The following is a 68,819-nucleotide window of genomic DNA, read 5'->3' on the forward strand; positions in this document are numbered from 1 at the left end:
CTTCTCATCCTAAGCCAAAACACAGCATTCCACCAGCTACTAGGAAGAAAATTAATTCTGTGCTAACTGAAACCAGGACACCCACATATTGGTTTGAGGATCGATTTTGCTTAGGATGGCACTATTACGTCCAACCGTCATTGTCAAAGATAATGCAACCAAAATCCCTTGTGCCGTTAGATCAGCCATGGTTGCTGTTATTCGTACTTGATGACTTTTTTTCAATGGCTGGTTTAACACATCGACTAGGAACCCAGGTTGGCCCTGTAGGGGAAGAGATACACACATAACCTCGCCCCATATAAATCACATCAGCAGGCCCCAGCCATTGTCCCGTTTTCATATCTCGGTACAGTACTCTCATAATACATTTATTATCGTTTTCAGACTTAATGACGTGTCGCGGGTGGTTCCTCATCATCTCCAAATACACACAAATGATTGAGAACAAATAAGGTTTTATCCACCCTCTCTCTAATATCTGTAATGTCTTTAAACTTTTCCAAATACTGCTTAACTGTTCCATTAGCTCTTTCTACTATAGCTTGACCAGTTGGTGAATGTGGAATACCAGTTATATGCTTAATGTCCCACAGTTCCATAAATCGCTTAAGTGGCCCACTAACATAGGCTGGACCATTATCTGTCTTTATGGTTTGTGGTACTCCCATTACTGCAAAACAACTGGCAAGATGACGTCGTACATCCCGAACTTTTTCCCCAAGCTGCGGTGTAGCCCAAATCATGTGACTGTAAGTGTCTATCGTTACATGCAGATATCTCAATCTGCCAAATGCTGGGCCATGAGTGACGTCCATTTGCCATACTTCGTTGGTTTTAATCCCTCTCGGGTTTGTTCCGATTCCGATTCCCACACCCAAATTGTAATGACTACACGTTGGGCAAGCTTTTACTATCGCCTGCGCATCAGCTCTAGACAGTTTGTAAGCCCGCGCAAGTCCTTTAGCGTTCTGGTGAAAAATAGCATGAGCCTCCCGAGCTCTGCAAAAGGGTGACAGTGGTGCTTCAGTAGCTGTTGCGGCGACTAGTCGGTCCGCTCGAGCGTTGCCTTCTCCCAGGCCTTCTTCCCACTGATGACTCCTTATGTGTATTACTGCGTGCGGTTCACTTCTTTGAGCTATGGCGATCTGTAGACTGATTATTAATTCTGACAGCCGTTCATTTTTTAAGTCTCTTAAGGCTGAGTCTTCTATACGATTTGCTATGCCTACTACATATAAGGAATCGGATACCACATTTAACGGAACATCTCTCCATTTTATAAATGCCCATACTACTGCAAGAAGTTCTAGTGTCTGTAATGAGTCTTTATCTTGGGCTTGTAAAATTTGATGTTTCCAACCATGCTCATCCTTCCAAGTCACTGCAGCAGTTCCAGAACGTTTTCCTGCGTCAGTGAAAACTGTCACTGCATTCTTAAGTGGGATAGACGATCATTTTGGCTTAGTTATCCATCTCTGGTTTTCCATCCATGTCAGAGCAGTTGATTGTAACGTTTTTGCTACTATAGTAGCGCCATCCTGTAGTAGTGCAGCTTGTAACTCTTCAGAGTTTTGTATATACCATTCCAAATCGCCTGGCTTCATGGGTAACCAGATAATATTTGGAGGAACCCCATCCACTTGCAATATTCGATTCCTCCCCTTCTTTACTAATTCTGCTAATGTTGCAATTTTTTCTTGAATTGTTCGTCGAGGTTGTAACGGAGGAGCTATCCATTCTAATACCACAGTTTCTCCTCCCTTCTCCCCCGTTTTTATTTTTTGCTGTGTTATGGCACCCATCAGGCATTTTGAGCCACATAGAACGGTAAGATCGAGTGGCTTGTCAGATATACGTCGATGCGTGACACTCGTTGTGATCAAAGACGCGATTTGTTGTAGTATTTCTTGTTGTTTTTCTGATAGTGTCACTTTTGAAGCAGGATCAGTTCCTTTTAATAACGGCCGAAGGGGATTTAACAGTTCATTCGGAATCCCGACTACTGGCCTGATCCATTGTAAATCTCCCAGCAGTTTTTGAGCATCATTAAGAGTTTTGATATCCGATTGGATTGTAAGTTTTTGAGGCTGAATGGTGGAATCTGTAATTTTCCAACCCAAAAACTTCCAGGGACTTGTCTCCTGAACCTTTTCCGGTGCAAGTACGAGTCCCATTTGTTTTAAGGTCAGTGTTAAGTCATTTTTCTGTTGTAGAGAAAACGGTTCCTTCTGGGCTAACAAAATATCATCCATGTAATGATAGATTATTGTCTCTGGCCATTTTCGTCGAATCGGTTGCAGAGCTGCGTCAACATAAAGCTGACATAACATAGGTGAATTACGCATTCCCTGGGGTAATACAGTCCATTCAAATCTTTGATCTGGACCTTCACGATTTATTGCCTTTAAACATACTGTGATTTTTTGTCGTGGTCTCTGCTGCATGCCAAGCGTTAATAACGCTATTTTTCCTGTGGAGCCAAATGCTCCGAGTCCTCGGTCCTTATTGACCATTGGTGGTAGAGATGCCGCAAGGTGTGGCAACGGAATTAATTGATCTATCTTTGTATTCCGCGGCACATGCATTGGAGGAAACATTGCAGAAACCATAATCTGTATTTCCCCACAATAGTCTCCATCTACAAGTCCAACCAATACCTGCAATCCATTCAAGGCAGCAGACGATCTTCCGATCAATAAAGCTCCCACAGGATCACCATTGACAACAACTGGTCCCATAACTCCTGTTCCTACCCTGGTGGGTTTAGAGTCCAATAGCGTTACATCTACTGCTGTTGCCAAATCCAAGCCGAGACTCCCTCTGGTGGCTGGTCGGAGGTAAACGGTGTCGTTCCGGCCGCTGTGGTAAATGCTGCTTTTTGTGTCGTCGCGGGGCGGTCCTTCCCGCTGCTCTGGCCGTTTCCCGACGCACCATACCGACAGATGACACCACACTGATCTCGTTTCCTATGTCCGGTGATCCCACAGCGAAAACAACGCGGTTGCAGTGAAGACCCTCGGCCAGTAGGACGGCCTCCGGGCATTTGCAAAGGAGCAAGGGCAGCGAGTACTTGATTCTGCGATTGCTGTGCAGTCTCTCTGAATACCTGTGCCTGTTCTTTCATGCTATTCCCTAGTTGTTTTATTACATCTACCAGCATAGCCTGCGGACCCACGGGTACCTGAGCCATCCTTTCTAAACCCTCCTCAATTGTCCAAGTTCCCGGTAACGTAGCTAATATACTACGAGTTGAAGGGTTGCAGTTTTGAATTGCACACTGCTTTAGAATAGTGCCCTTTAGATAATCAGGTACCCCAGCCGCTTGTATTGCGTTTGCTACTCGATCAATAAACAACCCAAATGGTTCCTCCCTTCCTTGCTTGATGCCCATATAGGATGGTATCCCCCCTGGCTCTCTAATTTGGTCCAAGGCTCTTCGAGCCAATCTCATTGATTCTTTAGCTTTGTCTGGACCCAGCAACGCTTGTGTCTCTAATCTATAATATGGTCCGAGTCCCATCAATTCCTCCAACGTGACACCATACAACGGATCTCCAGGTGCCCTTATCACAGCTACTGCCTCTTGACAAACACTTTGCCAATGCGCATTAAAAAGAAGCTGTTGGTGTTGTGTTAGGATCAGCTTCATTATACCACGTATGTCCCCGGGGAGCAATATATTAGTTCCCCAAATATAATCTAACATTTGCCGAGTAGGTTCCCCCTTTAAACCAGAATCATTTACTGTAGATCGTAATTGAGTTAGTAGTTTCCAGTATAAATTTGTCATATTAATGGTCACATTCCCCTGTGCATCTGGTGGCGAGTATACTACCGGAAAAGCTTGTGTTAACTGTGCTGCCGTTTCATAATTCCCTTCACGCAGTGCCTCATTTGCTATTTGCCTTCATCGCTCCTTTCCAAGGCCAATAGGGCCTGGGTCAAAAGGCACGTTCAGGTCAACAGGGGGCGTAACAGCAAAGGCCTTCGATGGCTGCAGACCTTCTCTTCCCTGCGCCCCCGTTGTGAAGGGATTTATATTTGATAGAAATGAGTTAGCACTGGTCCTTTCACTTGCTCCTTTCTCACTTTCTATTGGAGCAGTTGGAGCTGTTGGTAGTGAGAGCTCCTCCTCTGCTACAGAGGACATTGTCACAGGCACCCCCGAAATTCCCGAGGCCCCCTGTGTAATAGTAAAAGTTCTAACGGAAGGTGGCAACGGGCAATCTATTCCTTCCATATTTATTTGCTGTGGATTAACATTATTAACCCTTCTTGGTGGTCCTAACCACTCTGTTGCAGCAGCGGCAACTCTTTGCTCATCTTTATGTGTGGCTAATGCATTAGCCACTGCTCTCCATGGCCTCATCAAATCTCCCAGTAAACTTAACATCGTTCCTAACATCATCAAACAATTTATTTCCAAATTTACGCCACTCTGTTTGTTCAAAAAACTGTATCAGGATTTGTAAAACAACCCTTAGCTAGCCCATATACTAATAACCCTGGCAAATCTTTTTCTACAATCTATATCTAAAATGCTCCGCTTTTCTAAAAAGCATTTGAGCAAATAATACGCCGCTTATCTTTTCATACCTTTATATACGTCGATTGCAGCCTTTGCAAAGACCTCGGCGGCGCTTTTCCGGCGGGACCCTAAATAGGCTCATCCCGGGTGCGGGGACTCCCTTCCACCTTCCGAGCTGCAGATCTCGGCGACGCGCGACCGGCGGGATCCACTCCCGGGTGCGGGGGACTCCACGTCCTTTTCACCTTCCCGGCGCGGGTGCAGGGATTCTTGTCCTTTTCACCTCCTGGGCTGCGTTGCAGGACCGGCTTCTCCTTTATTCCGTCCAACCGTGGCCCTGGATCGCTGCCAGCAGTGTCCAAATCCCGTTCAGACCGGTCCCTGTTCGGGCGCCAATTTGTTGCCGACGGAAGGAAGACCCAGACGCTCAATATGAGTGAACAGTGAACTTCAATTTTAATGGATAGCTCAGTCGTCTTTTATCTAGTTTGAACATAATCAACTCATACATATTGCAGAAACTAAGCTCAGGATTGGTTAACACTTCCCGGGCTTTTCAGTCTGGTCCTCCTTCTTTTGGCTACCTGTCCCGCCTTAGGGACTTTCCCGATGGCCCAAGGGCATCGTGTCCTTGAGCCTGATTGGCTCTCAGCCAGCTGCATACGTGCCAAGGCTCATGTGAGTTGAGTACGGTGCTTCACCAGCCCATTGTCTCCCAACTGCTCAACATTCACATGTCCTGCCTCACTTAACGATTCCTCCACAAGTGCCTACCAACAGTTCTTCCTGAAGAATGATAAGAAATTGGAAACATAATCCCAAAATTAGAGGAGATTGTAAAAGAAAAAAAAATAAAATTAAATATTGTGTATCAGTCTGGACAAAAGAACCAATTAAGGAAACAGCAGTGTTTTGGCCAAAATAGGGGTCTGATGAAAATTCAGGCTTTACATTTATGTGTAAACAATAAGCTTCCTTTTTCGGAGAAGGAGCCAAGTTATGCTCCCTATAATCCTAATACTGTACCCGTGGCAGCAGCAGTCACTCCAGGAAGGGAGACAGGGACTGTAGTTAACACTGTCCCTAAAGAAGGATCGTGCTCTAGGCTCTGTCAAGAATTAGAACAAGGTAGAAGATATGTTGAGAATTTTGCCTTCCCTGGTACTAACAGTACTAACACTAACCGTGTATCCTCTTAGGTGAACTACCCCCCGTCCTTAGCAGCAGAGAGGTTAGGACTTTTAAGAAGGAGAGGAAGTGTTTATTCGAGGACCCCAACAGCCTAGCTGAACAATTAGACCAGTTCCTACGACCTGACTTATACTCTTGGGGAAGGGAATTATGCCTGTAAGTATGTTGTTTACAGGGAAAGAAATGGGAATGATCAGGTGGAGAGCTGCTATACAAGAATGGGAAAGAGCTCATCCTCCAGGACCAGGGGTAATACCGGCAGAGCAGAAATACCCACTTGCCAATCCTGGCTGGAGTAACAATAGTGTGCAACACAGAAATCATATGAGAGGCTTGGGGTCAGAATGAGAAAGTACTCGGGGATGAGTCCCAAGGACCCGGTATCCCAAGGGCTCTTGAAAGTTCATTGTGTGATTAAAGCCTGGCGAGATACGCAGAAAATGCTCCAGAAGGTGGGGGGGCTGTAGTGAACAGTCACTGGGGGACCCTCCTGCGGGAGGCCCTGGAGGTGTGTGTCCGGAGGGGAGATGAGAAGGAAAAGCAGAGAGCGAAACTAATGGTATTGACAGTGCAGCGGGTAGTGAGGCAGAGGGTTGGAGAAAGAGGAAGAAAATCTTCAGGGGGAGTCAGGGCCAGGATGGAAAGGAGAGGAAGAGAGATGAAGGAATGGCAGGCAAAGAAGGCTGCCTGTGTTGTGGCCTGAATCCTAGCAGGGACAGGCTTTGATAAGATGTTTTAAGTGTGACCAAGGATTCCCAGGGGATGCGATGTATGATTACATTGTACCAAGAAAAGACTGCCTGGGGAAATGAGGCCCGTAAGTCTCTCTTTGCTGTTCCTTGCGCGATAGCAACATCGCGGTTCCCCCTGCATTCTCTACAGCTATAGGTAACCATACAGCTTGCCTCTCACGGCAGGGTGTGAGTGCTGCCCAGCATCTGGGAGAATTTGCCTTGTGCTACCAAGGACTTGATGGGAAACTGCTCAAGACTTGAGATCCCCACCCAGGGCAGATCTCTGGTGGTACGGTGGTACGGTGGAGGGAAGATCTTACGGTCCACCCTACCATATAACTGGGGAGGCACTTGTGCGCTTGTTCGATTAGCTATACCCTTCACCCTGGCATTTGAAAGAGAAACATCACAAATACCCAGAAGAAGTTAAAGAGGCTTAGGAGTATCATTCGATGACAGAGTATACATAGATTCTTTTGGGGTGCCTAGAGGAGTTTCCGATGAACAGAAAGCCAGGAATCAAATTGCTGCAGGGTTTGAGTCACTGTTCTGGTGGGTAACGATCAATAAGAATGTGGATTGGATTAATTATATTTATTCTAATCAGCAGAGAGTCATAAATTATACAAGGGATGCGATGAGAGGAATCGCTGAACAACTAGATGCCACCAGCAAAATGGCTTGGGAAAACAGAACATCATTAGATATGATGCTCGCGGAGGAAGGAGGTGGGGTGTGTGTGTGAGATACTGAGCAACCATGGTTGCACTCTTATACCCAGCAATACTGCCCCAGATGGCTCAGTAACTAGAGCATTGCAAGGGCTTACCACCCTTGCCAGTGAATTGGCAGAAAAAGTAGGCATATTTACATCCTTGATCGTAGTTGTAGGAGTTTTGACAGCCATTGGTTGCTGCGTTATCCCCCGTGTAAGAGGACTAGTACAGTGGTTAACTGAAACCGCACTATTGAAACGAATGACCATGGAGCCACCACCTTACTCAGATAAGGTGACAATGAGGAGATGGAAAGCGAAGGAGAAGAAGAAATCTACCAAATTACACCTTAGAGAAAGGTTTTTCAAAAATCAACGGTTTATAAAGAAGAAAAGGGGGGAATTGTCATTTATAACGGTTGGGGGCTCGTCCGGGATGGCTTTGGTTCCTGAATTCTGATTTGATCTAGGAGAGGCGCCCCACCATTTGGTGGCTCCTGTTCGAGTCAGGTCGGGACTAATGCCATCTTGAACCTGAATAAAGGTAAGCAAAGAATTTGATTTTGTTATGAGCTCCCTTGCCGGCTGCAGCACTGTATTTTGCCCGTAATTCTGCGCGCGGAGATCCGAACGAAGACGACGGAGTCGTAAGCATTTAAGGCGTGTACCATTCGGTTGCCTGTGTGTGTGAGAGTGTGACTGAGACGGAACTTAGTTCCGAAGCGAGTGCGGAGGTCTTCTAACCGCGGCTCCAGTCTCCCGCGAGGGACTTGGCCGGTGAAGGACCGAAGCGATTCCTATAGCATTCGTGGGTGGGTGATAGGTCCTAAACCCCCTGCAAGACACTCTTACTAAGGTAACCAAGGGCTGTGGGAATTGCCATAGTAAAATTCCTAGATGGTTCAGACAGAATTGAAGACCAAGGACCAGAAGAAAGGGAGCAAATTACCAGACATACCACCAGAAAGTCCATTAAGGAATAATGATTAGCGGACGCCCCTAGGTGCACCCTGAGTGTTTTGCTCGGAGGGGACTCCACTCTCGGCCGCTCACCGCAGGAGCAGACAAAGGCCTCCTGAAGCTGCGGACAAGCGGTATGTTTTCAGCTGCTGGAGGGATACTAACTGGAGTGTTAATAATTGTATGTCTTATTCTTAAACGTCCAGGTATTTTGTGTTGAAAGCATTTGTGTAAGTGTAAGGGTTTGAAACCAAGTGGAATGAGTCACTCCACGAAGAACACGGTCAGAGACAATACTCGTTTGGTTGGTTATCATTCTAAATTATATTCTTGTGGTATGAATGAGATGTGCTAGAGGCCTCTCTGTGTGATTGCATGATTGTGCTGTGGGAGTGAGACGCAGCGTCGCTGCGAAGCGAGTGCGGAGTTCCGATCCGCGGTTCCGTGTTCTCCGTGAGGGGAGCGGCCGGAGACGAGCGAAGTGCGTGACAGACCGAAAAGAAGTGCTGTTTTATCCAAGTGTTGATTGGTGGTGCCCAATATATGGGCCTGGCAGTGTATCTTGTGATCCTATTTTTGCTCTTAAATGCTTTGAGTGTGACAAGAAAAAAGGCGGGAGCATTATCTAAGTAACTAACAGTTTAGAAGCCCTGGCGTATTTGCTGTGGTGTTTGGTCAGTTTCCCAAGTACTGGAGAGGGGGAGGGGGCTGACTGATTATCGAAGCGGTAGAACGGAGAGAGTCATTTCTTTGGTGGTTCGGGTTTGAGCCCTGGGAATTCGGTAAGAAGGGGGAGAGCGAATTTATTTAGGCCTCAATACCTTTTTAAACCCCCCATATTGACGGATACACAGGAGTGATTCCTTGTTTTGTATGGGCTCACTAAGAAAGCGCATGAGAAAAATCGGCTTGAAATTCGGTCCTGTTGAAATGTCAATTTTGTGGAAACGGTGGTCATGTTCGTCTAGAAGACGGAAGGCTGAGTGCTTCAGCTGTTTTCCTGAAGTTCCGTGGCTTTATGATTGGAACGGGGCTCATTAATAATCTGAAATAGTAAAGTTTGTACGTGGGAAGAAGCGTTCAATCCCAGAGAATTGGGGCATTAGGGAAGAAGATTAGGAAAAGATGGTAAAAAACCCGCAGTAAAAAGGTTTGCGTGGAAATTGAAGCAAAGGACGGTAACTAGTAAGGAATAGTAATAAACAAATAAATAAAAGGGAATGGGAAATCAAGGAAACGGGTAACATCCAAAACAAAGACGTTTTAAAGAAAGCCTCCTTGGGTGCATATTGGCACATTCGAAGGATATTGTTAGAACTGGGGGCAGGGAAAGGAAGAGGACTTTCACTAAGTATTGCAATCAATGGTGGCCACTACATAAGCTAAATGGCCACTTTATGGATCAATCGACTATAAGGCTATCTTGCAACTAATGTTTTTGAGGAGAGAAGGAAAATAGGATGAAATGTAGTATACTGATAGGTTGTTTCAGCATCTTAGAGAGAAAAGGAGTGGAATTAATTGGCCCTTGACTGAGCCTTTGGTGTTGGCATGAGAAAAGTACAGGCTGGAGAAAGATAAAAGGAAGTGTTAAAAGAGTTGTCGACGGTGTTAAAGGTGCGGCATGTAGTATTTAACAGAGCTGTTTGAAGGTGAATGAGCAGGGAAAGAGGATGTAGGAATGTTAATAGTTCTGCCTCAACAGGAGGCTGTGATCTCAAAATCACCGGTGTGAGCCCTTTGGGGCAGAGGGACCATGATGGGTCCGAGAGAGTTGTCATGGAAACAGAAGAGCAGCTAACTCTTAAAACAACCTGAGTTTATGAGTGAGCTCAGATTGCCGATGGGACCGCTCAGGGAACTGCTGACAATTGCATTCCCCTGACCGACCCCCCACTGAGACTATAGTCACCCCGGAAATAATGAACGGTAAATACCAAAATCTGGTTAAATTGGGAATGGAGAATCAGTTCCAACAAGGTCCAAAAGAAACCCCTATGGAATTTTTGGACCAACTTTGAAATGCAATGGAAAACAAAACAAAACAAAACAAACAAACGAAACAGGAGAAAATGGGGGCTAAGTTAGAACAAGGAAAATGGACGCTGCCAGACAGGCGACGGCCAAAAGCTTATGCGAAGCAAATACTGGGACGTTTGCATGCACAAACACATTGGGGTACAAAGGTGTTAAGTGATCATTTACTAAAACAATTTGGTTGCATTGTTTGTTTTTGAAATAGCAAAGCAAATTACACGATGTTGCTTAACTTGTCAGAAGATAAATAAGAAAGTGTTTTGACAAGCAGCCGCGGGAGGGAGAAAAACAGCTTATAGGCCTTTCGAGAGGGTACAAGTTGGTTTCACTGAATTGCCCCAGGTAGGGAGGATAAGATATCTATTGGTAATAGTAGATCACTTAACGCAATGGGTAGAAGCTTATCCCGTAGCAGGAGCTACGGCACAAATGGTGGCAAAAATTCTATTAGAACACCTGATACCTAAATACGGGATAATCCAGTACATTGATTCTGTTCAGGGCACACACTTTACTTCTAAAATAATAAAAGTATTCTGTCAATCATTGGGTATTCAGTGGGAATACCATACTCTGTGGCACCCACAAAGCTCAGGGAAAGTAGAAAGATTGAATCAAACAATAAAACAACAATTGGCTAAATCAATGATCGAGACACAAATGCCCTGGATGAAATGCTTACCATTGGCACTTCTAAACATAAGAACTAAACCACACAGTGAGACTGGATTATCGCCATATGAAATGTTATATGGTATGCCTTATTCTCAAGGGATGCCTCTAGGGAACAATGTAGTTGAGGGTCGTAGCATGCAGAAATATATAATTACTCTTGGAAGGAGATTGCAAGAGCTAAGAGAAATTGGAGTGATGGCTCAAACGCCACCTTTAGGATTTGCTATTCATAAGATACAACCTGGAGACAAGGTCTTAATAAAAACCTGGAGGGAAGAATCATTGAACCCCCGGTGGGAGGGACCGTACCTTGTTTTACCTGCACATCCAGAATAAAAGGACCAGTAAGTACCGAAACTTGGAGGGTTGAGTCCGCTCCTGGGGAACTGAAACTAAAGCTAGAGAAGAACTAATGTTCTGGCAGTGACGCTCTGCATGAATTAAGGACGCCAAATAAAGGGGACAAGCCTAAAGGGAGGAAAGGGAGAAGGCAAGACCGGGGCAGGACTCTCCACTGCGGTGTGTATGGTCTACCGAGGGAGGCAACCCCTATGGGTACTGACCGCCGAGTGAGAGGGCCTCGACCCGACTTCTCCCGCGCTAAGGTCAGGTTGTCCCGAGAAAATAACATAAGAACCTTTTTTATAAACCCATATAAAATTGTGATTTGTTTTCCAGGAGCTGGATCACCCCGACAGGCTGAACTGAATGGTAACACAAGCCCCAATCGACCCTGAAAGCGGGCCCAACCCCTTGATTGAAGGCGTCTTGCCTATTATGATCTGTGAGGAATGTTTTAACAATTCGTGTCAATGGAGAGCTTGAAGGAAAATGTATTCGTATGTTCTTTCCTTGAAGTCTCTGATATCTGGGGGTTTCAGAACAACTGCTAACTGTTATGACTTCTGAATGGGACACTATGCAAGCCCCTGATATCTGGCCAGGAGATTAGGGAGAAGGGAAAAGCTGAAGGACGGCTAAAAGACAAAGCTTGCAGGGAACGCTGTGCAAGCTTTTGACATACAGCCAAGGAGTACAAAGAAGAAGGACAAGAAAAAAAAAAAGCCTGAGAGGAAGACTATGAGCCTTCATCATGAAAGACCCCCAGAGGGAGCACCAGAGACTGATACGCATGCTCCAGTAGGAGGGTTCAAATTCCGGAACTAATTATAATAACTCCGTTGTTTGTTTTTTTTTAGAAATAGTAATGAATATGTATTAGTCTAGGAGCATAAAAAATCAGCATCTTGATGTAACGGGTGTGCGACCAGGTGGAGCGGAGACTCCCGGCGCACCCAGCGCTGTTTGCCAGCGCTGTTTGCTTACCTCTATTCTTTTAATAAATTGTAAACTTTGATCATAATCCTATTTTGGGACTGAGCTATTTATAACAACTTAGGGGCTCGTCCGGGATGGTTTTGGTTCCTGGATTTTAATCTAGGAGAGGCGCCCCCACCATTTGGTGGCTCCTGTCCGGAACCAATGCCATCTTGAACCTGAATAAAGGTAAGCAAAGATTTTGATTTTGTTATGAGCTCCCTTGCCGGCTGCAGCATTGTTTTTGCCCGTAATTCTGCGCGCGAAGATCCGAACGAAGACGACGGAGTCGTAAGCATTTAAGGCGTGTACCGTTCGGTTGGGTGGGATTCGGTTGCCTGTGTGTGTGTAAGAGTGTGACTGAGACGGAACGTAGTTCCGAAGCGAGTGCGGAGGTCTTCTAACCGATAAGCAAATACTGGGACGTTTGCATGCACAAACACATTGGGGTACAAAGGTGTTAAGTGATCATTTACTAAAACAATTTGGTTGCATTGTTTGTTTTTGAAATAGCAAAGCAAATTACACGATGTTGCTTAACTTGTCAGAAGATAAATAAGAAAGTGTTTTGACAAGCAGCCGCGGGAGGGAGAAAAACAGCTTATAGGCCTTTCGAGAGGGTACAAGTTGGTTTCACTGAATTGCCCCAGGTAGGGAGGATAAGATATCTATTGGTAATAGTAGATCACTTAACGCAATGGGTAGAAGCTTATCCCGTAGCAGGAGCTACGGCACAAATGGTGGCAAAAATTCTATTAGAACACCTGATACCTAAATACGGGATAATCCAGTACATTGATTCTGTTCAGGGCACACACTTTACTTCTAAAATAATAAAAGTATTCTGTCAATCATTGGGTATTCAGTGGGAATACCATACTCTGTGGCACCCACAAAGCTCAGGGAAAGTAGAAAGATTGAATCAAACAATAAAACAACAATTGGCTAAATCAATGATCGAGACACAAATGCCCTGGATGAAATGCTTACCATTGGCACTTCTAAACATAAGAACTAAACCACACAGTGAGACTGGATTATCGCCATATGAAATGTTATATGGTATGCCTTATTCTCAAGGGATGCCTCTAGGGAACAATGTAGTTGAGGGTCGTAGCATGCAGAAATATATAATTACTCTTGGAAGGAGATTGCAAGAGCTAAGAGAAATTGGAGTGATGGCTCAAACGCCACCTTTAGGATTTGCTATTCATAAGATACAACCAGGGGACAAGGTCTTAATAAAAACCTGGAGGGAAGAATCATTGAACCCCCGGTGGGAGGGACCGTACCTTGTTTTACCTGCACATCCAGAATAAAAGGACCAGTAAGTACCGAAACTTGGAGGGTTGAGTCCGCTCCTGGGGAACTGAAACTAAAGCTAGAGAAGAACTAATGTTCTGGCAGTGACGCTCTGCATGAATTAAGGACGCCAAATAAAGGGGACAAGCCTAAAGGGAGGAAAGGGAGAAGGCAAGACCGGGGCAGGACTCTCCACTGCGGTGTGTATGGTCTACCGAGGGAGGCAACCCCTATGGGTACTGACCGCCGAGTGAGAGGGCCTCGACCCGACTTCTCCCGCGCTAAGGTCAGGTTGTCCCGAGAAAATAACATAAGAACCTTTTTTATAAACCCATATAAAATTGTGATTTGTTTTCCAGGAGCTGGATCACCCCGACAGGCTGAACTGAATGGTAACACAAGCCCCAATCGACCCTGAAAGCGGGCCCAACCCCTTGATTGAAGGCGTCTTGCCTATTATGATCTGTGAGGAATGTTTTAACAATTCGTGTCAATGGAGAGCTTGAAGGAAAATGTATTCGTATGTTCTTTCCTTGAAGTCTCTGATATCTGGGGGTTTCAGAACAACTGCTAACTGTTATGACTTCTGAATGGGACACTATGCAAGCCCCTGATATCTGGCCAGGAGATTAGGGAGAAGGGAAAAGCTGAAGGACGGCTAAAAGACAAAGCTTGCAGGGAACGCTGTGCAAGCTTTTGACATACAGCCAAGGAGTACAAAGAAGAAGGACAAGAAAAAAAAAAAAGCCTGAGAGGAAGACTATGAGCCTTCATCATGAAAGACCCCCAGAGGGAGCACCAGAGACTGATACGCATGCTCCAGTAGGAGGGTTCAAATTCCGGAACTAATTATAATAACTCCGTTGTTTGTTTTTTTTTAGAAATAGTAATGAATATGTATTAGTCTAGGAGCATAAAAAATCAGCATCTTGATGTAACGGGTGTGCGACCAGGTGGAGCGGAGACTCCCGGCGCACCCAGCGCTGTTTGCCAGCGCTGTTTGCTTACCTCTATTCTTTTAATAAATTGTAAACTTTGATTATAATCCTATTTTGGGACTGAGCTATTTATAACAACTTAGGGGCTCGTCCGGGATGGTTTTGGTTCCTGGATTTTAATCTAGGAGAGGCGCCCCCACCATTTGGTGGCTCCTGTCCGGAACCAATGCCATCTTGAACCTGAATAAAGGTAAGCAAAGATTTTGATTTTGTTATGAGCTCCCTTGCCGGCTGCAGCATTGTTTTTGCCCGTAATTCTGCGCGCGAAGATCCGAACGAAGACGACGGAGTCGTAAGCATTTAAGGCGTGTACCGTTCGGTTGGGTGGGATTCGGTTGCCTGTGTGTGTGTAAGAGTGTGACTGAGACGGAACGTAGTTCCGAAGCGAGTGCGGAGGTCTTCTAACCGATAAGCAAATACTGGGACGTTTGCATGCACAAACACATTGGGGTACAAAGGTGTTAAGTGATCATTTACTAAAACAATTTGGTTGCATTGTTTGTTTTTGAAATAGCAAAGCAAATTACACCACGTTGCTTAACTTGTCAGAAGATAAATAAGAAAGTGTTTTGACAAGCAGCCGCGGGAGGGAGAAAAACAGCTTATAGGCCTTTCGAGAGGGTACAAGTTGGTTTCACTGAATTGCCCCAGGTAGGGAGGATAAGATATCTATTGGTAATAGTAGATCACTTAACGCAATGGGTAGAAGCTTATCCCGTAGCAGGAGCTACGGCACAAATGGTGGCAAAAATTCTATTAGAACACCTGATACCTAAATACGGGATAATCCAGTACATTGATTCTGCTCAGGGCACACACTTTGCTTCTAAACTAATAAGATTATTCTGTCAGTCATTAGGTATTCAGTGGGAATATTCTAAGTGGTATTGGAATATTCTAAGTGGTATTCTTTATCTGCTAGATTATTTCCTCCGGTGTGGTAATCTAATTAGGTATTCAGTGGGAAAATTCTAAGGAGAATCTCCATCCTTTACTGGATGCGGGGGGGGGAAACCTTGTTACAAAAGATGAGGAAAAGGCGGAGGTGCTTATGCCTTCTTTGCCTGTCTTTAGCGGCAATACCGGTTGTTCTCTGGATACCCGGTACCCTGAGCTGGCAGAAGGGGATGGGGAGCTGAATGTGGCCCTCACTATCCACGAAGAAATGGTTGGTGACCTGGTATGGCACTTGGATGTGCGCAAGTCGATGGGGCCGGATGGGATCCACCCGAGGGTACTGAGAGAACTGGCAGAGGAGCTGGCCAAGCCGCTTACCATCATTTGTCAACAGTCCTGGCTATCGGGGGAGGTCCCAGTTGACTGGCGGCTAGCAAATGTGACGCCCATCTACAAGAAGGGCCGTAGGGCAGACCCGGGGAACTATAGGCCTGTCAGTTTGACCTCAGTGCCAGGGAAGCTCATGGAGCAGATTATCTTGAGAGTCATCACGCGGCACTTGCAGGGCAAGCAGGCGATCAGGCCCAGTCAGCATGGGTTTATGAAAGGCAGGTCCTGCTTGACGAGCCTGATCTCCTTCTATGACAAAGTGACGCGCTTGGTGGATGAGGGAAAGGCTGTGGATGTGGTCTACCTTGACTTCAGCAAGGCTTTTGACACCGTTTCCCACAGCATTCTCCTCAGGAAACTGGCTGCTCTTGGCTTGGACTGGCGCACGCTTCGTTGGGTTAGAAACTGGCTGGATAGCCGGGCCCAAAGAGTCGTGGTAACTGGAGTCAAATCCAGTTGGAGGCCGGTTACTAGTGGCGTTCCCCAGGGCTCGGTGCTGGGGCCGGTCCTCTTTAATATCTTCATCGATGATCTGGATGAGGGCATTGAGGGTACCCTCAGTAAGTTCGCAGATGACACCAAGTTAGGTGCGTGTGTCGATCTGCTCGAGGGTAGGAAGGCTCTGCAGGAGGATCTGGATAGGCTGGACCGATGGGCTGAGGTCAACTGCATGAAGTTCAACAAGGCCAAGTGCCGGGTCCTGCACCTGGGGCGCAATAACCCCAAGCAGAGCTACAGGCTGGGAGAGGAATGGTTGGAAAGCTGCCAGGCGGAGAAGGACCTGGGAGTATTGGTTGATAGTCGGCTGAATATGAGCCAGCAGTGTGCTCAGGTGGCCGAGAAGGCCAACGGCATCCTGGCTTGTATAAGAAGCAGTGTGGCCAGCAGGGCTAGGGAAGTGATCGTCCCCCTGTACTCGGCTCTGGTGAGGCCGCACCTCGAGTACTGTGTTCGGTTTTGGGCCCCTCGCTCCAAGAAGGACATGGAGGTGCTTGAGGGAGTCCACAGAAGGGCGACGAAGCTGGTGAGGGGTCTGGAGAACAAGTCCTACGAGGAGCGGCTGAGGGAGCTGGGCTTGTTCAGCCTGGAGAAGAGGAGGCTCAGGGGCGACCTTATCACTCTCTACAGGTACCTTAAAGGAGGCTGTAGCGAGGTGGGGGTTGGTCTGTTCTCCCACGTGCCTGGTGACAGGACGAGGAGGGGGAATGGGCTAAAGTTGCGCCAGGGGAGTTTTAGGTTGGATGTTAGGAAGAACTTCTTTACCGAAAGGGTTGTTAGACATTGGAACAGGCTGCCCAGGGAAGTGGTGGAGTCACCATCCCTGGAAGTCTTTAAAAGATGTTTAGATGTAGAGCTTAGGCATATGGTTTAGAGGGGACTGTTAGCGTTAGGTCAGAGGTTGGACTCGATGATCTTGAGGTCTCTTCCAACCTAGAAATTCTGTGATTCTGTGAATATCATACTCCATGGCACCCACAAAGCTCAGGGAAAGTAGAAAGATTGAATCAAACAACAAAAAAAAAAACAACAATTGGCTAAATCAATGATCGAGACACAAATGCCCTGGATGAAATGCTTACCATTGGCACTTCTAAACATAAGAACTAAACCACACAGTGAGACTGGATTATCGCCATATGAAATGTTATATGGTATGCCTTATTCTCAAGGGATGCCTCTAGGGAACAATGTAGTTGAGGGTCGTAGCATGCAGAAATATATAATTACTCTTGGAAGGAGATTACAAGAGCTAAGAGAAATTGGAGTGATGGCTCAAACACCACCTTTAGGATTTGCTATTCATAAGATACAACCAGGGGACAAGGTCTTAATAAAAACCTGGAGGGAAGAATCATTGAACCCCCGGTGGGAGGGACCGTACCTTGTTTTACCTGCACATCCAGAATAAAAGGACCAGTAAGTACCGAAACTTGGAGGGTTGAGTCCGCTCCTGGGGAACTGAAACTAAAGCTAGAGAAGAACTAATGTTCTGGCAGTGACGCTCTGCATGAATTAAGGACGCCAAATAAAGGGGACAAGCCTAAAGGGAGGAAAGGGAGAAGGCAAGACCGGGGCAGGACTCTCCACTGCGGTGTGTATGGTCTACCGAGGGAGGCAACCCCTATGGGTACTGACCGCCGAGTGAGAGGGCCTCGACCCGACTTCTCCCGCGCTAAGGTCAGGTTGTCCCGAGAAAATAACATAAGAACCTTTTTTATAAACCCATATAAAATTGTGATTTGTTTTCCAGGAGCTGGATCACCCCGACAGGCTGAACTGAATGGTAACACAAGCCCCAATCGACCCTGAAAGCGGGCCCAACCCCTTGATTGAAGGCGTCTTGCCTATTATGATCTGTGAGGAATGTTTTAACAATTCGTGTCAATGGAGAGCTTGAAGGAAAATGTATTCGTATGTTCTTTCCTTGAAGTCTCTGATATCTGGGGGTTTCAGAACAACTGCTAACTGTTATGACTTCTGAATGGGACACTATGCAAGCCCCTGATATCTGGCCAGGAGATTAGGGAGAAGGGAAAAGCTGAAGGACGGCTAAAAGACAAAGCTTGCAGGGAACGCTGTGCAAGCTTTTGACATACAGCCAAGGAGTACAAAGAAGAAGGACAAGAAAAAAAAAAAAGCCTGAGAGGAAGACTATGAGCCTTCATCATGAAAGACCCCCAGAGGGAGCACCAGAGACTGATACGCATGCTCCAGTAGGAGGGTTCAAATTCCGGAACTAATTATAATAACTCCGTTGTTTGTTTTTTTTTAGAAATAGTAATGAATATGTATTAGTCTAGGAGCATAAAAAATCAGCATCTTGATGTAACGGGTGTGCGACCAGGTGGAGCGGAGACTCCCGGCGCACCCAGCGCTGTTTGCCAGCGCTGTTTGCTTACCTCTATTCTTTTAATAAATTGTAAACTTTGATTATAATCCTATTTTGGGACTGAGCTATTTATAACAACTTAGGGGCTCGTCCGGGATGGTTTTGGTTCCTGGATTTTAATCTAGGAGAGGCGCCCCCACCATTTGGTGGCTCCTGTCCGGAACCAATGCCATCTTGAACCTGAATAAAGGTAAGCAAAGATTTTGATTTTGTTATGAGCTCCCTTGCCGGCTGCAGCATTGTTTTTGCCCGTAATTCTGCGCGCGAAGATCCGAACGAAGACGACGGAGTCGTAAGCATTTAAGGCGTGTACCGTTCGGTTGGGTGGGATTCGGTTGCCTGTGTGTGTGTAAGAGTGTGACTGAGACGGAACGTAGTTCCGAAGCGAGTGCGGAGGTCTTCTAACCGATAAGCAAATACTGGGACGTTTGCATGCACAAACACATTGGGGTACAAAGGTGTTAAGTGATCATTTACTAAAACAATTTGGTTGCATTGTTTGTTTTTGAAATAGCAAAGCAAATTACACCACGTTGCTTAACTTGTCAGAAGATAAATAAGAAAGTGTTTTGACAAGCAGCCACGGGAGGGAGAAAAACAGCTTATAGGCCTTTCGAGAGGGTACAAGTTGGTTTCACTGAATTGCCCCAGGTAGGGAGGATAAGATATCTATTGGTAATAGTAGATCACTTAACGCAATGGGTAGAAGCTTATCCCGTAGCAGGAGCTACGGCACAAATGGTGGCAAAAATTCTATTAGAACACCTGATACCTAAATACGGGATAATCCAGTACATTGATTCTGCTCAGGGCACACACTTTGCTTCTAAACTAATAAGATTATTCTGTCAGTCATTAGGTATTCAGTGGGAATATTCTAAGTGGTATTGGAATATTCTAAGTGGTATTCTTTATCTGCTAGATTATTTCCTCCGGTGTGGTAATCTAATTAGGTATTCAGTGGGAAAATTCTAAGGAGAATCTCCATCCTTTACTGGATGCGGGGGGGGGAAACCTTGTTACAAAAGATGAGGAAAAGGCGGAGGTGCTTATGCCTTCTTTGCCTGTCTTTAGCGGCAATACCGGTTGTTCTCTGGATACCCGGTACCCTGAGCTGGCAGAAGGGGATGGGGAGCTGAATGTGGCCCTCACTATCCACGAAGAAATGGTTGGTGACCTGGTATGGCACTTGGATGTGCGCAAGTCGATGGGGCCGGATGGGATCCACCCGAGGGTACTGAGAGAACTGGCAGAGGAGCTGGCCAAGCCGCTTACCATCATTTGTCAACAGTCCTGGCTATCGGGGGAGGTCCCAGTTGACTGGCGGCTAGCAAATGTGACGCCCATCTACAAGAAGGGCCGTAGGGCAGACCCGGGGAACTATAGGCCTGTCAGTTTGACCTCAGTGCCAGGGAAGCTCATGGAGCAGATTATCTTGAGAGTCATCACGCGGCACTTGCAGGGCAAGCAGGCGATCAGGCCCAGTCAGCATGGGTTTATGAAAGGCAGGTCCTGCTTGACGAGCCTGATCTCCTTCTATGACAAAGTGACGCGCTTGGTGGATGAGGGAAAGGCTGTGGATGTGGTCTACCTTGACTTCAGCAAGGCTTTTGACACCGTTTCCCACAGCATTCTCCTCAGGAAACTGGCTGCTCTTGGCTTGGACTGGCGCACGCTTCGTTGGGTTAGAAACTGGCTGGATAGCCGGGCCCAAAGAGTCGTGGTAACTGGAGTCAAATCCAGTTGGAGGCCGGTTACTAGTGGCGTTCCCCAGGGCTCGGTGCTGGGGCCGGTCCTCTTTAATATCTTCATCGATGATCTGGATGAGGGCATTGAGGGTACCCTCAGTAAGTTCGCAGATGACACCAAGTTAGGTGCGTGTGTCGATCTGCTCGAGGGTAGGAAGGCTCTGCAGGAGGATCTGGATAGGCTGGACCGATGGGCTGAGGTCAACTGCATGAAGTTCAACAAGGCCAAGTGCCGGGTCCTGCACCTGGGGCGCAATAACCCCAAGCAGAGCTACAGGCTGGGAGAGGAATGGTTGGAAAGCTGCCAGGCGGAGAAGGACCTGGGAGTATTGGTTGATAGTCGGCTGAATATGAGCCAGCAGTGTGCTCAGGTGGCCGAGAAGGCCAACGGCATCCTGGCTTGTATAAGAAGCAGTGTGGCCAGCAGGGCTAGGGAAGTGATCGTCCCCCTGTACTCGGCTCTGGTGAGGCCGCACCTCGAGTACTGTGTTCGGTTTTGGGCCCCTCGCTACAAGAAGGACATGGAGGTGCTTGAGGGAGTCCACAGAAGGGCGACGAAGCTGGTGAGGGGTCTGGAGAACAAGTCCTACGAGGAGCGGCTGAGGGAGCTGGGCTTGTTCAGCCTGGAGAAGAGGAGGCTCAGGGGCGACCTTATCACTCTCTACAGGTACCTTAAAGGAGGCTGTAGCGAGGTGGGGGTTGGTCTGTTCTCCCACGTGCCTGGTGACAGGACGAGGAGGGGGAATGGGCTAAAGTTGCGCCAGGGGAGTTTTAGGTTGGATGTTAGGAAGAACTTCTTTACCGAAAGGGTTGTTAGACATTGGAACAGGCTGCCCAGGGAAGTGGTGGAGTCACCATCCCTGGAAGTCTTTAAAAGATGTTTAGATGTAGAGCTTAGGCATATGGTTTAGAGGGGACTGTTAGCGTTAGGTCAGAGGTTGGACTCGATGATCTTGAGGTCTCTTCCAACCTAGAAATTCTGTGATTCTGTGAATATCATACTCCATGGCACCCACAAAGCTCAGGGAAAGTAGAAAGATTGAATCAAACAACAAAAAAAAAACAACAATTGGCTAAATCAATGATCGAGACACAAATGCCCTGGATGAAATGCTTACCATTGGCACTTCTAAACATAAGAACTAAACCACACAGTGAGACTGGATTATCGCCATATGAAATGTTATATGGTATGCCTTATTCTCAAGGGATGCCTCTAGGGAACAATGTAGTTGAGGGTCGTAGCATGCAGAAATATATAATTACTCTTGGAAGGAGATTACAAGAGCTAAGAGAAATTGGAGTGATGGCTCAAACACCACCTTTAGGATTTGCTATTCATAAGATACAACCAGGGGACAAGGTCTTAATAAAAACCTGGAGGGAAGAATCATTGAACCCCCGGTGGGAGGGACCGTACCTTGTTTTACCTGCACATCCAGAATAAAAGGACCAGTAAGTACCGAAACTTGGAGGGTTGAGTCCGCTCCTGGGGAACTGAAACTAAAGCTAGAGAAGAACTAATGTTCTGGCAGTGACGCTCTGCATGAATTAAGGACGCCAAATAAAGGGGACAAGCCTAAAGGGAGGAAAGGGAGAAGGCAAGACCGGGGCAGGACTCTCCACTGCGGTGTGTATGGTCTACCGAGGGAGGCAACCCCTATGGGTACTGACCGCCGAGTGAGAGGGCCTCGACCCGACTTCTCCCACGCTAAGGTCAGGTTGTCCCGAGAAAATAACATAAGAACCTTTTTTATAAACCCATATAAAATTGTGATTTGTTTTCCAGGAGCTGGATCACCCCGACAGGCTGAACTGAATGGTAACACAAGCCCCAATCGACCCTGAAAGCGGGCCCAACCCCTTGATTGAAGGCGTCTTGCCTATTATGATCTGTGAGGAATGTTTTAACAATTCGTGTCAATGGAGAGCTTGAAGGAAAATGTATTCGTATGTTCTTTCCTTGAAGTCTCTGATATCTGGGGGTTTCAGAACAACTGCTAACTGTTATGACTTCTGAATGGGACACTATGCAAGCCCCTGATATCTGGCCAGGAGATTAGGGAGAAGGGAAAAGCTGAAGGACGGCTAAAAGACAAAGCTTGCAGGGAACGCTGTGCAAGCTTTTGACATACAGCCAAGGAGTACAAAGAAGAAGGACAAGAAAAAAAAAAAAGCCTGAGAGGAAGACTATGAGCCTTCATCATGAAAGACCCCCAGAGGGAGCACCAGAGACTGATACGCATGCTCCAGTAGGAGGGTTCAAATTCCGGAACTAATTATAATAACTCCGTTGTTTGTTTTTTTTTAGAAATAGTAATGAATATGTATTAGTCTAGGAGCATAAAAAATCAGCATCTTGATGTAACGGGTGTGCGACCAGGTGGAGCGGAGACTCCCGGCGCACCCAGCGCTGTTTGCCAGCGCTGTTTGCTTACCTCTATTCTTTTAATAAATTGTAAACTTTGATTATAATCCTATTTTGGGACTGAGCTATTTATAACAACTTAGGGGCTCGTCCGGGATGGTTTTGGTTCCTGGATTTTAATCTAGGAGAGGCGCCCCCACCATTTGGTGGCTCCTGTCCGGAACCAATGCCATCTTGAACCTGAATAAAGGTAAGCAAAGATTTTGATTTTGTTATGAGCTCCCTTGCCGGCTGCAGCATTGTTTTTGCCCGTAATTCTGCGCGCGAAGATCCGAACGAAGACGACGGAGTCGTAAGCATTTAAGGCGTGTACCGTTCGGTTGGGTGGGATTCGGTTGCCTGTGTGTGTGTAAGAGTGTGACTGAGACGGAACGTAGTTCCGAAGCGAGTGCGGAGGTCTTCTAACCGATAAGCAAATACTGGGACGTTTGCATGCACAAACACATTGGGGTACAAAGGTGTTAAGTGATCATTTACTAAAACAATTTGGTTGCATTGTTTGTTTTTGAAATAGCAAAGCAAATTACACCACGTTGCTTAACTTGTCAGAAGATAAATAAGAAAGTGTTTTGACAAGCAGCCGCGGGAGGGAGAAAAACAGCTTATAGGCCTTTCGAGAGGGTACAAGTTGGTTTCACTGAATTGCCCCAGGTAGGGAGGATAAGATATCTATTGGTAATAGTAGATCACTTAACGCAATGGGTAGAAGCTTATCCCGTAGCAGGAGCTACGGCACAAATGGTGGCAAAAATTCTATTAGAACACCTGATACCTAAATACGGGATAATCCAGTACATTGATTCTGCTCAGGGCACACACTTTGCTTCTAAACTAATAAGATTATTCTGTCAGTCATTAGGTATTCAGTGGGAATATTCTAAGTGGTATTGGAATATTCTAAGTGGTATTCTTTATCTGCTAGATTATTTCCTCCGGTGTGGTAATCTAATTAGGTATTCAGTGGGAAAATTCTAAGGAGAATCTCCATCCTTTACTGGATGCGGGGGGGGGAAACCTTGTTACAAAAGATGAGGAAAAGGCGGAGGTGCTTATGCCTTCTTTGCCTGTCTTTAGCGGCAATACCGGTTGTTCTCTGGATACCCGGTACCCTGAGCTGGCAGAAGGGGATGGGGAGCTGAATGTGGCCCTCACTATCCACGAAGAAATGGTTGGTGACCTGGTATGGCACTTGGATGTGCGCAAGTCGATGGGGCCGGATGGGATCCACCCGAGGGTACTGAGAGAACTGGCAGAGGAGCTGGCCAAGCCGCTTACCATCATTTGTCAACAGTCCTGGCTATCGGGGGAGGTCCCAGTTGACTGGCGGCTAGCAAATGTGACGCCCATCTACAAGAAGGGCCGTAGGGCAGACCCGGGGAACTATAGGCCTGTCAGTTTGACCTCAGTGCCAGGGAAGCTCATGGAGCAGATTATCTTGAGAGTCATCACGCGGCACTTGCAGGGCAAGCAGGCGATCAGGCCCAGTCAGCATGGGTTTATGAAAGGCAGGTCCTGCTTGACGAGCCTGATCTCCTTCTATGACAAAGTGACGCGCTTGGTGGATGAGGGAAAGGCTGTGGATGTGGTCTACCTTGACTTCAGCAAGGCTTTTGACACCGTTTCCCACAGCATTCTCCTCAGGAAACTGGCTGCTCTTGGCTTGGACTGGCGCACGCTTCGTTGGGTTAGAAACTGGCTGGATAGCCGGGCCCAAAGAGTCGTGGTAACTGGAGTCAAATCCAGTTGGAGGCCGGTTACTAGTGGCGTTCCCCAGGGCTCGGTGCTGGGGCCGGTCCTCTTTAATATCTTCATCGATGATCTGGATGAGGGCATTGAGGGTACCCTCAGTAAGTTCGCAGATGACACCAAGTTAGGTGCGTGTGTCGATCTGCTCGAGGGTAGGAAGGCTCTGCAGGAGGATCTGGATAGGCTGGACCGATGGGCTGAGGTCAACTGCATGAAGTTCAACAAGGCCAAGTGCCGGGTCCTGCACCTGGGGCGCAATAACCCCAAGCAGAGCTACAGGCTGGGAGAGGAATGGTTGGAAAGCTGCCAGGCGGAGAAGGACCTGGGAGTATTGGTTGATAGTCGGCTGAATATGAGCCAGCAGTGTGCTCAGGTGGCCGAGAAGGCCAACGGCATCCTGGCTTGTATAAGAAGCAGTGTGGCCAGCAGGGCTAGGGAAGTGATCGTCCCCCTGTACTCGGCTCTGGTGAGGCCGCACCTCGAGTACTGTGTTCGGTTTTGGGCCCCTCGCTACAAGAAGGACATGGAGGTGCTTGAGGGAGTCCACAGAAGGGCGACGAAGCTGGTGAGGGGTCTGGAGAACAAGTCCTACGAGGAGCGGCTGAGGGAGCTGGGCTTGTTCAGCCTGGAGAAGAGGAGGCTCAGGGGCGACCTTATCACTCTCTACAGGTACCTTAAAGGAGGCTGTAGCGAGGTGGGGGTTGGTCTGTTCTCCCACGTGCCTGGTGACAGGACGAGGAGGGGGAATGGGCTAAAGTTGCGCCAGGGGAGTTTTAGGTTGGATGTTAGGAAGAACTTCTTTACCGAAAGGGTTGTTAGACATTGGAACAGGCTGCCCAGGGAAGTGGTGGAGTCACCATCCCTGGAAGTCTTTAAAAGATGTTTAGATGTAGAGCTTAGGCATATGGTTTAGAGGGGACTGTTAGCGTTAGGTCAGAGGTTGGACTCGATGATCTTGAGGTCTCTTCCAACCTAGAAATTCTGTGATTCTGTGAATATCATACTCCATGGCACCCACAAAGCTCAGGGAAAGTAGAAAGATTGAATCAAACAACAAAAAAAAAACAACAATTGGCTAAATCAATGATCGAGACACAAATGCCCTGGATGAAATGCTTACCATTGGCACTTCTAAACATAAGAACTAAACCACACAGTGAGACTGGATTATCGCCATATGAAATGTTATATGGTATGCCTTATTCTCAAGGGATGCCTCTAGGGAACAATGTAGTTGAGGGTCGTAGCATGCAGAAATATATAATTACTCTTGGAAGGAGATTACAAGAGCTAAGAGAAATTGGAGTGATGGCTCAAACACCACCTTTAGGATTTGCTATTCATAAGATACAACCAGGGGACAAGGTCTTAATAAAAACCTGGAGGGAAGAATCATTGAACCCCCGGTGGGAGGGACCGTACCTTGTTTTACCTGCACATCCAGAATAAAAGGACCAGTAAGTACCGAAACTTGGAGGGTTGAGTCCGCTCCTGGGGAACTGAAACTAAAGCTAGAGAAGAACTAATGTTCTGGCAGTGACGCTCTGCATGAATTAAGGACGCCAAATAAAGGGGACAAGCCTAAAGGGAGGAAAGGGAGAAGGCAAGACCGGGGCAGGACTCTCCACTGCGGTGTGTATGGTCTACCGAGGGAGGCAACCCCTATGGGTACTGACCGCCGAGTGAGAGGGCCTCGACCCGACTTCTCCCGCGCTAAGGTCAGGTTGTCCCGAGAAAATAACATAAGAACCTTTTTTATAAACCCATATAAAATTGTGATTTGTTTTCCAGGAGCTGGATCACCCCGACAGGCTGAACTGAATGGTAACACAAGCCCCAATCGACCCTGAAAGCGGGCCCAACCCCTTGATTGAAGGCGTCTTGCCTATTATGATCTGTGAGGAATGTTTTAACAATTCGTGTCAATGGAGAGCTTGAAGGAAAATGTATTCGTATGTTCTTTCCTTGAAGTCTCTGATATCTGGGGGTTTCAGAACAACTGCTAACTGTTATGACTTCTGAATGGGACACTATGCAAGCCCCTGATATCTGGCCAGGAGATTAAGGAGAAGGGAAAAGCTGAAGGACGGCTAAAAGACAAAGCTTGCAGGGAACGCTGTGCAAGCTTTTGACATACAGCCAAGGAGTACAAAGAAGAAGGACAAGAAAAAAAAAAAAGCCTGAGAGGAAGACTATGAGCCTTCATCATGAAAGACCCCCAGAGGGAGCACCAGAGACTGATACGCATGCTCCAGTAGGAGGGTTCAAATTCCGGAACTAATTATAATAACTCCGTTGTTTGTTTTTTTTTTAGAAATAGTAATGAATATGTATTAGTCTAGGAGCATAAAAAATCAGCATCTTGATGTAACGGGTGTGCGACCAGGTGGAGCGGAGACTCCCGGCGCACCCAGCGCTGTTTGCCAGCGCTGTTTGCTTACCTCTATTCTTTTAATAAATTGTAAACTTTGATTATAATCCTATTTTGGGACTGAGCTATTTATAACAACTTAGGGGCTCGTCCGGGATGGTTTTGGTTCCTGGATTTTAATCTAGGAGAGGCGCCCCCACCATTTGGTGGCTCCTGTCCGGAACCAATGCCATCTTGAACCTGAATAAAGGTAAGCAAAGATTTTGATTTTGTTATGAGCTCCCTTGCCGGCTGCAGCATTGTTTTTGCCCGTAATTCTGCGCGCGAAGATCCGAACGAAGACGACGGAGTCGTAAGCATTTAAGGCGTGTACCGTTCGGTTGGGTGGGATTCGGTTGCCTGTGTGTGTGTAAGAGTGTGACTGAGACGGAACGTAGTTCCGAAGCGAGTGCGGAGGTCTTCTAACCGATAAGCAAATACTGGGACGTTTGCATGCACAAACACATTGGGGTACAAAGGTGTTAAGTGATCATTTACTAAAACAATTTGGTTGCATTGTTTGTTTTTGAAATAGCAAAGCAAATTACACCACGTTGCTTAACTTGTCAGAAGATAAATAAGAAAGTGTTTTGACAAGCAGCCACGGGAGGGAGAAAAACAGCTTATAGGCCTTTCGAGAGGGTACAAGTTGGTTTCACTGAATTGCCCCAGGTAGGGAGGATAAGATATCTATTGGTAATAGTAGATCACTTAACGCAATGGGTAGAAGCTTATCCCGTAGCAGGAGCTACGGCACAAATGGTGGCAAAAATTCTATTAGAACACCTGATACCTAAATACGGGATAATCCAGTACATTGATTCTGCTCAGGGCACACACTTTGCTTCTAAACTAATAAGATTATTCTGTCAGTCATTAGGTATTCAGTGGGAATATTCTAAGTGGTATTGGAATATTCTAAGTGGTATTCTTTATCTGCTAGATTATTTCCTCCGGTGTGGTAATCTAATTAGGTATTCAGTGGGAAAATTCTAAGGAGAATCTCCATCCTTTACTGGATGCGGGGGGGGAAACCTTGTTACAAAAGATGAGGAAAAGGCGGAGGTGCTTATGCCTTCTTTGCCTGTCTTTAGCGGCAATACCGGTTGTTCTCTGGCTACCCGGTACCCTGAGCTGGCAGAAGGGGATGGGGAGCTGAATGTGGCCCTCACTATCCACGAAGAAATGGTTGGTGACCTGGTATGGCACTTGGATGTGCGCAAGTCGATGGGGCCGGATGGGATCCACCCGAGGGTACTGAGAGAACTGGCAGAGGAGCTGGCCAAGCCGCTTACCATCATTTATCAACAGTCCTGGCTATCGGGGGAGGTCCCAGTTGACTGGCGGCTAGCAAATGTGACGCCCATCTACAAGAAGGGCCGTAGGGCAGACCCGGGGAACTATAGGCCTGTCAGTTTGACCTCAGTGCCAGGGAAGCTCATGGAGCAGATTATCTTGAGAGTCATCACGCGGCACTTGCAGGGCAAGCAGGCGATCAGGCCCAGTCAGCATGGGTTTATGAAAGGCAGGTCCTGCTTGACGAGCCTGATCTCCTTCTATGACAAAGTGACGCGCTTGGTGGATGAGGGAAAGGCTGTGGATGTGGTCTACCTTGACTTCAGCAAGGCTTTTGACACCGTTTCCCACAGCATTCTCCTCAGGAAACTGGCTGCTCTTGGCTTGGACTGGCGCACGCTTCGTTGGGTTAGAAACTGGCTGGATAGCCGGGCCCAAAGAGTCGTGGTAACTGGAGTCAAATCCAGTTGGAGGCCGGTTACTAGTGGCGTTCCCCAGGGCTCGGTGCTGGGGCCGGTCCTCTTTAATATCTTCATCGATGATCTGGATGAGGGCATTGAGGGTACCCTCAGTAAGTTCGCAGATGACACCAAGTTAGGTGCGTGTGTCGATCTGCTCGAGGGTAGGAAGGCTCTGCAGGAGGATCTGGATAGGCTGGACCGATGGGCTGAGGTCAACTGCATGAAGTTCAACAAGGCCAAGTGCCGGGTCCTGCACCTGGGGCGCAATAACCCCAAGCAGAGCTACAGGCTGGGAGAGGAATGGTTGGAAAGCTGCCAGGCGGAGAAGGACCTGGGAGTATTGGTTGATAGTCGGCTGAATATGAGCCAGCAGTGTGCTCAGGTGGCCGAGAAGGCCAACGGCATCCTGGCTTGTATAAGAAGCAGTGTGGCCAGCAGGGCTAGGGAAGTGATCGTCCCCCTGTACTCGGCTCTGGTGAGGCCGCACCTCGAGTACTGTGTTCGGTTTTGGGCCCCTCGCTCCAAGAAGGACATGGAGGTGCTTGAGGGAGTCCACAGAAGGGCGACGAAGCTGGTGAGGGGTCTGGAGAACAAGTCCTACGAGGAGCGGCTGAGGGAGCTGGGCTTGTTCAGCCTGGAGAAGAGGAGGCTCAGGGGCGACCTTATCACTCTCTACAGGTACCTTAAAGGAGGCTGTAGCGAGGTGGGGGTTGGTCTGTTCTCCCACGTGCCTGGTGACAGGACGAGGAGGGGGAATGGGCTAAAGTTGCGCCAGGGGAGTTTTAGGTTGGATGTTAGGAAGAACTTCTTTACCGAAAGGGTTGTTAGACATTGGAACAGGCTGCCCAGGGAAGTGGTGGAGTCACCATCCCTGGAAGTCTTTAAAAGATGTTTAGATGTAGAGCTTAGGCATATGGTTTAGAGGGGACTGTTAGCGTTAGGTCAGAGGTTGGACTCGATGATCTTGAGGTCTCTTCCAACCTAGAAATTCTGTGATTCTGTGAATATCATACTCCATGGCACCCACAAAGCTCAGGGAAAGTAGAAAGATTGAATCAAACAACAAAAAAAAAACAACAATTGGCTAAATCAATGATCGAGACACAAATGCCCTGGATGAAATGCTTACCATTGGCACTTCTAAACATAAGAACTAAACCACACAGTGAGACTGGATTATCGCCATATGAAATGTTATATGGTATGCCTTATTCTCAAGGGATGCCTCTAGGGAACAATGTAGTTGAGGGTCGTAGCATGCAGAAATATATAATTACTCTTGGAAGGAGATTACAAGAGCTAAGAGAAATTGGAGTGATGGCTCAAACACCACCTTTAGGATTTGCTATTCATAAGATACAACCAGGGGACAAGGTCTTAATAAAAACCTGGAGGGAAGAATCATTGAACCCCCGGTGGGAGGGACCGTACCTTGTTTTACCTGCACATCCAGAATAAAAGGACCAGTAAGTACCGAAACTTGGAGGGTTGAGTCCGCTCCTGGGGAACTGAAACTAAAGCTAGAGAAGAACTAATGTTCTGGCAGTGACGCTCTGCATGAATTAAGGACGCCAAATAAAGGGGACAAGCCTAAAGGGAGGAAAGGGAGAAGGCAAGACCGGGGCAGGACTCTCCACTGCGGTGTGTATGGTCTACCGAGGGAGGCAACCCCTATGGGTACTGACCGCCGAGTGAGAGGGCCTCGACCCGACTTCTCCCACGCTAAGGTCAGGTTGTCCCGAGAAAATAACATAAGAACCTTTTTTATAAACCCATATAAAATTGTGATTTGTTTTCCAGGAGCTGGATCACCCCGACAGGCTGAACTGAATGGTAACACAAGCCCCAATCGACCCTGAAAGCGGGCCCAACCCCTTGATTGAAGGCGTCTTGCCTATTATGATCTGTGAGGAATGTTTTAACAATTCGTGTCAATGGAGAGCTTGAAGGAAAATGTATTCGTATGTTCTTTCCTTGAAGTCTCTGATATCTGGGGGTTTCAGAACAACTGCTAACTGTTATGACTTCTGAATGGGACACTATGCAAGCCCCTGATATCTGGCCAGGAGATTAGGGAGAAGGGAAAAGCTGAAGGACGGCTAAAAGACAAAGCTTGCAGGGAACGCTGTGCAAGCTTTTGACATACAGCCAAGGAGTACAAAGAAGAAGGACAAGAAAAAAAAAAAAGCCTGAGAGGAAGACTATGAGCCTTCATCATGAAAGACCCCCAGAGGGAGCACCAGAGACTGATAGGCATGCTCCAGTAGGAGGGTTCAGATTCCGGAACTAATCATAATAACTCCGTTGTTTTTTTTAGAAATAGTAATGAATACGTATTAGTCTAGGAGCATAAAAAAATCAGCATCTTGATGTAACGGGTGTGCGACTTGGTGGAGCGGAGACTCCCGGCGCACCCAGCGCTGTTTGCTTACCTCTATTCTTTTAATAAATTGTAAACTTTGATTATAATCCTATTTTGGGACTGAGCTACTTATAACATGATCCAGCTACGTGGGCAGAAGACGGATCCTGGGGCTATAGGACCCCAATATATATGCTTAGTAGAATAATTAGGTTAGAAGCTGTAATAGAAATAGTTGTAAATAAAACCGGAGATGCACTTGGATTAATTGCAAGGCAAAATACTAAGATGAGGACTGCTTTGTATCAAAATCGCTTAGCTTTGGATTATTTGCGCAAGAAGGAGAAGTCTGTGGAAAATTTAACCTTAGTAATTGCTGTTTTATAGATTGGTGATGAAGGTGTTTCTTCCTAGTAGCTGGTAGAATGCTATGTTTTGGCTTAGGATGAGAAGAGTGCTGATAACATGCTGATGTTTTAATTGTTGCAGAGCAGTGCTTAGGCCAAGCCAAGGGCGTTTCAGCTTCTCACTCTGTCCTGCCAGCGAGCAGGCTGGGGGTGCAGCAAGAGCTGGGAGGAGGGCCGGACTGCTCGGGGTTAGGCTGGGCATCGGACAGCGGGTGGTGAGCAATTGCATTGTGCATCACTTGTTTCATACACGTTATTATTAGTAATACTATTATCATAACGATTGTCTTTATTGTTATTGTTATTATTTATCTGTCTTTATCTCAACTCACGGGCTTCGCTTTCCCGTTTCTCTCCCCATCCCAGAGAGGGAGGGGAGAGGGTGAGCGAACGGCTGTGTGGTGTTTAGCTGCCGGCCGGGTTAAACCACAACAGAAGGAAAAGCTGTAAATGAACTTGTAAAAGAAACGAAGAAAATTGCACATGCCCCAGTTCAAACTCGCAATGGAATCGAGCTAGGAGGATTATCGGGGGGGGGGGGGGGGGCTTTATGGGTGTTGATTGGCTTACTAAAAGTGGGATGGTTGTACTGGGGGGATATGTGGAGGATTTTAATAATTCCATGTTTTACCAGACCAATACACTCGGTTATACAAGGAATGCAAATACCTGCGGTACCTGTTGTGGGAATAGAAATGTTGTTTTTGCAGAGTTCCGTTGTTTAGAGGGAAGGAACGTGGTACTGAGATATGCTTGCAGTGATAAGAAAGCTTAGCAGGCGACCTCGTAAAATGCAGACAACCGGACTCCTTAGGACAATTAGGTGAAAATGGCGGTGTCAAGTCAGATAAGTGAAGAAACATTACCACATCAGATAGGTTGTGAACCTGGATTACCCCCTCAGTGGGGAAACAGGGGAGGGTCCTGTCATCAAAAAGCGTATAAACTGTGTTTTGGAACTAGTAGGCGCGCTCTCCTGCTTGTGGGGCGCCCGCCATTGCAATCAATCGCGAGTAAATTACTACTTCGCTGAGATCCTCGCCTGAGCCTAAGCTATCGGCTACGGAGCGTTTCTCACCCTCCCTTCCAACCCAAGCCACGCTCTGATTCTATGAGCGGAGCGCCTGTTCTGTGGAGCTCGTTTCCCAGCCGTGCAGGGCCCAGATTCCCTCCGCGGAGCCGCCCAGCCCGTTTTCGGGCGCCCACTTCCTCCCTCCCGGTCGGCTCCCTCCGCGCCCCGAGGGCACGCGACCTCCCTGAGCGCCGATAAGCACCGGGTCGACGGGAGCGGAGCCGCCGAGAGGGCGGGGACAAGGGAAGAGGGCAGGCGAGGCAGCCAATCGAGGCGCGGGGGCGGTCGGCGGCGATCTGTCGGCCCAATGAGCGCCGCGGAGGGCCGGGCCGAGTGCGGGAAGTGAGGGGGCGTTGTACCGAGCGGGCGCCGTCATGGCCGACGGGATTGTTAGGGCGCAGGCCGCCTGGCCCGGTGGCGGCGCTGCCGCTGCTTTCGGAGAGGTCGCCTGCAAGGGCAAGGAGGTCCCCGCCAACGTTCTCCGTGAGGATGAGCGGTCGTGGACGAGGAGGTAGCCGCGGCGTTGTTGTGCGAGTCTTTCCTTCCTTTCCCTCGGCCGCTCGCAGGCCCTCTGAAACGAGGGCCCGTCGCGGGTCCCGGGAGTGCGGCAGGGCGGGTGGTGGCCTTGCTGCGGGAGGGAGGGAGGGAGGGACGGTCGGTCGGTCGGTCGGTCGGTCGGGGTCTCTCCGGCTCGTGGCGCTCTCTACTGCAGCGCCTCTAAAACGCCGCGCTTCTTCGGTGCCTGCCCCCGGGGTGCCACGGCGCGTACTGGGTCGCCGGCGCAGTCGGTCTCCTTGGGGGTTCGGACTGTATGCATATAGGCAGTGAGCATCGCAGTAGTGACCGTAATCAGTCGTTTCTGCGCTGGTGATAGCGTTGCAGAGACGCCCCGGCTCGGCTGTGCTAGGCTTTGGTTATGGCACCACCCCCACCGCGCACACGAGCGCACGCTCTCTCCAAAGTGGCTTGTGAAAGGGAAGAATTGCAGCTTTTCCTAGCTTTCTTAAACGCCTAGAAACCAGTCAATCCCGCAGGCTGCGAGAGCTTCCCAGCTCTCATTTCCGTGCTGGAGGTGGGCCGTGATAAGAGCATGCTGGCAAGGTTCACTGATGCTGGTGCGCCGCAACGTGCTAGGAGCTAAGTGAGCAGCTGCGGAGAGTTATGAAAAAGTTGCAGATGTTATCTGCAAGGTGCTAACTTTAAGTTAGTGTCCAGCCTAACCGTTGTTGCTGTTCTTAAATTTGAAATGCTAAAGATAGGACAGTTAGGGATTTCCTCTGCTTCTGACGGCAGGGTTTATCTGCAGCGTGGAAAACAGGCCCTTAGTGAAAGGGGCTGCGTTGCCCGCTCTGCGTGCTGACTCGTAGAATGGTTAGGCTTGGAAGGCACCCTTAAAGATCATCTAGCCCAACCCGCCTGCCGCGGTCAGGGACGTGTTTCACTAGATCGGGTTGCTCAAAGCGTTGACGCGTTGCTTGGAACAGCGCTTTCTTAATAGGTCTCGGTAATGTTGCAGCTGCCGCCCGTTTGGAGTACTGGAAGCGTTCAACTGCTCTCCGGAAACCGTGCTTGCGGTAGCGCCCTGCCTTTACCAAAGGGCGCGTTTCCTGTCTCCTTCGTGTTGAAGGCTGCGCGAGAAGTCTGTGTGTGTGTGTGTGTGTGTGTGTGTGTGTGTGCGCGTGCGCGCATCTGTTTTGACTCGGCTGTACTGGCTGCAGCAACGTATGTAACCTGAACGCTGTGCTTGATTGCAGAACCAGGCCGTTAACTTGAGTCTGATGAGTGACTTGAGAGCAGACAACCTACTCTGACCGCTCTTAGTGCGACACGTTTCCTGGAGGACGAATTAGTTGCAGTTTCTCGCTTGGTCTTAACTTGAGGCGGGGGGAGGGGGCGGGGGGCTTAGAACCACTTCTGGAGCGTAGTTGGCTAGCAGTTTCTGTCTGCTGGTGATTTGGGGAGTTCCCTCGCAATTAGTTGCGAGTTGATGGTTTCCCACAGGTCGGTGGTATTCGTGTTTCGAAGGTGATGCCTTGGCCTCGGTCTGGAGGTGTCTGACGTCGGGCCGGCCGTAACGGGCTAATTTGGAACGTTCCTTCCCCTGAGTAGGTGGCGTTCTCGAGGACGGAGAGTTAATACGGCCTCAGCCGGATTACTCCAGGTTCTTTGAAGATGCCTTCCTGCCTCTGGCCGAGGCAATATTTGGACGTAACCGAAGGACGGTTAGCCATTGTTTGCCGCTTGTGTGTCTTGTGCGTAGAAGGTAGAGAACTTTGCCTATTCAAAGCTCGCTTAAGAAGAATGGCTGTTTTGTCGTGCGCGTTTGGGGCGCCTGATAATCTGCTTCGGTAGGGCGAGTTCAGTGGGGCATAGTGATTTGCTTAAGCTGTTGCCTTTCTCTGAAGCCGACTACGTTTTAACTGTTTACTCTTCCTCCAGTGCCTTGCGTTCCGTGATAGTTCGCCTCAGGCTCCAGTGTTTTTTCCTAGTCCTTCCTGAGAAGGTAGTTGTCCGGTTATGTGAAGCAGAAGATTCTGGCGGACCCGTGAGTACTGTGGGAGCTTTCTGTTCGCTAGGCTGGCTGTACCTGTAACTGGTTTGTAACTTCCTAGACTCTTTCCCGTCCCCTCTTTTCCTCTGGATGTTGCAGAGGGGCGCACAGTAGGCTATTTGGGGTTGTCTGATGCTGTAGTCTTTCGCCTCTAGCTTGTAATGGAGCTGAGCTTTTTGACTGAGAGCAGTGATATAAAGCGATGCTCGTCTCCAGCTACGCGCTTGCAGTGCAAAAAGCAGCGTTGTTCCGACGTGCGGTCTGATGCCCGTTTTCACGGTTTCCGGACAGCGGGGGTGGTGCCTTGACTATGCAGAAGAGGGCTTGGGGTTTGGTCAGGTCAGAGGCGAGGAAAGGGAAAGCTGGTTGAGCGGCGCTTGGGTGTTTGTTTCGCTGTTAGCTATGCAAGTCAAGTTCCAAGGCTCTGTGAGCTCACGCAAGAGAAAAGGCACCGTGAAGCTTTTATTTTCCGCCAGAGCGGCTTACGTTGCCCGAAGCTATGACGGGGGCTTTAAGCCCCGAGACAAATTCAGCTTCTGTGACTGTTTTGTAGTCTGTTACTGTCTAGAGGGTAATTCAAAGAGCAGTGGTTGAATTGTGAAGGATTAGCTAACCGTGTTCTGTGGGTGGTTCTCCGCTCGCGTTCATTCTGTGCGTCGTGGCGCAGCACGTTAGGTGACGTTATTTCCTTTTTCCAGCTTCTTGGGCGTTTCGTGGTTGTTGGCAAGAAGTGTGCTGCTAACCTGGACCTGACCAATGGATTCCGGATGGCTGTGAATGCCCACCCTCGGGCCCTTCAGACTATCGTGTACATCTACGTATTCTGGGTGGCGGTCAGTTGGGCCGGCCTCCCGGCTAAGGTTTTTGCACCGCAGGCGTCACTGCACGCGTACAGGTCGCCGCCGAATAGGTTTCATATGTTGCCCATCAGTCTAGCCCCTGTTGATGTTTGATTTATTATTTTTTTTGGACGGCTGTCTATGGAGGGTAAGAAAGAGCTTTGAGCAGCGTTTGCACAATAAAGATGGAGCATGGGGATATCACCTCTGTCTTGCGTGTCTTACCGATGGAAATAGTTCCGCAAGTTAAAACGGCGTCTCCCTGGAGCGCACGTGTGTAGAATGTTTTGGTCCGTTGACAGTGTCGTGTAGGTGGTGGTTTGCCCATTCATTTGGAACGCGAAGCTAGAAGCGCTCGGCGGTCCTGTGGGTCTCCGTCTTCCTAAGACGATCTAGGATGTGCTGTGTGTTTGAGGCCTTGCTATCTTCCCCCTGCTCCCAAATAAAAGGGCACGCTTTTATTGCGAAATAGCCGTGTTGAGGACTGGCAGATGTAGAACCAGAGAAGAATAAGGTTGGAAGAAAGCTTCCAGGCATTGTCTGTTGTCTGCCCCTGTCCCGAGGAGGAGGCAGAACAAGCTCTACCGGGTGTGATTTCTGACAGGTGCTTGTCAGCCTGCTCTTGACTACCCTAGGAGTTTTGCTACCGCTTTCTTTTCAGTCCTCGTCGTGGCTTTCGCAACTTTGAGAAGGAATTCCTCCCACAGGATGTAGAAGGCTCTGGGATTCTTGAGTCGGCTTCTGATAAGTTCGAGACTTGGCTGCCGTTCTCTTTATTTTTTTTGTATTTATTTTTAGTGTCTTTTTTTTTTTCCCTAAACGAAGTCCGTTGTTCAGTAACTAGAAGAAGGATTAGGTAAAGGCACCATAAGGCTTTTAAATGCGATCACCTCTCGTGCTTTGTTAGACCTCTGGCTTCGCTCTGCTCCTTGTTTAATCGCGATTACATTCAAGGCTTACTGGAGCGTGGGAACGTTAAAATGCTATTAAATACTCTTAGTGTTTGAAACTTGCTAAATGAGATGATTTTTGTGACTCCGTTCCTCATAAAGAAACTTGATTCGTTAGCAGGAGAAATTATCTTTGTTACTGGATCTGTTTGTGGGGTTAACGATTGCAGCTGTGAATGACTAAAGTCTTTTGAGGAAGCTGAATGATAAAAACCAAACCAAGAAACAGCCCTTGGTCTACTCGAAATAATATAGGATTTGCCGTTTGTGGGGTCACGTGAAAATAGTCGTGCAAGTCAACTAGTTTGGGGGGGGAGGGGGTGGGTGAAGGTGGAGATGCTGTTGCCCTTTCAGAGAAAGCTTCTTAAGTTGGCACTTGACCAACTGTTCTATTTCCGTATTTTCCCTTGGTCTCTTTCATTGATCTGTTTTGTTGACCTAGAAGAGCCGATGGAACTGCTCAAAGAAACGTGCTCAAGTGGACCTTGAGTAAGTATTTACATGTTCAACTGTTCCCCGTTCGGTCTAGCTAATGCTATCAGCGCTTGTATTCTTTTACAAAAGATGTTTAATTCCCGAGACAGGAGAGGAGGAAGACCACTGGTAATCTCTCTGCTTAAGAGGCACTGTTAGGCAACCGCAGAAGGCGAAGAAACTTGCCCCCGAGGCACCAATCTGACCCTTCTTTTAGCCTGTATGCTTTCAAAGAGCATATCATAGAAGCATAGATTGGGCAGGGTTGCCAACCACTAGAACAGGCTGCCCAGAGCTGCATCCAGCCTGGCCTTGAACGCCTCCAGGGATGGGGCATCCACGACCTCCCTGGGCAACCCGTTCCGGTGCCTCACCACTCTCTGAGTGAAAAACTTTCTCCTAATATCTAACCTAAATCTCCCCTGTCTTAGTTTAAAACCACTCCCCCTTGTCCTATCGCTATCAACGCGTGTATTTTTACTCCTGTTTATACAGAATCGTAGGGGTTGGAAGGGACCTCAAGAGATCATCGGGTCCAACCCCCCTGCCAAAGCAGGTTCCCTAGAGCAGGCTGCCCAGGTAGGCATCCAGACGGGCCTTGAACATCTCCAGAGAAGGAGACTCCACAACCTCCCTGGGCAGCCTGTTCCAGTGCTCCGTCACCCGCACCGTGAAGCTGTTCTTTCGCACGTTGGTGCGGAACTTCCTGTGGTGGCTTTACCGTGCTAGGCAGCTAAACACCACAGCCGCTCTCTCGCTCCCCCTCCTTAGATGAGGAGGGGAAGAAGTAAAGGAAAGAACAACTCACGGGTTGAGATGAGGATAATTGAATTAAAGGGAAAAAATAATAATCTTTCCTTGATAATAATAACGATTATTATTATTAACTAAACAATTTAACTAAAGGGGAAAAAAAGGGAAAGGGAAAAAGGGAAAAAAGGAAAAAACCAAAACGAATAAAGGCTACGTGGAAGTGCAGAGGAAAGAAATTACTCTCTACTTCCCACAAATGAGCGATGCTTGACCACGTCCTTGAAGCAGGGCCTCAACGCGCGTAGCCGGTGTTCGGGAGGAAGACCGACGTTTTCACAAGGAGAGCCCAGCCTTCCCCTCTTCTTCCTGTTTCCACCTTTTATTGCTGAGTGTGACATCGTACGGTATGGAATATCCCTTTGTTTGGTTGAAGTCAGCTGCCCTGGTGATGTTTGTCTTCTCGCTTTTTTGCTCACCCCCTAGGAGGGTTAGAGAGAGTCCTGATGCTGTGCCAGTGCTGCTCGGCAGTAGACGCAACACTGGTGTGATACCACTGCTGTTCTAGCTACAAGTGCAGAGCACAGCACTGTATGGGCTGCTGCAGGGAAAGTTAACATCCCAGCCAGACCCAGTACAGGCCGTTGCCCCTTGTCCTATCCCCACTAACCACTGCAAAGAGGGTGGCGAAATCCCACTGTCTCCCACGCTGAAGGTATTTGTAAACATTGATAAGATCCCCTCTCAGTCTTCTCTTCTCCAGGCTGAACAGACCCAGGTCTTGTACCGGGGAGCCCAGAACTGGACACAGTACTCCAGGTGAGGCCTGCCCAGGGCAGAGTAGAGGGGGAGGATCACCTCCCTTGACCTGCTGGCCACGCTCCTTTTAATGCACGCCAGGATCCCATTGGCCTTCTTGGCCACCAGGGCGCACTGCTGGCTCGTGGTCAACCTGTCGTCCACCAGGACCCGCAGGTCCTTCTCTGCAGAGCTCCTCTCCAGCAGGTCATCCCCCAGCCTGTACTGATACATGCAGTTGTTCCTTCCCAGGTGCAGGACTCTACACTTGCTCTTGTTAAACTTCATTTGGTTTCTTCCCGCCCAGCTCTCCAGCCCGCCCAGGTCTCGCTAAATGGCAGCACAGCCTTCTGGCGTGTCGGCCACTCCTCCCAGCTTTGTATCATGGGTGTACTTGCGGAGGGTGGACACTATTCCCTCATCAAGGTCGTCGATGAAGATGTTGAACAAGACCGGACCCGGCACCGACCCCTGGGGAACACCGCTAGTCACAGATCTCCAGCCGGACTCTGCGCCGCCGATCGCCACCCTCTGAGCTCGGCCAGTCAGCCAGTTCTCAACCCACCTTACCGTCCACTTGTCTATCCCACGCCTTCTCAGCTTTGCTAGCAGGGTGTCGTGGGAGACAGTGTCAAAAGCCTTGCTAAAGTCAAGGTAGATGACGTCCACTGCTCTCCCTCCATCAACCCAGCTGGTGATGCCATCATAGAAGGCTACGAGGTTGGTCGAGCACGATTTCCCCTTGGTGAATCCATGCTGACTACTCCTCATAACTTTCTTCTCTTCCAGTGGCTTGGAGATGGCATCCGGAACAAGCTGTTCCAACAGCTTTCCAGGGACAGAGGTGAGACTGACCTTTCCAAGAGCTCCACATCCTTCTTGTGCTGGGGGCCCCAGGCCTGCACGCAGTATTCCGGGTGGGGTCTCCCAAGAGCAGGGTAGAGGGGGAGAATCACCTCCCTCTCCCTGCTGGCCACCCCTTTTTTTAATGCAGCCCAGGACTTAGTTGGCCTTCCGGGCTGCAAGCGTGCGCTGCTGGCTCACGTCCAGCTTCTCGTCCGTCAGGACCCCCAAGTCCTTCTCCGCGGGGCTGCTCTGAAGTTCTTCTTCTCCCAGCCTATAGAGATACCTAGGATTGCCCCAGCCCAAGGTCAACGCCTTGCACTTATGGCATCCCTTCCCTCTATTGTATCGACTGCACCGCTCAGCTTGGTGTCATCCGCAAACTTGCGCGATTCCGTCGTCTGTGCCATTGCTAAGGATGTTGAAGAGCACCGGTCCCGAGCCCGACCCCTGAGGGACGCCACTTGTGACCGGCCTCCGTCCAGACATAGAGCCGTTGGCCACAACCCTTTGGCTGCGACCAGCCAACCAATTCTTTATCCACCCAACAGTCCATCCTTCAAATCCCTACCTCTGCAATTTAGAGAGAAGAATGTGGTGAGGGACCATATCAAAGGCTTTGCTCGGTCCAGGTAGCATATCCTATCCCAGGACTGGTTTCAGCCGTAAACAACAAACAGTTATGAAGAGAGATGTAGCTTTGTAAATGTTTTTGTTGCCTTGGGTGAATTGGTGTCTGGTCACGTTGATTGGCCCACGTGGTAGCTGGGAGATGGCCGACGGGGAGGACTGAGATGTTAAAGCTGCCTGTGGTTGCCTGCCCCCAGCCCCGTCCCCGTGGGCCATCCCGATGGCAGTAGCGCCCGCCTGGAAGCTCAAACTAAAGCGAGCGTATTCTGATGTCGTTACCCTCCAAGCCTGTCAGAGAGGCAGAAGCGCTGTGGCCTCCTCAGGCAGGAACTGCACGTGTGGGGACGGCCGCGTCCCTGCCGCCGTGTCGGGCCAGTTTGAGCTCCGCTCTCCGTGCGGCTGCAGGGCACTGCGGACCACGCTTGGGCAGCCTCGGGGGGCGCTGCCTAGTTTTCCAGAAGCTTCCTCCCCAGCTGAGCAGAAACCCAGTTGTGATGCGTCAGGGCTGAGCACAGGCTTTGTATTCCTTCCCGCCACCCCCTGCATGGGAGGTGCAGCTTTCCCCCTTGGAAACACCAGCGGTTGAAGTGGGGCTCTCAGGGAAGGTTGTAGAGCAAGTTCTGAAAAGGTAAGATTGCCGGGTTTTAAGAATTGATCCGGTAACTCTGTGCACAGACCAAGGTAAGAAATGTTAAGTATTGCCTTGGGGGTCAGGTGAGACTCTGCGTGATGTGTGATTGAGACGTACTTTTGTACGAAGCGAGTGTGGAGTCCTGATCCACGGTTCCGTGGCTCCGCGAGGGGCGCGGCCGGAGATGGACAAAGCGTGAGATAAGGGAGAGAAAGGAAGAGTCTCGGGAAATTTGGTGTACAGTAATCCTTGCACAGGGAAGTGCTTGGAAGTACACCAGGGAATCTGGTAAATTCATAGGTGTGTGGTAGCCCTTGCAGGGGGAAGTGCTTGGCAGTACACCCCGTTTTCCAGAATCGGAACGTTAGTGTGAGGTACCCTGCAGGAGGGAAATTTCTGTAGCAGCACACTGACAAGGGCTAGGAAAAATGGGAAATATGAGTTCCAGGGGACAGGGAGATATCCCTGGGGGAGTGCCTACCAACAGTTCTTCCTGAAGAATGATAAGAAATTGGAAACATAATCCCAAAATTAGAGGAGATTGTAAAAGAAAAAAAAAAAAAATTAAATATTGTGTATCAGTCTGGACAAAAGAACCAATTAAGGAAACAGCAGTGTTTTGGCCAAAATAGGGGTCTGATGAAAATTCAGGCTTTACATTTATGTGTAAACAATAAGCTTCCTTTTTCGGAGAAGGAGCCAAGTTATGCTCCCTATAATCCTAATACTGTACCCGTGGCAGCAGCAGTCACTCCAGGAAGGGAGACAGGGACTGTAGTTAACACTGTCCCTAAAGAAGGATCGTGCTCTAGGCTCTGTCAAGAATTAGAACAAGGTAGAAGATATGTTGAGAATTTTGCCTTCCCTGGTACTAACAGTACTAACACTAACTGTGTATCCTCTTAGGTGAACTACCCCCCGTCCTTAGCAGCAGAGAGGTTAGGACTTTTAAGAAGGAGAGGAAGTGTTTATTCGAGGACCCCAACAGCCTAGCTGAACAATTAGACCAGTTCCTACGACCTGACTTATACTCTTGGGGAAGGGAATTATGCCTGTAAGTATGTTGTTTACAGGGAAAGAAATGGGAATGATCAGGTGGAGAGCTGCTATACAAGAATGGGAAAGAGCTCATCCTCCAGGACCAGGGGTAATACCGGCAGAGCAGAAATACCCACTTGCCAATCCTGGCTGGAGTAACAATAGTGTGCCAACACAGAAATCATATGAGAGGCTTGGGGTCAGAATGAGAAAGTACTCGGGGATGAGTCCCGAGGACCCGGTATCCCAAGGGCTCTTGAAAGTTCATTGTGTGATTAAAGCCTGGTGAGATACGCAGAAAATGCTCCAGAAGGTGGGGGGATGTAGTGAACAGTCACTGGGGGACCCTCCTGTGGGAGGCCCTGAAGGTGTGCGTCCGGAGGGGAGATGAGAAGGAAAAGCAGAGAGCGAAACTAATGGTATTGACAGTGCAGCGGGTAGTGAGGCAGAGGGTTGGAGAAAGAGGAAGAAAATCTTCAGGGGGAGTCAGGGCCAGGATGGAAAGGAGAGGAAGAGAGATGAAGGAATGGCAGGCAAAGAAGGCTGCCTGTGTTGTGGCCTGAATCCTAGCAGGGACAGGCTTTGATAAGATGTTTTAAGTGTGACCAAGGATTCCCAGGGGATGCGATGTATGATTACATTGTACCAAGAAAAGACTGCCTGGGGAAATGAGGCCCGTAAGTCTCTCTTTGCTGTTCCTTGCGCGATAGCAACATCGCAGTTCCCCCTGCATTCTCTACAGCTATAGGTAACCATACAGCTTGCCTCTCACGGCAGGGTGTGAGTGCTGCCCAGCATCTGGGAGAATTTGCCTTGTGCTACCAAGGACTTGATGGGAAACTGCTCAAGACTTGAGATCCCCACCCAGGGCAGATCTCTGGTGGTACGGTGGTACGGTGGAGGGAAGATCTTACGGTCCACCCTACCATATAACTGGGGAGGCACTTGTGCGCTTGTTCGATTAGCTATACCCTTCACCCTGGCATTTGAAAGAGAAACATCACAAATACCCAGAAGAAGTTAAAGAGGCTTAGGAGTATCATTCGATGACAGAGTATACATAGATTCTTTTGGGGTGCCTAGAGGAGTTTCCGATGAACAGAAAGCCAGGAATCAAATTGCTGCAGGGTTTGAGTCACTGTTCTGGTGGGTAACGATCAATAAGAATGTGGATTGGATTAATTATATTTATTCTAATCAGCAGAGAGTCATAAATTATACAAGGGATGCGATGAGAGGAATCGCTGAACAACTAGATGCCACCAGCAAAATGGCTTGGGAAAACAGAACATCATTAGATATGATGCTCGCGGAGGAAGGAGGTGGGGTGTGTGTGTGAGATACTGAGCAACCATGGTTGCACTCTTATACCCAGCAATACTGCCCCAGATGGCTCAGTAACTAGAGCATTGCAAGGGCTTACCACCCTTGCCAGTGAATTGGCAGAAAAAGTAGGCATATTTACATCCTTGATCGTAGTTGTAGGAGTTTTGACAGCCATTGGTTGCTGCGTTATCCCCCGTGTAAGAGGACTAGTACAGTGGTTAACTGAAACCGCACTATTGAAACGAATGACCATGGAGCCACCACCTTACTCAGATAAGGTGACAATGAGGAGATGGAAAGCGAAGGAGAAGAAGAAATCTACCAAATTACACCTTAGAGAAAGGTTTTTCAAAAATCAACGGTTTATAAAGAAGAAAAGGGGGGAATTGTCATTTATAACGGTTGGGGGCTCGTCCGGGATGGCTTTGGTTCCTGAATTCTGATTTGATCTAGGAGAGGCGCCCCACCATTTGGTGACTCCTGTTCGAGTCAGGTCGGGACTAATGCCATCTTGAACCTGAATAAAGGTAAGCAAAGAATTTGATTTTGTTATGAGCTCCCTTGCCGGCTGCAGCACTGTATTTTGCCCGTAATTCTGCGCGCGGAGATCCGAACGAAGACGACGGAGTCGTAAGCATTTAAGGCGTGTACCATTCGGTTGCCTGTGTGTGTGAGAGTGTGACTGAGACGGAACTTAGTTCCGAAGCGAGTGCGGAGGTCTTCTAACCGCGGCTCCAGTCTCCCGCGAGGGACTTGGCCGGTGAAGGACCGAAGCGATTCCTATAGCATTCGTGGGTGGGTGATAGGTCCTAAACCCCCTGCAAGACACTCTTACTAAGGTAACCAAGGGCTGTGGGAATTGCCATAGTAAAATTCCTAGATGGTTCAGACAGAATTGAAGACCAAGGACCAGAAGAAAGGGAGCAAATTACCAGACATACCACCAGAAAGTCCATTAAGGAATAATGATTAGCGGACGCCCCTAGGTGCACCCTGAGTGTTTTGCTCGGAGGGGACTCCACTCTCGGCCGCTCACCGCAGGAGCAGACAAAGGCCTCCTGAAGCTGCGGACAAGCGGTATGTTTTCAGCTGCTGGAGGGATACTAACTGGAGTGTTAATAATTGTATGTCTTATTCTTAAACGTCCAGGTATTTTGTGTTGAAAGCATTTGTGTAAGTGTAAGGGTTTGAAACCAAGTGGAATGAGTCACTCCACGAAGAACACGGTCAGAGACAATACTCGTTTGGTTGGTTATCATTCTAAATTATATTCTTGTGGTATGAATGAGATGTGCTAGAGGCCTCTCTGTGTGATTGCATGATTGTGCTGTGGGAGTGAGACGCAGCGTCGCTGCGAAGCGAGTGCGGAGTTCCGATCCGCGGTTCCGTGTTCTCCGTGAGGGGAGCGGCCGGAGACGAGCGAAGTGCGTGACAGACCGAAAAGAAGTGCTGTTTTATCCAAGTGTTGATTGGTGGTGCCCAATATATGGGCCTGGCAGTGTATCTTGTGATCCTATTTTTGCTCTTAAATGCTTTGAGTGTGACAAGAAAAAAGGCGGGAGCATTATCTAAGTAACTAACAGTTTAGAAGCCCTGGCATATTTGCTGTGGTGTTTGGTCAGTTTCCCAAGTACTGGAGAGGGGGAGGGGGCTGACTGATTATCGAAGCGGTAGAACGGAGAGAGTCATTTCTTTGGTGGTTCGGGTTTGAGCCCTGGGAATTCGGTAAGAAGGGGGAGAGCGAATTTATTTAGGCCTCAATACCTTTTTAAACCCCCCATATTGACGGATACACAGGAGTGATTCCTTGTTTTGTATGGGCTCACTAAGAAAGCGCATGAGAAAAATCGGCTTGAAATTCGGTCCTGTTGAAATGTCAATTTTGTGGAAACGGTGGTCATGTTCGTCTAGAAGACGGAAGGCTGAGTGCTTCAGCTGTTTTCCTGAAGTTCCGTGGCTTTATGATTGGAACGGGGCTCATTAATAATCTGAAATAGTAAAGTTTGTACGTGGGAAGAAGCGTTCAATCCCAGAGAATTGGGGCATTAGGGAAGAAGATTAGGAAAAGATGGTAAAAAACCCGCAGTAAAAAGGTTTGCGTGGAAATTGAAGCAAAGGACGGTAACTAGTAAGGAATAGTAATAAACAAATAAATAAAAGGGAATGGGAAATCAAGGAAACGGGTAACATCCAAAACAAAGACGTTTTAAAGAAAGCCTCCTTGGGTGCATATTGGCACATTCGAAGGATATTGTTAGAACTGGGGGCAGGGAAAGGAAGAGGACTTTCACTAAGTATTGCAATCAATGGTGGCCACTACATAAGCTAAATGGCCACTTTATGGATCAATCGACTATAAGGCTATCTTGCAACTAATGTTTTTGAGGAGAGAAGGAAAATAGGATGAAATGTAGTATACTGATAGGTTGTTTCAGCATCTTAGAGAGAAAAGGAGTGGAATTAATTGGCCCTTGACTGAGCCTTTGGTGTTGGCATGAGAAAAGTACAGGCTGGAGAAAGATAAAAGGAAGTGTTAAAAGAGTTGTCGACGGTGTTAAAGGTGCGGCATGTAGTATTTAACAGAGCTGTTTGAAGTTGAATGAGCAGGGAAAGAGGATGTAGGAATGTTAATAGTTCTGCCTCAACAGGAGGCTGTGATCTCAAAATCACCGGTGTGAGCCCTTTGGGGCAGAGGGACCATGATGGGTCCGAGAGAGTTGTCATGGAAACAGAAGAGCAGCTAACTCTTAAAACAACCCGAGTTTATGAGTGAGCTCAGATTGCCGATGGGACCGCTCAGGGAACTGCTGACAATTGCATTCCCCTGACCGACCCCCCACTGAGACTATAGTCACCCCGGAAATAATGAACGGTAAATACCAAAATCTGGTTAAATTGGGAATGGAGAATCAGTTCCAACAAGGTCCAAAAGAAACCCCTATGGAATTTTTGGACCAACTTTGAAATGCAATGGAAAACAAAACAAAACAAACAAACGAAACAGGAGAAAATGGGGGCTAAGTTAGAACAAGGAAAATGGACGCTGCCAGACAGGCGAGAGATACGGCCAAAAGCTTATGCGAAGCAAATACTGGGACGTTTGCATGCACAAACACATTGGGGTACAAAGGTGTTAAGTGATCATTTACTAAAACAATTTGGTTGCATTGTTTGTTTTTGAAATAGCAAAGCAAATTACACCACGTTGCTTAACTTGTCAGAAGATAAATAAGAAAGTGTTTTGACAAGCAGCCGCGGGAGGGAGAAAAACAGCTTATAGGCCTTTCGAGAGGGTACAAGTTGGTTTCACTGAATTGCCCCAGGTAGGGAGGATAAGATATCTATTGGTAATAGTAGATCACTTAACGCAATGGGTAGAAGCTTATCCCGTAGCAGGAGCTACGGCACAAATGGTGGCAAAAATTCTATTAGAACACCTGATACCTAAATACGGGATAATCCAGTACATTGATTCTGTTCAGGGCACACACTTTACTTCTAAAATAATAAAAGTATTCTGTCAATCATTGGGTATTCAGTGGGAATACCATACTCTGTGGCACCCACAAAGCTCAGGGAAAGTAGAAAGATTGAATCAAACAATAAAACAACAATTGGCTAAATCAATGATCGAGACACAAATGCCCTGGATGAAATGCTTACCATTGGCACTTCTAAACATAAGAACTAAACCACACAGTGAGACTGGATTATCGCCATATGAAATGTTATATGGTATGCCTTATTCTCAAGGGATGCCTCTAGGGAACAATGTAGTTGAGGGTCGTAGCATGCAGAAATATATAATTACTATTGGAAGGAGATTGCAAGAGCTAAGAGAAATTGGAGTGATGGCTCAAACGCCACCTTTAGGATTTGCTATTCATAAGATACAACCAGGGGACAAGGTCTTAATAAAAACCTGGAGGGAAGAATCATTGAACCCCCGGTGGGAGGGACCGTACCTTGTTTTACCTGCACATCCAGAATAAAAGGACCAGTAAGTACCGAAACTTGGAGGGTTGAGTCCGCTCCTGGGGAACTGAAACTAAAGCTAGAGAAGAACTAATGTTCTGGCAGTGACGCTCTGCATGAATTAAGGACGCCAAATAAAGGGGACAAGCCTAAAGGGAGGAAAGGGAGAAGGCAAGACCGGGGCAGGACTCTCCACTGCGGTGTGTATGGTCTACCGAGGGAGGCAACCCCTATGGGTACTGACCGCCGAGTGAGAGGGCCTCGACCCGAGTTCTCCCACGCTAAGGTCAGGTTGTCCCGAGAAAATAACATAAGAACCTTTTTTATAAACCCATATAAAATTGTGATTTGTTTTCCAGGAGCTGGATCACCCCGACAGGCTGAACTGAATGGTAACACAAGCCCCAATCGACCCTGAAAGCGGGCCCAACCCCTTGATTGAAGGCGTCTTGCCTATTATGATCTGTGAGGAATGTTTTAACAATTCGTGTCAATGGAGAGCTTGAAGGAAAATGTATTCGTATGTTCTTTCCTTGAAGTCTCTGATACCTGGGGGTTTCAGAACAACTGCTAACTGTTATGACTTCTGAATGGGACACTATGCAAGCCCCTGATATCTGGCCAGGAGATTAAGGAGAAGGGAAAAGCTGAAGGACGGCTAAAAGACAAAGCTTGCAGGGAACGCTGTGCAAGCTTTTGACATACAGCCAAGGAGTACAAAGAAGAAGGACAAGAAAAAAAAAAAAAGCCTGAGAGGAAGACTATGAGCCTTCATCATGAAAGACCCCCAGAGGGAGCACCAGAGACTGATACGCATGCTCCAGTAGGAGGGTTCAAATTCCGGAACTAATTATAATAACTCCGTTGTTTGTTTTTTTTTAGAAATAGTAATGAATATGTATTAGTCTAGGAGCATAAAAAATCAGCATCTTGATGTAACGGGTGTGCGACCAGGTGGAGCGGAGACTCCCGGCGCACCCAGCGCTGTTTGCCAGCGCTGTTTGCTTACCTCTATTCTTTTAATAAATTGTAAACTTTGATTATAATCCTATTTTGGGACTGAGCTATTTATAACAACTTAGGGGCTCGTCCGGGATGGTTTTGGTTCCTGGATTTTAATCTAGGAGAGGCGCCCCCACCATTTGGTGGCTCCTGTCCGGAACCAATGCCATCTTGAACCTGAATAAAGGTAAGCAAAGATTTTGATTTTGTTATGAGCTCCCTTGCCGGCTGCAGCATTGTTTTTGCCCGTAATTCTGCGCGCGAAGATCCGAACGAAGACGACGGAGTCGTAAGCATTTAAGGCGTGTACCATTCGGTTGCCTGTGTGTGTGAGAGTGTGACTGAGACGGAACGTAGTTCCGAAGCGAGTGCGGAGGTCTTCTAACCGATAAGCAAATACTGGGACGTTTGCATGCACAAACACATTGGGGTACAAAGGTGTTAAGTGATCATTTACTAAAACAATTTGGTTGCATTGTTTGTTTTTGAAATAGCAAAGCAAATTACACCACGTTGCTTAACTTGTCAGAAGATAAATAAGAAAGTGTTTTGACAAGCAGCCGCGGGAGGGAGAAAAACAGCTTATAGGCCTTTCGAGAGGGTACAAGTTGGTTTCACTGAATTGCCCCAGGTAGGGAGGATAAGATATCTATTGGTAATAGTAGATCACTTAACGCAATGGGTAGAAGCTTATCCCGTAGCACGAGCTACGGCACAAATGGTGGCAAAAATTCTATTAGAACACCTGATACCTAAATACGGGATAATCCAGTACATTGATTCTGCTCAGGGCACACACTTTGCTTCTAAAATAATAAGATTATTCTGTCAGTCATTAGGTATTCAGTGGGAATATTCTAAGTGGTATTGGAATATTCTAAGTGGTATTCTTTATCTGCTAGATTATTTCCTCCGGTGTGGTAATCTAATTAGGTATTCAGTGGGAAAATTCTAAGGAGAATCTCCATCCTTTACTGGATGCGGGGGGGGAAACCTTGTTACAAAAGATGAGGAAAAGGCGGAGGTGCTTATGCCTTCTTTGCCTGTCTTTAGCGGCAATACCGGTTGTTCTCTGGCTACCCGGTACCCTGAGCTGGCAGAAGGGGATGGGGAGCTGAATGTGGCCCTCACTATCCACGAAGAAATGGTTGGTGACCTGGTATGGCACTTGGATGTGCGCAAGTCGATGGGGCCGGATGGGATCCACCCGAGGGTACTGAGAGAACTGGCAGAGGAGCTGGCCAAGCCGCTTACCATCATTTATCAACAGTCCTGGCTATCGGGGGAGGTCCCAGTTGACTGGCGGCTAGCAAATGTGACGCCCATCTACAAGAAGGGCCGTAGGGCAGACCCGGGGAACTATAGGCCTGTCAGTTTGACCTCAGTGCCAGGGAAGCTCATGGAGCAGATTATCTTGAGAGTCATCACGCGGCACTTGCAGGGCAAGCAGGCGATCAGGCCCAGTCAGCATGGGTTTATGAAAGGCAGGTCCTGCTTGACGAGCCTGATCTCCTTCTATGACAAAGTGACGCGCTTGGTGGATGAGGGAAAGGCTGTGGATGTGGTCTACCTTGACTTCAGCAAGGCTTTTGACACCGTTTCCCACAGCATTCTCCTCAGGAAACTGGCTGCTCTTGGCTTGGACTGGCGCACGCTTCGTTGGGTTAGAAACTGGCTGGATAGCCGGGCACAAAGAGTCGTGGTAACTGGAGTCAAATCCAGTTGGAGGCCGGTTACTAGTGGCGTTCCCCAGGGCTCGGTGCTGGGGCCGGTCCTCTTTAATATCTTCATCGATGATCTGGATGAGGGCATTGAGGGTACCCTCAGTAAGTTCGCAGATGACACCAAGTTAGGTGCGTGTGTCGATCTGCTCGAGGGTAGGAAGGCTCTGCAGGAGGATCTGGATAGGCTGGACCGATGGGCTGAGGTCAACTGCATGAAGTTCAACAAGGCCAAGTGCCGGGTCCTGCACCTGGGGCGCAATAACCCCAAGCAGAGCTACAGGCTGGGAGAGGAATGGTTGGAAAGCTGCCAGGCGGAGAAGGACCTGGGAGTATTGGTTGATAGTCGGCTGAATATGAGCCAGCAGTGTGCTCAGGTGTCCGAGAAGGCCAACGGCATCCTGGCTTGTATAAGAAGCAGTGTGGCCAGCAGGGCTAGGGAAGTGATCGTCCCCCTGTACTCGGCTCTGGTGAGGCCGCACCTCGAGTACTGTGTTCGGTTTTGGGCCCCTCGCTACAAGAAGGACATGGAGGTGCTTGAGGGAGTCCACAGAAGGGCGACGAAGCTGGTGAGGGGTCTGGAGAACAAGTCCTACGAGGAGCGGCTGAGGGAGCTGGGCTTGTTTAGCCTGGAGAAGAGGAGGCTCAGGGGCGACCTTATCACTCTCTACAGGTACCTTAAAGGAGGCTGTAGCGAGGTGGGGGTTGGTCTGTTCTCCCACGTGCCTGGTGACAGGACGAGGAGGGGGAATGGGCTAAAGTTGCGCCAGGGGAGTTTTAGGTTGGATGTTAGGAAGAACTTCTTTACCGAAAGGGTTGTTAGACATTGGAACAGGCTGCCCAGGGAAGTGGTGGAGTCACCATCCCTGGAAGTCTTTAAAAGATGTTTAGATGTAGAGCTTAGGCATATGGTTTAGAGGGGACTGTTAGCGTTAGGTCAGAGGTTGGACTCGATGATCTTGAGGTCTCTTCCAACCTAGAAATTCTGTGATTCTGTGAATATCATACTCCATGGCACCCACAAAGCTCAGGGAAAGTAGAAAGATTGAATCAAACAACAAAAAAAAACCAACAATTGGCTAAATCAATGATCGAGACACAAATGCCCTGGATGAAATGCTTACCATTGGCACTTCTAAACATAAGAACTAAACCACACAGTGAGACTGGATTATCGCCATATGAAATGTTATATGGTATGCCTTATTCTCAAGGGATGCCTCTAGGGAACAATGTAGTTGAGGGTCGTAGCATGCAGAAATATATAATTACTCTTGGAAGGAGATTACAAGAGCTAAGAGAAATTGGAGTGATGGCTCAAACACCACCTTTAGGATTTGCTATTCATAAGATACAACCAGGGGACAAGGTCTTAATAAAAACCTGGAGGGAAGAATCATTGAACCCCCGGTGGGAGGGACCGTACCTTGTTTTACCTGCACATCCAGAATAAAAGGACCAGTAAGTACCGAAACTTGGAGGGTTGAGTCCGCTCCTGGGGAACTGAAACTAAAGCTAGAGAAGAACTAATGTTCTGGCAGTGACGCTCTGCATGAATTAAGGACGCCAAATAAAGGGGACAAGCCTAAAGGGAGGAAAGGGAGAAGGCAAGACCGGGGCAGGACTCTCCACTGCGGTGTGTATGGTCTACCGAGGGAGGCAACCCCTATGGGTACTGACCGCCGAGTGAGAGGGCCTCGACCCGAGTTCTCCCACGCTAAGGTCAGGTTGTCCCGAGAAAATAACATAAGAACCTTTTTTATAAACCCATATAAAATTGTGATTTGTTTTCCAGGAGCTGGATCACCCCGACAGGCTGAACTGAATGGTAACACAAGCCCCAATCGACCCTGAAAGCGGGCCCAACCCCTTGATTGAAGGCGTCTTGCCTATTATGATCTGTGAGGAATGTTTTAACAATTCGTGTCAATGGAGAGCTTGAAGGAAAATGTATTCGTATGTTCTTTCCTTGAAGTCTCTGATATCTGGGGGTTTCAGAACAACTGCTAACTGTTATGACTTCTGAATGGGACACTATGCAAGCCCCTGATATCTGGCCAGGAGATTAAGGAGAAGGGAAAAGCTGAAGGACGGCTAAAAGACAAAGCTTGCAGGGAACGCTGTGCAAGCTTTTGACATACAGCCAAGGAGTACAAAGAAGGACAAGAAAAAAAAAAAAGCCTGAGAGGAAGACTATGAGCCTTCATCATGAAAGACCCCCAGAGGGAGCACCAGAGACTGATACGCATGCTCCAGTAGGAGGGTTCAAATTCCGGAACTAATTATAATAACTCCGTTGTTTGTTTTTTTTTAGAAATAGTAATGAATATGTATTAGTCTAGGAGCATAAAAAATCAGCATCTTGATGTAACGGGTGTGCGACCAGGTGGAGCGGAGACTCCCGGCGCACCCAGCGCTGTTTGCCAGCGCTGTTTGCTTACCTCTATTCTTTTAATAAATTGTAAACTTTGATTATAATCCTATTTTGGGACTGAGCTATTTATAACAACTTAGGGGCTCGTCCGGGATGGTTTTGGTTCCTGGATTTTAATCTAGGAGAGGCGCCCCCACCATTTGGTGGCTCCTGTCCGGAACCAATGCCATCTTGAACCTGAATAAAGGTAAGCAAAGATTTTGATTTTGTTATGAGCTCCCTTGCCGGCTGCAGCATTGTTTTTGCCCGTAATTCTGCGCGCGAAGATCCGAACGAAGACGACGGAGTCGTAAGCATTTAAGGCGTGTACCGTTCGGTTGGGTGGGATTCGGTTGCCTGTGTGTGTGTAAGAGTGTGACTGAGACGGAACGTAGTTCCGAAGCGAGTGCGGAGGTCTTCTAACCGATAAGCAAATACTGGGACGTTTGCATGCACAAACACATTGGGGTACAAAGGTGTTAAGTGATCATTTACTAAAACAATTTGGTTGCATTGTTTGTTTTTGAAATAGCAAAGCAAATTACACCACGTTGCTTAACTTGTCAGAAGATAAATAAGAAAGTGTTTTGACAAGCAGCCACGGGAGGGAGAAAAACAGCTTATAGGCCTTTCGAGAGGGTACAAGTTGGTTTCACTGAATTGCCCCAGGTAGGGAGGATAAGATATCTATTGGTAATAGTAGATCACTTAACGCAATGGGTAGAAGCTTATCCCGTAGCAGGAGCTACGGCACAAATGGTGGCAAAAATTCTATTAGAACACCTGATACCTAAATACGGGATAATCCAGTACATTGATTCTGCTCAGGGCACACACTTTGCTTCTAAAATAATAAGATTATTCTGTCAGTCATTAGGTATTCAGTGGGAATATTCTAAGTGGTATTGGAATATTCTAAGTGGTATTCTTTATCTGCTAGATTATTTCCTCCGGTGTGGTAATCTAATTAGGTATTCAGTGGGAAAATTCTAAGGAGAATCTCCATCCTTTACTGGATGCGGGGGGGGAAACCTTGTTACAAAAGATGAGGAAAAGGCGGAGGTGCTTATGCCTTCTTTGCCTGTCTTTAGCGGCAATACCGGTTGTTCTCTGGCTACCCGGTACCCTGAGCTGGCAGAAGGGGATGGGGAGCTGAATGTGGCCCTCACTATCCACGAAGAAATGGTTGGTGACCTGGTATGGCACTTGGATGTGCGCAAGTCGATGGGGCCGGATGGGATCCACCCGAGGGTACTGAGAGAACTGGCAGAGGAGCTGGCCAAGCCGCTTACCATCATTTATCAACAGTCCTGGCTATCGGGGGAGGTCCCAGTTGACTGGCGGCTAGCAAATGTGACGCCCATCTACAAGAAGGGCCGTAGGGCAGACCCGGGGAACTATAGGCCTGTCAGTTTGACCTCAGTGCCAGGGAAGCTCATGGAGCAGATTATCTTGAGAGTCATCACGCGGCACTTGCAGGGCAAGCAGGCGATCAGGCCCAGTCAGCATGGGTTTATGAAAGGCAGGTCCTGCTTGACGAGCCTGATCTCCTTCTATGACAAAGTGACGCGCTTGGTGGATGAGGGAAAGGCTGTGGATGTGGTCTACCTTGACTTCAGCAAGGCTTTTGACACCGTTTCCCACAGCATTCTCCTCAGGAAACTGGCTGCTCTTGGCTTGGACTGGCGCACGCTTCGTTGGGTTAGAAACTGGCTGGATAGCCGGGCCCAAAGAGTCGTGGTAACTGGAGTCAAATCCAGTTGGAGGCCGGTTACTAGTGGCGTTCCCCAGGGCTCGGTGCTGGGGCCGGTCCTCTTTAATATCTTCATCGATGATCTGGATGAGGGCATTGAGGGTACCCTCAGTAAGTTCGCAGATGACACCAAGTTAGGTGCGTGTGTCGATCTGCTCGAGGGTAGGAAGGCTCTGCAGGAGGATCTGGATAGGCTGGACCGATGGGCTGAGGTCAACTGCATGAAGTTCAACAAGGCCAAGTGCCGGGTCCTGCACCTGGGGCGCAATAACCCCAAGCAGAGCTACAGGCTGGGAGAGGAATGGTTGGAAAGCTGCCAGGCGGAGAAGGACCTGGGAGTATTGGTTGATAGTCGGCTGAATATGAGCCAGCAGTGTGCTCAGGTGGCCGAGAAGGCCAATGGCATCCTGGCTTGTATAAGAAGCAGTGTGGCCAGCAGGGCTAGGGAAGTGATCGTCCCCCTGTACTCGGCTCTGGTGAGGCCGCACCTCGAGTACTGTGTTCGGTTTTGGGCCCCTCGCTCCAAGAAGGACATGGAGGTGCTTGAGGGAGTCCACAGAAGGGCGACGAAGCTGGTGAGGGGTCTGGAGAACAAGTCCTACGAGGAGCGGCTGAGGGAGCTGGGCTTGTTCAGCCTGGAGAAGAGGAGGCTCAGGGGCGACCTTATCACTCTCTACAGGTACCTTAAAGGAGGCTGTAGCGAGGTGGGGGTTGGTCTGTTCTCCCACGTGCCTGGTGACAGGACGAGGAGGGGGAATGGGCTAAAGTTGCGCCAGGGGAGTTTTAGGTTGGATGTTAGGAAGAACTTCTTTACCGAAAGGGTTGTTAGACATTGGAACAGGCTGCCCAGGGAAGTGGTGGAGTCACCATCCCTGGAAGTCTTTAAAAGATGTTTAGATGTAGAGCTTAGGCATATGGTTTAGAGGGGACTGTTAGCGTTAGGTCAGAGGTTGGACTCGATGATCTTGAGGTCTCTTCCAACCTAGAAATTCTGTGATTCTGTGAATATCATACTCCATGGCACCCACAAAGCTCAGGGAAAGTAGAAAGATTGAATCAAACAACAAAAAAAAAACAACAATTGGCTAAATCAATGATCGAGACACAAATGCCCTGGATGAAATGCTTACCATTGGCACTTCTAAACATAAGAACTAAACCACACAGTGAGACTGGATTATGAGCCTTCATCATGAAAGACCCCCAGAGGGAGCACCAGAGACTGATACGCATGCTCCAGTAGGAGGGTTCAGATTCCGGAACTAATCATAATAACTCCGTTGTTTTTTTTAGAAATAGTAATGAATACGTATTAGTCTAGGAGCATAAAAAAATCAGCATCTTGATGTAACGGGTGTGCGACTTGGTGGAGCGGAGACTCCCGGCGCACCCAGCGCTGTTTGCTTACCTCTATTCTTTTAATAAATTGTAAACTTTGATTATAATCCTATTTTGGGACTGAGCTACTTATAACATGATCCAGCTACGTGGGCAGAAGACGGATCCTGGGGCTATAGGACCCCAATATATATGCTTAGTAGAATAATTAGGTTAGAAGCTGTAATAGAAATAGTTGTAAATAAAACCGGAGATGCACTTGGATTAATTGCAAGGCAAAATACTAAGATGAGGACTGCTTTGTATCAAAATCGCTTAGCTTTGGATTATTTGCGCAAGAAGGAGAAGTCTGTGGAAAATTTAACCTTAGTAATTGCTGTTTTATAGATTGGTGATGAAGGTGTTTCTTCCTAGTAGCTGGTAGAATGCTATGTTTTGGCTTAGGATGAGAAGAGTGCTGATAACATGCTGATGTTTTAATTGTTGCAGAGCAGTGCTTAGGCCAAGCCAAGGGCGTTTCAGCTTCTCACTCTGTCCTGCCAGCGAGCAGGCTGGGGGTGCAGCAAGAGCTGGGAGGAGGGCCGGACTGCTCGGGGTTAGGCTGGGCATCGGACAGCGGGTGGTGAGCAATTGCATTGTGCATCACTTGTTTCATACACGTTATTATTAGTAATACTATTATCATAACGATTGTCTTTATTGTTATTGTTATTATTTATCTGTCTTTATCTCAACTCACGGGCTTCGCTTTCCCGTTTCTCTCCCCATCCCAGAGAGGGAGGGGAGAGGGTGAGCGAACGGCTGTGTGGTGTTTAGCTGCCGGCCGGGTTAAACCACAACAGAAGGAAAAGCTGTAAATGAACTTGTAAAAGAAACGAAGAAAATTGCACATGCCCCAGTTCAAACTCGCAATGGAATCGAGCTAGGAGGATTATCGGGGGGAGGGGGGGGCTTTATGGGTGTTGATTGGCTTACTAAAAGTGGGATGGTTGTACTGGGGGGATATGTGGAGGATTTTAATAATTCCATGTTTTACCAGACCAATACACTCGGTTATACAAGGAATGCAAATACCTGCGGTACCTGTTGTGGGAATAGAAATGTTGTTTTTGCAGAGTTCCGTTGTTTAGAGGGAAGGAACGTGGTACTGAGATATGCTTGCAGTGATAAGAAAGCTTAGCAGGCGACCTCGTAAAATGCAGACAACCGGACTCCTTAGGACAATTAGGTGAAAATGGCGGTGTCAAGTCAGATAAGTGAAGAAACATTACCACATCAGATAGGTTGTGAACCTGGATTACCCCCTCAGTGGGGAAACAGGGGAGGGTCCTGTCATCAAAAAGCGTATAAACTGTGTTTTGGAACTAGTAGGCGCGCTCTCCTGCTTGTGGGGCGCCCGCCATTGCAATCAATCGCGAGTAAATTACTACTTCGCTGAGATCCTCGCCTGAGCCTAAGCTATCGGCTACGGAGCGTTTCTCACCCTCCCTTCCAACCCAAGCCACGCTCTGATTCTATGAGCGGAGCGCCTGTTCTGTGGAGCTCGTTTCCCAGCCGTGCAGGGCCCAGATTCCCTCCGCGGAGCCGCCCAGCCCGTTTTCGGGCGCCCACTTCCTCCCTCCCGGTCGGCTCCCTCCGCGCCCCGAGGGCACGCGACCTCCCTGAGCGCCGATAAGCACCGGGTCGACGGGAGCGGAGCCGCCGAGAGGGCGGGGACAAGGGAAGAGGGCAGGCGAGGCAGCCAATCGAGGCGCGGGGGCGGTCGGCGGCGATCTGTCGGCCCAATGAGCGCCGCGGAGGGCCGGGCCGAGTGCGGGAAGTGAGGGGGCGTTGTACCGAGCGGGCGCCGTCATGGCCGACGGGATTGTTAGGGCGCAGGCCGCCTGGCCCGGTGGCGGCGCTGCCGCTGCTTTCGGAGAGGTCGCCTGCAAGGGCAAGGAGGTCCCCGCCAACGTTCTCCGTGAGGATGAGCGGTCGTGGACGAGGAGGTAGCCGCGGCGTTGTTGTGCGAGTCTTTCCTTCCTTTCCCTCGGCCGCTCGCAGGCCCTCTGAAACGAGGGCCCGTCGCGGGTCCCGGGAGTGCGGCAGGGCGGGTGGTGGCCTTGCTGCGGGAGGGAGGGAGGGAGGGACGGTCGGTCGGTCGGTCGGTCGGGGTCTCTCCGGCTCGTGGCGCTCTCTACTGCAGCGCCTCTAAAACGCCGCGCTTCTTCGGTGCCTGCCCCCGGGGTGCCACGGCGCGTACTGGGTCGCCGGCGCAGTCGGTCTCCTTGGGGGTTCGGACTGTATGCATATAGGCAGTGAGCATCGCAGTAGTGACCGTAATCAGTCGTTTCTGCGCTGGTGATAGCGTTGCAGAGACGCCCCGGCTCGGCTGTGCTAGGCTTTGGTTATGGCACCACCCCCACCGCGCACACGAGCGCACGCTCTCTCCAAAGTGGCTTGTGAAAGGGAAGAATTGCAGCTTTTCCTAGCTTTCTTAAACGCCTAGAAACCAGTCAATCCCGCAGGCTGCGAGAGCTTCCCAGCTCTCATTTCCGTGCTGGAGGTGGGCCGTGATAAGAGCATGCTGGCAAGGTTCACTGATGCTGGTGCGCCGCAACGTGCTAGGAGCTAAGTGAGCAGCTGCGGAGAGTTATGAAAAAGTTGCAGATGTTATCTGCAAGGTGCTAACTTTAAGTTAGTGTCCAGCCTAACCGTTGTTGCTGTTCTTAAATTTGAAATGCTAAAGATAGGACAGTTAGGGATTTCCTCTGCTTCTGACGGCAGGGTTTATCTGCAGCGTGGAAAACAGGCCCTTAGTGAAAGGGGCTGCGTTGCCCGCTCTGCGTGCTGGCTCGTAGAATGGTTAGGCTTGGAAGGCACCCTTAAAGATCATCTAGCCCAACCCGCCTGCCGCGGTCAGGGACGTGTTTCACTAGATCGGGTTGCTCAAAGCGTTGACGCGTTGCTTGGAACAGCGCTTTCTTAATAGGTCTCGGTAATGTTGCAGCTGCCGCCCATTTGGAGTACTGGAAGCGTTCAACTGCTCTCCGGAAACCGTGCTTGCGGTAGCGCCCTGCCTTTACCAAAGGGCGCGTTTCCTGTCTCCTTCGTGTTGAAGGCTGCGCAAGAAGTCTGTGTGTGTGTGTGTGTGTGTGTGTGCGCGTGCGCGCATCTGTTTTGACTCGGCCGTACTGGCTGCAGCAACGTATGTAACCTGAACGCTGTGCTTGATTGGAGAACCAGGCCGTTAACTTGAGTCTGATGAGTGACTTGAGAGCAGACAACCTACTCTGACCGCTCTTAGTGCGACACGTTTCCTGGAGGACGAATTAGTTGCAGTTTCTCGCTTGGTCTTAACTTGAGGCGGGGGGAGGGGGCGGGAGGCTTAGAACCACTTCTGGAGCGTAGTTGGCTCTAGCGAATGGTCTTGAATTTGCTTAGCTCACTGTACCGAAGGCCTGTTTCACGGTTGAGCGATGTTATAGGGAGGAGCATGAGGAAGGCTTATAATTCTCGATTGTCGTGCAGTGAAAGGCGATGGTGAGTAAGAAGTACAAAGCATCTGTGGAATCGAGTCTTATCGGCGGTGTTTCAGTCGCATCTAAAACACATAAAAATAGCGGAAGTCGCTAACCTGAAGTACTCGGCTGTCTCGCTGCCCCCGTCACCTTGCGCGCTGGATCCTGCTTCTGGTGCCGTATGCAGTTTCTGTCTGCTGGTGATTTGGGGAGTTCCCTCGCAATTAGTTGCGAGTTGGTGGTTTCCCACAGGTCGGTGGTATTCGTGTTTCGAAGGTGATGCCTTGGCCTCGGTCTGGAGGTGTCTGACGTCGGGCCGGCCGTAACGGGCTAATTTGGAACGTTCCTTCCCCTGAGTAGGTGGCGTTCTCGAGGACGGAGAGTTAATATGGCCTCAGCCGGATTACTCCAGGTTCTTTGAAGATGCCTTCCTGCCTCTGGCCGAGGCAATATTTGGACGTAACCGAAGGACGGTTAGCCATTGTTTGCCGCTTGTGTGTCTTGTGCGTAGAAGGTAGAGAACTTTGCCTATTCAAAGCTCGCTTAAGAAGAATGGCTGTTTTGTCGTGCGCGTTTGGGGCGCCTGATAATCTGCTTTGGTAGGGCGAGTTCAGTGGGGCATAGTGATTTGCTTAAGCTGTTGCCTTTCTCTGAAGCCGACTACGTTTTAACTGTTTACTCTTCCTCCAGTGCCTTGCGTTCCGTGATAGTTCGCCTCAGGCTCCAGTGTTTTTTCCTAGTCCTTCCTGAGAAGGTAGTTGTCCGGTTATGTGAAGCAGAAGATTCTGGCGGACCTGTGAGTACTGTGGGAGCTTTCTGTTCGCTAGGCTGGCTGTACCTGTAACTGGTTTGTAACTTCCTAGACTCTTTCCCGTCCCCTCTTTTCCTCTGGATGTTGCAGAGGGGCGCACAGTAGGCTATTTGGGGTTGTCCGATGCTGTAGTCTTTTGCCTCTAGCTTGTAATGGAGCTGAGCTTTTTGACTGAGAGCAGTGATATAAAGCGATGCTCGTCTCCAGCTACGCGCTTGCAGTGCAAAAAGCAGCGTTGTTCCGACGTGCGGTCTGATGCCCGTTTTCACGCTTTCCGGACAGCGGGGGTGGTGCCTTGACTATGCAGAAGAGGGCTTGGGGTTTGGTCAGGTCAGAGGCGAGGAAAGGGAAAGCTGGTTGAGCGGCGCTTGGGTGTTTGTTTCGCTGTTAGCTATGCAAGTCAAGTTCCAAGGCTCTGTGAGCTCACGCAAGAGAAAAGGCACCGTGAAGCTTTTATTTTCCGCCAGAGCGGCTTACGTTGCCCGAAGCTATGACGGGGGCTTTAAGCCCCGAGACAAATTCAGCTTCTGTGACTGTTTTGTAGTCTGTTACTGTCTAGAGGGTAATTCAAAGAGCAGCGGTTGAATTGTGAAGGATTAGCTAACCGTGTTCTGTGGGTGGTTCTCTGCTCGCGTTCATTCTGTGCGTCGTGGCGCAGCACGTTAGGTGACGTTATTTCCTTTTTCCAGCTTCTTGGGCGTTTCGTGGTTGTTGGCAAGAAGTGTGCTGCTAACCTGGACCTGACCAATGGATTCCGGATGGCTGTGAATGCCCACCCTCGGGCCCTTCAGACTATCGCCGCCGAATAGGTTTCATATGTTGCCCATCAGTCTAGCCCCTGTTGATGTTTGATTTATTATTTTTTTTGGACGGCTGTCTATGGAGGGTAAGAAAGAGCTTTGAGCAGCGTTTGCACAATAAAGATGGAGCATGGGGATATCACCTCTGTCTTGCGTGTCTTACCGATGGAAATAGTTCCGCAAGTTAAAACGGCGTCTCCCTGGAGCGCACGTGTGTAGAATGTTTTGGTCCGTTGACAGTGTCGTGTAGGTGGTGGTTTGCCCATTCATTTGGAACGCGAAGCTAGAAGCGCTCGGCGGTCCTGTGGGTCTCCGTCTTCCTAAGACGATCTAGGATGTGCTGTGTGTTTGAGGCCTTGCTATCTTCCCCCTGCTCCCAAATAAAAGGGCACGCTTTTATTGCGAAATAGCCGTGTTGAGGACTGGCAGATGTAGAACCAGAGAAGAATAAGGTTGGAAGAAAGCTTCCAGGCATTGTCTGTTGTCTGCCCCTGTCCCGAGGAGGAGGCAGAACAAGCTCTACCGGGTGTGATTTCTGACAGGTGCTTGTCAGCCTGTTCTTGACTACCCTAGGAGTTTTGCTACCGCTTTCTTTTCAGTCCTCGTCGTGGCTTTCGCAACTTTGAGAAGGAATTCCTCCCACAGGATGTAGAAGGCTCTGGGATTCTTGAGTCAGCTTCTGATAAGTTCGAGACTCGGCTGCCGTTCTCTTTATTTTTTTTGTATTTATTTTTAGTGTCTTTTTTTTTTTCCCTAAACGAAGTCCGTTGTTCAGTAACTAGAAGAAGGATTAGGTAAAGGCACCATAAGGCTTTTAAATGCGATCACCTCTCGTGCTTTGTTAGACCTCTGGCTTCACTCTGCTCCTTGTTTAATCGCGATTACATTCAAGGCTTACTGGAGCGTGGGAACGTTAAAATGCTATTAAATACTCTTAGTGTTTGAAACTTGCTAAATGAGATGATTTTTGTGACTCCGTTCCTCATAAAGAAACTTGATTCGTTAGCAGGAGAAATGATCTTTGTTACTGGATCTGTTTGCGGGGTTAACGATTGCAGCTGTGAATGACTAAAGTCTTTTGAGGAAGCTGAATGATAAAAACCAAACCAAGAAACAGCCCTTGGTCTACTCGAAATAATATAGGATTTGCCGTTTGTGGGGTCACGTGAAAATAGTCGTGCAAGTCAACTAGTTTGGGGGGGGAGGGGGTGGGTGAAGGTGGAGATGCTGTTGCCCTTTCAGAGAAAGCTTCTTAAGTTGGCACTTGACCAACTGTTCTATTTCCGTATTTTCCCTTGGTCTCTTTCATTGGTCTGTTTTGTTGACCTAGAAGAGCCGATGGAACTGCTCAAAGAAACGTGCTCAAGTGGACCTTGAGTAAGTATTTACATGTTCAACTGTTCCCCGGTCGGTCTAGCTAATGCTATCAGCGCTTGTATTCTTTTACAAAAGATGTTTAATTCCCGAGACAGGAGAGGAGGAAGACCACTGGTAATCTCTCTGCTTAAGAGGCACTGTTAGGCAACCGCAGAAGGCGAAGAAACTTGCCCCCGAGGCACCAATCTGACCCTTCTTTTAGCCTGTATGCTTTCAAAGAGCATATCATAGAAGCATAGATTGGGCAGGGTTGCCAACCACTAGAACAGGCTGCCCAGAGCTGCATCCAGCCTGGCCTTGAACGCCTCCAGGGATGGGGCATCCACGACCTCCCTGGGCAACCCGTTCCGGTGCCTCACCACTCTCTGAGTGAAAAACTTTCTCCTAATATCTAACCTAAATCTCCCCTGTCTTAGTTTAAAACCACTCCCCCTTGTCCTATCGCTATCAACGCGTGTATTTTTACTCCTGTTTATACAGAATCACAGAATCGTAGGGGTTGGAAGGGACCTCAAGAGATCATCGGGTCCAACCCCCCTGCCAAAGCAGGTTCCCTAGAGCAGGCTGCCCAGGTAGGCATCCAGACGGGCCTTGAACATCTCCAGAGAAGGAGACTCCACAACCTCCCTGGGCAGCCTGTTCCAGTGCTCCGTCACCCGCACCGTGAAGCTGTTCTTTCGCACGTTGGTGCGGAACTTCCTGTGGTGGCTTTACCGTGCTAGGCAGCTAAACACCACAGCCGCTCTCTCGCTCCCCCTCCTTAGATGAGGAGGGGAAGAAGTAAAGGAAAGAACAACTCACGGGTTGAGATGAGGATAATTGAATTAAAGGGAAAAAATAATAATCTTTCCTTGATAATAATAACGATTATTATTATTAACTAAACAATTTAACTAAAGGGGAAAAAAAGGGAAAGGGAAAAAAGGAAAAAACCAAAACGAATAAAGGCTACGTGGAAGTGCAGAGGAAAGAAATTACTCTCTACTTCCCACAAATGAGCGATGCTTGACCACGTCCTTGAAGCAGGGCCTCAACGCGCGTAGCCGGTGTTCGGGAGGAAGACCGACGTTTTCACAAGGAGAGCCCAGCCTTCCCCTCTTCTTCCTGTTTCCACCTTTTATTGCTGAGTGTGACATCGTACGGTATGGAATATCCCTTTGGTTGGTTGAAGTCAGCTGCCCTGGTGATGTTTGTCTTCTCGCTTTTTTGCCCACCCCCTAGGAGGGTTAGAGAGAGTCCTGATGCTGTGCCAGCGCTGCTCGGCAGTAGACGCAACACTGGTGTGATACCACTGCTGTTCTAGCTACAAGTGCAGAGCACAGCACTGTATGGGCTGCTGCAGGGAAAGTTAACATCCCAGCCAGACCCAGTACAGGCCGTTGCCCCTTGTCCTATCCCCACTAACCACTGCAAAGAGGGTGGCGAAATCCCACTGTCTCCCACGCTGAAGGTATTTGTAAACATTGATAAGATCTCCTCTCAGTCTTCTCTTCTCCAGGCTGAACAGACCCAGGTCTCTCAGTCTTTGCTCATAGGGAAGATGCTCCAGGCCCTGTATCATCTTTGTTGCCCTCCGCTGGACTCTTTCCAGGAGATCCTTGTCTTTTTTTGTACCGGGGAGCCCAGAACTGGACACAGTACTCCAGGTGAGGCCTGCCCAGGGCAGAGTAGAGGGGGAGGATCACCTCCCTTGACCTGCTGGCCACGCTCCTTTTAATGCACGCCAGGATCCCATTGGCCTTCTTGGCCACCAGGGCGCACTGCTGGCTCGTGGTCAACCTGTCGTCCACCAGGACCCGCAGGTCCTTCTCCGCAGAGCTCCTCTCCAGCAGGTCATCCCCCAGCCTGTACTGATATATGCGGTTGTTCCTTCCCAGGTGCAGGACTCTACACTTGCTCTTGTTAAACTTCATTTGGTTTCTTCCCGCCCAGCTCTCCAGCCCGCCCAGGTCTCGCTAAATGGCAGCACAGCCTTCTGGCGTGTCGGCCACTCCTCCCAGCTTTGTATCATGGGTGTACTTGCGGAGGGTGGACACTATTCCCTCATCAAGGTCGTCGATGAAGATGTTGAACAAGACCGGACCCGGCACCGACCCCTGGGGAACACCGCTAGTCACAGATCTCCAGCCGGACTCTGCGCCGCCGATCGCCACCCTCTGAGCTCGGCCAGTCAGCCAGTTCTCAACCCACCTTACCGTCCACTTGTCTATCCCACGCCTTCTCAGCTTTGCTAGCAGGGTGTCGTGGGAGACAGTGTCAAAAGCCTTGCTAAAGTCAAGGTAGATGACGTCCACTGCTCTCCCTCCATCAACCCAGCTGGTGATGCCATCATAGAAGGCTACGAGGTTGGTCGAGCACGATTTCCCCTTGGTGAATCCATGCTGACTACTCCTCATAACTTTCTTCTCTTCCAGTGGCTTGGAGATGGCATCCGGAACAAGCTGTTCCAACAGCTTTCCAGGGACAGAGGTGAGACTGACCTTTCCAAGAGCTCCACATCCTTCTTGTGCTGGGGGCCCCAGGCCTGCACGCAGTATTCCGGGTGGGGTCTCCCAAGAGCAGGGTAGAGGGGGAGAATCACCTCCCTCTCCCTGCTGGCCACCCCTTTTTTTAATGCAGCCCAGGACTTAGTTGGCCTTCCGGGCTGCAAGCGTGCGCTGCTGGCTCACGTCCAGCTTCTCGTCCGTCAGGACCCCCAAGCCCTTCTCCGCGGGGCTGCTCTGAAGTTCTTCTTCTCCCAGCCTATAGAGATACCTAGGATTGCCCCAGCCCAAGGTCAACGCCTTGCACTTATGGCATCCCTTCCCTCTATTGTATCGACTGCACCGCTCAGCTTGGTGTCATCCGCAAACTTGCGCGATTCCGTCGTCTGTGCCATTGCTAAGGATGTTGAAGAGCACCGGTCCCGAGCCCGACCCCTGAGGGACGCCACTTGTGACCGGCCTCCGTCCAGACATAGAGCCGTTGGCCACAACCCTTTGGCCGCGACCAGCCAACCAATTCTTTATCCACCCAACAGTCCATCCTTCAAATCCCTACCTCTGCAATTTAGAGAGAAGAATGTGGTGAGGGACCATATCAAAGGCTTTGCTCGGTCCAGGTAGCATATCCTATCCCAGGACTGGTTTCAGCCGTAAACAACAAACAGTTATGAAGAGAGATGTAGCTTTGTAAATGTTTTTGTTGCCTTGGGTGAATTGGTGTCTGGTCACGTTGATTGGCCCACGTGGTAGCTGGGAGATGGCCGACGGGGAGGACTGAGATGTTAAAGCTGCCTGTGGTTGCCTGCCCCCAGCCCCGTCCCCGTGGGCCATCCCGATGGCAGTAGCGCCCGCCTGGAAGCTCAAACTAAAGCAAGCGTATTCTGATGTCGTTACCCTCCAAGCCTGTCAGAGAGGCAGAAGCGCTGTGGCCTCCTCAGGCAGGAACTGCACGTGTGGGGACGGCCGCGTCCCTGCCGCCGTGTCGGGCCAGTTTGAGCTCCGCTCTCCGTGCGGCTGCAGGGCACCGCGGACCACGCTTGGGCAGCCTCGGGGGGCGCTGCCTAGTTTTCCAGAAGCTTCCTCCCCAGCTGAGCAGAAACCCAGTTGTGATGCGTCAGGGCTGAGCACAGGCTTTGTATTCCTTCCCGCCACCCCCTGCACGGGAGGTGCAGCTTTCCCCCTTGGAAACACCAGCGGTTGAAGTGGGGCTCTCAGGGAAGGTTGTGGAGCAAGTTCTGAAAAGGTAAGATTGCCGGGTTTTAAGAATTGATCCGGTAACTCTGTGCACAGACCAAGGTAAGAAATGTTAAGTATTGCCTTGGGGGTCAGGTGAGACTCTGCGTGATGTGTGATTGAGACGTACTTTTGTACGAAGCGAGTGTGGAGTCCTGATCCGTGGTTCCGTGGCTCCGCGAGGGGCGCGGCCGGAGATGGACGAAGCGTGAGATAAGGGAGAGAAAGGAAGAGTCTCGGGAAATTTGGTGTACGGTAATCCTTGCACAGGGAAGTGCTTGGAAGTACACCAGGGAATCTGGTAAATTCATAGGTGTGTGGTAGCCCTTGCAGGGGGAAGTGCTTGGCAGTACACCCCCGTTTTCCAGAATCGGAACGTTAGTGTGAGGTACCCTGCAGGAGGGAAATTTCTGTAGCAGCACACTGACAAGGGCTAGGAAAAATGGGAAATATGAGTTCCAGGGGACAGGGAGATATCCCTGGGGGAGTGCCTGTTGCCGACGGAAGGAAGACCCAGACGCTCAATATGAGTGAACAGTGAACTTCAACTTTAATGGATAGCTCAGTCATCTTTTATCTAGTTTGAACATAATCAACTCATACATATTGCAGAAACTAAGCTCAGGATTGGTTAACACTTCCCGGGCTTTTCAGTCTGGTCCTCCTTCTTTTGGCTACCTGTCCCGCCTTAGGGACTTTCCCGATGGCCCAAGGGCATCGTGTCCTTGAGCCTGATTGGCTCTCAGCCAGCTGCATACGTGCCAAGGCTCATGTGAGTTGAGTACGGTGCTTCACCAGCCCATTGTCTCCCAACTGCTCAACATTCACATGTCCTGCCTCACTTAACGATTCCTCCACAATTCCCCCGTTTTTATTTTGCAGCAACTATAATCAATATAAGTAGAAAACGAAGTTCCTCTTTGACGAAGAAAAAACCATCCACCCATGTTCCCAAAAACAGATTTAAACCAACCTTCAAACCAACTATCTTGTACTACAATTTTTTGCGTATGATCCCTTAACCATTTCAAACATAATCAACTCAACGAAAGGATCAGACGCAGAAGCGAGGAATAGGCAAAATGAACTTTGTCCGGTTTGATTTGCCCAAGTGACCCACATATTGGTTTGAGGATCGATTTTGCTTAGGATGGCACTATTACGTCCAACCGTCATTGTCAAAGATAATGCAACCAAAATCCCTTGTGCCGTTAGATCAGCCATGGTTGCTGTTATTCGTACTTGATGACTTTTTTTCAATGGCTGGTTTAACACATCGACTAGGAACCCAGGTTGGCCCTGTAGGGGAAGAGATACACACATAACCTCGCCCCATATAAATCACATCAGCAGGCCCCAGCCATTGTCCCGTTTTCATATCTCGGTACAGTACTCTCATAATACATTTATTATCGTTTTCAGACTTAATGACGTGTCGCGGGTGGTTCCTCATCATCTCCAAATACACACAAATGATTGAGAACAAATAAGGTTTTATCCACCCTCTCTCTAATATCTGTAATGTCTTTAAACTTTTCCAAATACTGCTTAACTGTTCCATTAGCTCTTTCTACTATAGCTTGACCAGTTGGTGAATGTGGAATACCAATTATATGCTTAATGTCCCACAGTTCCATAAATCGCTTAAGTGGCCCACTAACATAGGCTGGACCATTATCTGTCTTTATGGTTTGTGGTACTCCCATTACTGCAAAACAACTGGCAAGATGACATCGTACATCCCGAACTTTTTCCCCAAGCTGCGGTGTAGCCCAAATCATGTGACTGTAAGTGTCTATCGTTACATGCAGATATCTCAATCTGCCAAATGCTGGGCCATGAGTGACGTCCATTTGCCATACTTCGTTGGTTTTAATCCCTCTCGGGTTTGTTCCGATTCCGATTCCCACACCCAAATTGTAATGACTACACGTTGGGCAAGCTTTTACTATCGCCTGCGCATCAGCTCTAGACAGTTTGTAAGCCCGCGCAAGTCCTTTAGCGTTCTGGTGAAAAATAGCATGAGCCTCCCGAGCTCTGCAAAAGGGTGACAGTGGTGCTTCAGTAGCTGTTGCGGCGACTAGTCGGTCCGCTCGAGCGTTGCCTTCTCCCAGGCCTTCTTCCCACTGATGACTCCTTATGTGTATTACTGCGTGCGGTTCACTTCTTTGAGCTATGGCGATCTGTAGACTGATTATTAATTCTGACAGCCGTTCATTTTTTAAGTCTCTTAAGGCTGAGTCTTCTATACGATTTGCTATGCCTACTACATATAAGGAATCGGATACCACATTTAACGGAACATCTCTCCATTTTATAAATGCCCATACTACTGCAAGAAGTTCTAGTGTCTGTAATGAGTCTTTATCTTGGGCTTGTAAAATTTGATGTTTCCAACCATGCTCATCCTTCCAAGTCACTGCAGCAGTTCCAGAACGTTTTCCTGCGTCAGTGAAAACTGTCACTGCATTCTTAAGTGGGATAGACGATCGTTTTGGCTTAGTTATCCATCTCTGGTTTTCCATCCATGTCAGAGCAGTTGATTGTAACGTTTTTGCTACTATAGTAGCGCCATCCTGTAGTAGTGCAGCTTGTAACTCTTCAGAGTTTTGTATATACCATTCCAAATCGCCTGGCTTCATGGGTAACCAGATAATATTTGGAGGAACCCCATCCACTTGCAATATTCGATTCCTCCCCTTCTTTACTAATTCTGCTAATGTTGCAATTTTTTCTTGAATTGTTCGTCGAGGTTGTAACGGAGGAGCTATCCATTCTAATACCACAGTTTCTCCTCCCTTCTCCCCCGTTTTTATTTTTTGCTGTGTTATGGCACCCATCAGGCATTTTGAGCCACATAGAACGGTAAGATCGAGTGGCTTGTCAGATATACGTCGATGCGTGACACTCGTTGTGATCAAAGACGCGATTTGTTGTAGTATTTCTTGTTGTTTTTCTGATAGTGTCACTTTTGAAGCAGGATCAGTTCCTTTTAATAACGGCCGAAGGGGATTTA

General features: G+C 48.6%; 1 protein-coding gene across 1 annotated transcript; it reads left to right on the plus strand.

The window, feature by feature from the left end:
• Positions 1-32,806: 32,806 nt before the first annotated feature.
• LOC113841927 (uncharacterized) lies at positions 32,807-36,118 on the plus strand. Its single transcript, XM_072030464.1, is given in 6 exon segments — positions 32,807-33,081; positions 34,146-34,210; positions 34,677-34,775; positions 34,865-35,112; positions 35,817-35,895; positions 35,898-36,118. Coding segments are annotated over 6 exon segments (711 nt in total). The 5' UTR covers positions 32,807-32,941; the 3' UTR covers positions 35,978-36,118.
• Positions 36,119-68,819: the final 32,701 nt, after the last annotated feature.

Source organism: Anas platyrhynchos, chromosome W (genome assembly GCF_047663525.1).
Source record: "Anas platyrhynchos isolate ZD024472 breed Pekin duck chromosome W, IASCAAS_PekinDuck_T2T, whole genome shotgun sequence".
NCBI classification, from domain to species: domain Eukaryota; kingdom Metazoa; phylum Chordata; class Aves; order Anseriformes; family Anatidae; genus Anas; species Anas platyrhynchos.